Source organism: Acartia tonsa, chromosome 2 (assembly GCF_053477335.1).
Source record: "Acartia tonsa isolate MP-2025a chromosome 2, ASM5347733v1, whole genome shotgun sequence".
NCBI lineage: Eukaryota > Metazoa > Arthropoda > Copepoda > Calanoida > Acartiidae > Acartia > Acartia tonsa.
In genome coordinates, this window is record NC_137261.1 from 18392306 (window position 1) to 18464394 (window position 72089).

The 72089-nt window shown below is 31.6% G+C and overlaps 1 protein-coding gene across 1 annotated transcript; it reads left to right on the plus strand.

Moving 5' to 3' along the window:
- The first annotated feature begins 29695 nt into the window (after nucleotides 1-29695).
- On the plus strand, nucleotides 29696-48298 carry LOC145306062 (uncharacterized). The gene is made up of 11 exons (XM_080147994.1): nucleotides 29696-29934; nucleotides 30637-30713; nucleotides 31178-31235; nucleotides 32303-32454; nucleotides 32546-32970; nucleotides 41182-41284; nucleotides 41875-41943; nucleotides 42797-42898; nucleotides 43557-43664; nucleotides 45396-45467; nucleotides 48073-48298. The coding sequence occupies exons 1-10, from the start codon at nucleotides 29910-29912 to the stop codon at nucleotides 45402-45404; spliced, it is 1128 nt and encodes a 375-aa protein (XP_080004120.1). The 5' UTR covers nucleotides 29696-29909; the 3' UTR covers nucleotides 45405-45467; nucleotides 48073-48298.
- The last annotated feature ends 23791 nt before the right edge of the window (nucleotides 48299-72089 follow it).

The window sequence follows — 72089 nt, forward strand, 5'->3', positions numbered from 1 at the left end:
ATCAACCAATTTTTACTGGGGGCAAAACTTTTATCAAAATTTTTCCAGGGCAGGATGATTTAATCTACAATATATACTTTTGGCTGTTGACAGCTGTTCTCAGCCATTTTTGGCAGTTTTTAGCTGTTATGACAGCAAAATCTAGAAATTAAAAAAATTTATAGAGGGGTGTATCTGAGGGTGTAGGCTCTTGTCAAGAGGGTGGACATGGGTGGACACCTAGGGAGGTGTAACCATCCCCCTTAATTTTACAAGGGTGGTGTGAACAACCCCTATACCAACCTTTTGCACGCCTTTGATCTTAACTATACTTTCAGAGTCCATAAAGTTGTGAATTCTGTAATTATTCTACAAAAATTATCTTCCTAAATTGATATATAATTTTCGGGGTGACGTGGGGTGGACTAAACATTAAAATTTTATGGAAAAAAAGATATCTTTAGAACATTCATGACTTGAAATTATCCCCCCTTTGTACTCAATACGCATTTTTTATTCTAAGTGCGTCAATTTTGCGTCTAAAGATACCCTTAGTTTAAGCATTAATTTCTCCAAAAAATGATGAAAAAAGATAAATTTTTTTTTGATAAAATGATAAAAGTATATGTAAAATAAAATAAACAGCAAATAAATTATAAAATTACGTTAAATAGGACGAAAATTAGAGCGTTTTGTATGCCTTATAAAATGCGTATTTCTCATGGAAATTGTTACGATTTCGTGTGTTGAGTAAAACTTTTATAAGTTTCCCATTTCTATAAGTGAGCAAGCCGCGGTGTCTAGTTGACTTTTTTCATGTCTTAAAATTGTACATTAATATCATGCTTCTCAGAGAGAGAGAGAGGGGACAATGGGATGTTTATAACACTGGTCCCCAAAGTTTTATAATAACGTTTTCTCATTTGTAGCTTAACAACTTTGGGGACTTAAGTGAATTGTGATCGATTGGTTCATTAAGTTGAGTGTTCAAACGTTTTAACCAATAACTGTAATCCATTGAAGAGTTAATTTTGTGAATCATCATTGCAATGCATTGCAGGGGATGTACATCAATTTATCGGCCATTTTCTTTTCCCTTTAGATCTCTGGTTCTTATTTATGTCAGTACCACGGCAAAATAACAGCTGAACGGACTTTAAAGTAAAAGAATAGAGGGTACAGGGGTTAAATAACTGTATGTTTATTGGACTGGGAACCCTGTGCCGACCTTTAATTGGTTCTTTTAATATCAGCGTATAGCGTCGGAAATATTAACACAGATTTAATGTTCTGTAGTTCCTTCAAACAATTGCGATTAGAAAATCAAGTTGTCCCATATTGTTATCCTCAAAAAGAAAATAAAAATAATAGACTAAGATAGAAAAGTTATCCGCATAATTATACAGCAGTTCAATTAAAGCCTCACTGTAATAGGGGTAGTTTTTAACACCTTTATCATTATAAATTATATGCATATTTTTTTAAATAAAAGGGGAGAACAATTTAATATATTAAATGTACTAATTGACTTGTGAGAAAAAGACAAGGATAGTTATCTCCATAAGTAATCGCACAATATAAAGTTGTAATGTTTTTCTGTCTGTCTGTTTTTCTGTCTCGCTACAAAATAAACCGAATGAGCTCTTCAATGACAATTATGTGAATACAGTAAGGAAATATAGAATGAATAATAGTTATTTATCGCATTGTATTAAAGACAGCTTTTTGCGGATATTAAAATGAAAAAAAATAAGATTAACTATTTTGTCAACCCCGAGTGGCCGAATGCCCGGAATAACAAAACTGGTTTTTATTTTATGATTTTATTTATTATTCGTGGAAAATTGTCTGCAGTAAATGCCATACATGAATTTTCAGTAAGGCCCAGAACCGGTTCTAATCTAGCTGATAATAATCGGTTTGGAAGCCATAGTGGAAATGATTTTGAAAAGTTTAATTAAGTAAAAAAATTTACAAGGAATAATTTTTGGCGGAAATATTGCAAATGAATTTTAGCGGCAAATAGTATAGTGCAAATATTTTTGTTGCAAACTATGAATGAAATCAACTTTAACTGTCAAAATTTTCTGTTTATACTTATGTAGTTATTTTCCATGCCTAAATGTTATCTCTTTCGTTATTTTATATATGTTAGAACTGTCCTGTAAAAAAAACAATCAGTAATAAAACATTAACTGTAAAGATAAAGAGCGAAGTACTTTGAAAATATTCTTCCTTTTTCATCTGTTTTGTATTGGCTTCTAGAAGCTTTAGATTCCAGAAATCATATTATAGAAATAGTCCAAACTATTAGATTGCATATATTACCCTTTATTGAAAATCTAACCACGGAGACTTTTTGATCATCACAAACAAAATTTTGATATATGATATACATCAAAATTGCAATTTTACATATATCTTTTACATCTTTTAATAACTAGCAATTGCAGCCAGGGAGGGAGGGGACAATTGGCTGTTTATTACACTAGTCCCCAAACTTTTATAACAATGTTTTCTTATTCGTTGCTCAATGACTCAATTTTGAATGGTTGGTTTATCAAGTTGATTTTCCAAATTTTCAAACCAATAATTGTAAACTAATGAAGCGGTTATTTATCCTCATTTGGGATGTACATTGTACATCAATATATCGGACATTGTCTTATCACTTTAGATCCCTGGGCTGCAAATGCAGCAAAGTGAATGATCAGCCATGAAAAAAAGTTGAAATCAGCTGTAATTTATGCTGTGTAATAAAGCAATCTTATTATTGTTTAACCACTATGCCAGGCCAGCTTCATATGCAATCTGGTTGAAGTTTGGTTACAAAAAAACTGCATATATACACGACGATGCTAGAAATGTAGGAATTTTTAAGATAATAAAATTTTTAATGTGTATTATTTGGCGGAGACATGGAAAGTGTCATGTGTGACGTCAAAAAATACGTTTAAAAGAAAGGCTAAGAGAAGAAGTGGACAAGAAAACCCATAAAAAAAGAGATAGATTTAGAAGTATTTTTATGACTTCACACATGACACTTTTCATATCTCCGACTTTTGCTAAACGATATGTTTTACACAAACTGCTTTAAATATTTTTTTTGCCATTCAAAAGTAAAGGATTATTTAATCATTCCATGTTATTGTCTAAACAGCTTTATTTTATGAAGAATTGGGTTTATTGTCCATTTCTATCAGAAAATAGCCTTAAACCTTCCCAACCCAAGTAGCAAAGTATGCCAAAAAGCACAGAACTATAGAGAAGTTTTTATACAGAAGAATGAACGATATATTTTTGTCTGATTAAGTATTCCCTTATCCCAGAATATACAAAAAAAATAGCACACAATATATTGCTGATAATTGGACGAGGTTTATTCATATAAAATTACATGTCAGGGATCTAAAGGGATAAGACAATGGCCGATAAATTGATGTGCATCCCCAATATTGATACACAAATTACTCCTTCTGTAGATTAAAATTAGTAGTTAAAGTTAAAACGTTTAAACATTCATTTATGAATTGACCTAATCAATCAAAATTCAATAAGGTCCATAAAGTTGTTAATCTAGCAAATAAGAAAACGTTATTATAAATCTGTGGGGACTAGTGTAATAAACAGCCCATTGTCCCCTCTCTCTCTATCTCTCTTAGTATTTAATTGAATGTAATGCAAACAAGGATAACAACACACATAAAAGCGAAGGGCAACAAATCAGTAGACTAATCAAAATTGATAATTCCGGACAAAAATTGGATGATATATCAATTTAGGAATTGTCAAACCTACCCTTCTATACTTTATTTCTAAAATTGATATTATCTAGATTTAAAGCTGTAAGAATAGAGTTTCATGATATTATCTAGTAGTATCCTTAATGTTAAACAAAAAACCAGGGCTCGGCAGACGCAAGTAATCCTCAGGGGAAATCAACCTTTTACAATTCTAAAAATCAGCTTAAAGTCTAACTTGAAAAAATATAGAAAACCCCTTTTTTCAAAAAAAAATAAAAATTCAAACCATCCAAACATGTTTAAATATAAGGCTGACGTGCGGCTGCCGATCCTTGAATTATAACAAAAAGTATCTTGTCGATAAAATGTTAATTTAGCCTTTTTTTAATGGAATATTATTTTTGAAATCATGTTTATTATATGTCAACTTAATGACTCCAAGTTGAATATGGTAGGTGCCAGAGAGAGAGGGGACAATGGTATGTTTATTACACTAGTCCCCAAAGTTTTATAATAATGCTTTCTCATTCGTTGGTTTAACAACTTTGGTAACTTTTACTGAATTATGATTGGTTTGTTTATCAAGTTGAGTGTTCAAACGTTTTAACAACTAATTCTAATCTACATAAGGGATAATTTTGTGTGACATCATTGGGGATATACATCAATTTATCGGCCATTGTCTTATCCCTGTAGATGCCTGGGTAGATGCAGTATAGTTGTGTGGCACATCTCTTATGATTCTCAATAGGTCATTTACAACAATTTAAGGCCTTTCACACACACACACACACACATTGGAAACTCACACAACCCTTTTATCTAAAGCAAAGCTTCTTAAAAATTTGGTTTGTACGTTTTTGTGAATATTTTACTTTTGTATTATGAAATAGTGCACTATAGTGTATATGTTCTTAAAAGTGTTAGGGATCTAACAGGACAATGGCCGATAAATTGATGTACATCCCCAGTGATGATACACACAATTACAATTGAAATTAGATTACATTTAGTGGTTGCAACGTTTGGACACTAAACTTAATGAACCGTCAATCAAAATTCAAAAATAGTACACAAAGTTGTTAACCCAACGAATTTGTAAACGTTAATATAAATCTTGGGGACTAGTGTAACAAAGAGCTCAATGTCCCTCTCCAAAGTTTATTTTCTTAAAAGCAATTCTTTGACTATGTCAATTTTGCCCTACTTAAAATTAATCATAATAATTGATCATTAAATTTAGGTTTTTTTATAAAATATCAAAAAGGCTTCACTTTCTTTAATATTGTTATCCTTGTATACAGCTTTTTTCCATCACCGTACTATCTCTGTTTTTCATTTTTATAATCTCTTTTTCTTCCCCCCTCCCTTGCCCCTCCAGTACTCTGCCCTCTATTCTACAATATTTAATATTTATGTGCACGCAGTAATTTTTATACTCTGTTATGAAACTTTCTGAGGGGGAAAGGAAATAGCCCTCCCAACTCATCCCTCACTTATCCTGTAGATATCCAAACTAAAAAGGTAAATAATGAAGATTTAACGCCTTAGCACTGCACTTATTTTTTATAACGATATAAAACGCGCATGTTTAAAAACTTTGAATTTTTGGATGACTAAGTCATTATTCTACTTGACCTAATTCGATGATTCTTTCAATGAAAAGTTAAACAGTATTATACCTTAAATGAACATAACATTAATTATTGAGTTGCTGCTCTTCCTTCATTATGCCTTAAAGTTACATATGAATAATAAATGTATAAATATTGATGTATAACCAGACAACTACCTGGATCCTCCGGTTGGGGACCTTTTTATCTGCAAGCAAATTTCTTTATGCTTTTTCGTAGCAACTTAACTGTGTTAATATCCCGACGCTATTGGTTGATTTTTAAAGACTTAATCTTTATTTTCAAAATAAAACTAGAAGCAATGATGAAAAAGTGTAATTCTGTCTGGTATGTAATACATGTAAACTTTATCTTCTTTTCCAGTATGGCTTCGAAACCGATTTATATCCGCTGGATTAGAACCGGTTCTTAGCTGAAAAATTATGTAAAACATCGTATTACTGATCATTTTCTATAGCTATTTTATTATAATTATAAAATCAATACCAGTTTTGTTAGACCAGGCCTTTAACCCGTCGGAATTAACAAAACTGGTTTTAATCTTATATTTTTTATATTAATAACCGCGAAAAGCTGTCTATCATACGATACTATAAATAACTATTCTTTCTTTTTTCAGCCCTCTCTTTAAATTTTACTTTTTGCCCATCTCCAGTATTATCATAGAAGGACAGGGATCAAGGGAAACGTAACATGATAAATTGCTTCAAAAAAGAATTCAATACTACCCAGAGTGAGAGGGTCAATGGGCTGTTTTTTACACTAGTCCCCAAAGTTTTATAACAACGTAATCTGTTTTGTTGGCTTAAAAACTTTGGCTACTAAAGTGACTTTTGATTGGTTGGTTCATTAAGTTGAGTGTTAAAAAATTTGAACCACATATTTTAATCTACAGAAAGGGTAATTTTGTGTATCGTCATTGTGGATGTACATCAATTTATTTGCTATTGTCTTCTCCCTTTAGATATTTTTGTGTCATTTAAAAGGATTATTTACATGATATTTCTTAAAGGCATGGACTTTAATATTTGAGTCTTAAAAAGGATAGTAAGGCATTTCATTTAACTGACTTTCCCCTTATCCATGGTTTAAACCCTTTCCCTATTACTTGATTCTATATTCCTCTTTTATATAGGATACAATGTAACAGTTAGGTTTTCGATTATACTTAAAAACCAGAGAAAAAGGGGGGACAATGGACTGTTTATTTTTACACTAGACCCAAAAGTTTTATAATAACGTTTTCTTATTTGTTGGCTTATCAACTTTTGAGACTTTAGTAAATTCTGATAGGTTGATTCATTAAGTTGAAAGTTTAAACATTTCAACCACCAACTTTAATCTACAAAAGGGGTAATTTTATGTATCATAATTGGGGATGTACATCAATTCATTGGCAATTGTCTTATATAGAATCAGTTTTGATAGCCCAAAGGGACTAAGGCCTGTCTAAAAAACTGGTTTCAATTTTTAAGATTTTTCTTTAATATTCATGGAAAATGGTCTATAATACGATGCTTTATATGATTTTTCAGTATGGCTAAGAACCGGTTCTAATCCAGTAGACATTAATCGGTTTCGAAGCCTTGCTGGAATAACAATTTCCCTAACTGCACATACATATAATGCAGACACAGAGCCAACAATTTTGCCAAGTTTTCCAGATTATTTTGTGGATTAAGCAAATTTAGGAGAAAAACTTGTTCTTCTTATTCTGTGCAAGGATAAAGAAATAGGACAATGGAGACAAATTTTAAATGGAATTGAGGAAAATTCTGTGTTTTGGCCTGTCATTGGTCACTTGTATTGTATGACGTTGTTTTTATAGGCACTTTGAAGAGCTTCATTTTTTTCTGATACGTCCATCCGTAACGGATAGATTTTTTCGTTGATTTAGGCATGTTAGAATTGTCCTATCGACTTCAAACTTTGCACGATGATTCCTGTAGTATTTAGGAACGATTTAGGAAGCGTAGCAATTCTATAATCGTTACCATAATGTCCATACGTCCATTTTAAACATGTTGATATTTTAACTTTATTAACAACATTTTTTATGGGATATAATCATCCGATTGATCTGATTTTTGGAGAACTGATTCCTATTAAAATAAGGTACAATATTATAAGCAAAGCATATCTATATTCAAGTCCTAAAAATGTCAGTATGTCCTTAAACATAATTCACTGTTTAAGAATTTACGCAAAAAAAATTACGTATAATTTTGTCAAAACATATTTATATTTTGTATATTCAGTTCTGACACTTCACAAGAGTTAATGTTTGTCTATCATACCGTTTCAGAACTTCGCTTTTATGTCATCCTTGTTAATTTGTAAATAAATCTAGTGTTAAGGCTTTTTATCTAATAGGACTATATCTAACACTTGCCTAATGGCCGGTACCTTTATTCTCTGTATATATGTGTGTGTGTGTGTAAATAGGCCCAAGTTTTTGGCTGGGCATGGGCCTTTCATGAATAGCTTTTTGGCTTATACATGATATTATTTCACATACACAACAAAACAAAATTGTTTTTTTTTCTGCTGTTATAATTTTTGCTAGTTTGATTATGTTAATGTAATAAAAACATTTTAGACATGATAATTCTTTTTACCTTTATTGATTTAAACAGCTATCTAAAGGGATAAGACAATGGCCGATGAACAGATGTACTTCCCAAATGATGATACACAAAATTACCCCATCTGTAGATTACAATTATTGGTTGGCTAAATTAACTTAATTAACCAACCAATTTAAATTTAGTAAAAGTCACCAAAGTTGTTTAGCCAACAAATAAGAAAACGTTAATATACAATTTAAGGGACTAGTGTAATATACAGCCAAATGTCCCCTCCCTCCCTGGATATTAAGTACAAGATTCTAAAGACTTAATCAAAGACATAAATAATTTAATAATACGATTTTTTGATAGATTTTTTACTAATTTTTACTTCCTAAATGAATGACCAGCAAATACAACGCTTCCTTGAAAATTATGGACATGTATTACAGAAAGACGAGCATTCAACTACTTTTTCCATAGAAAACCCTGGTCATTACAAGTGTGTAATTACAGGGAGGGAGGTGACATTGGGCTGTTTATTACACTAGTCCCCAAAAGTTTTTGTAATAACGTTTTCTTATTCGTTGACTCAACAACTTTGGGGACTTTTATTGATTTTGATTGGTCGGGTCATTAAGTTGAGTGTACAAGCTTTTCAATCATTAATTGTAATCTATAGAAGGGGTAACTTTGTGTATCATAATTTGGGGTGTGCATCAATTTTGCGGCTATTGTCTTATCCCTGGTGTAATTATAATGATGAATGCAGGGTTGAAATATTTTTGTAAAACGGAAAAGGGTTGAAATAATTATACTTACACTATTTAGCACAATAGTATACATTCAAAATAACAAAAAAAATAAGCAGCTTATAGTGCCTATAAAAAATTATGTCATACAATTCAAATGACCAATGATAGGCCAGTGTACATTTTATCATTTGTTAATTGAATTATATACTGGCCTATCATTGATCATTTGTATTGTATAGGCACTATAAGATGCTACAAAAAAAAATAACATTTTTAGAATAATATCAAAATGACCCTCAAGTCGTGTTTGTTGGACGGTCTAAGGCTTTATTAGATATTTTTAAAACTTTTATTATCAGGTTTAGATTGTTGATTGTGAAACTATGCTGGAAGGAAGGGGACATTGGGCAGTGTATTTCCGTATTCCCAAACGTTTTATAATATCATTTTCTTATTCGTTGGCTTAACAACTTTGGGTATATTCAATTTTGATTGGTTAGTTCATTAAGTTGAGTGTCCAAACGTTTTAACCAATAATTGAAATCTACAGTCTTATTCCTTTAGATCCCCGTAAATAGTAAACTCTGAAAATGACTAAACAAAGATTCTCTTCATAGCACAAGTATTAGTTTGCTATTTATGAAATTTTTTTGTATCACATACACAGAACACAAATGCGCGCACACACACACACACACACACACACACACACAAACACACACACACACACAGACATTGTCTGTTGGTAATTTTAGTAACACTGAAATAATAAAAAAAGGAAATTACATAATTTTAATTACCCAGTTCAACCCTTAGTCTCATTTTTGTAGCGCAGCCACTCTATCAATAATTTCCTTTTATTTATCTTTATCTATGAAATCAACCAATCAAGACTCAATAAAAGTCCCCTTAAGCCAACTAATAAGAAACCATTATTAAAAAACTTTAAGGATTAGTGTAATAAAGCCTATGTTTGTTATATTTACCAATTAGCTCTGGGTTGCACCTAGCCTCTAGAAATCAAGAAATAGCCTTAAACCCTCACCTAAGAAATTTTAACATATGAACATATTCAACCAGTCATGTTTGAAAAAAAAATTACTATTTTATATAATTATTATTAAAATTATTGAGGTTGTTTTGTCAATGATTTCGATATTAATTTCGCTGTGATTGTTGTGAATATGACTGTCCTTATTTCAGTACTCATTAATACAACCCTTTTTTCAACATAGTATAAAGGGATAGATAATTTAATATAATAATATCTAATAATATAAATTTTGTTCAATTTAATTGTATTTGAACATATGCGCATTAAATTATCCCTAGCTGGATCTTTAAATCACAGCGATGCCAGTGCCGATGCCTCTAGTGAGCAGATATTGAAAACAGTTCACCTAACAGCGATCTTTAAATCAAAAACTCTTTGAAAACACAAACTTATTTTTTTTTCTTCATTCTACCAGCATCTTATTCCTGTAATATACAAATTGAGAAGCATAATAAAGCAGTAGCTTATTGTCTTCCTTTTTGTGAACTTCTTTTATTCATATAAAACACTACAAAGTTATGTAATGTAATTGTTATTTATCGGATCGCATTATAGACACCTTTCCGCGGATATTGAAATGAAAAATTTTAAGATTACAACCAGTATTGTTAGTCCCGAAGACAAAACTTGTAATACCTTTATGATATTTATTTCAATATTCGTGGAAAATTGTCTGTTAAGCATGGTTTTTCAATATGGCTGGGAACCGCTTCTTTTCCAGCGGATATTAATCGGTTTCGAAGCCATACTGGAAAATTATAACCCTGGTTAAAGTTATCTTTTAGTGGAATTAAAATTCATGTAAAACTAAAAGTGATTTGGTACCTGAAAAAAAACAGGAATCTAAAAAGATAAGATAATGGCCATTAATTCCCAATGATGATCCACAAAATTACCCCTTCTGTAGATTACAATTAGTGATAAAAAAGTTTGGAAACTCAACTTAATTAATAATCAAATCAACTAGTGGTTGACACGTTTAGACACTTAACTTAATGAACCAACTATTAATTGTTAAGTCAACCAAATATAGTGAAAAACTTTGAGGACTATGTAATAGCTTAATGTCCCCATATTACATGTTCAACTTTTCAACAAGTCAAAAATGGTATTTGCTATTGTTATATGAATAGCCTAAAACCTGCTATAAAAAAGAAAGCTTACTTTGTGAAATGAAGAAATTTTACTTCTTACCAATAAACTACATTCTAAAAGCTATAAGTTACGGACATAAGACTGACGAAAGGCCCTTGTCTATATATAGAAAATCTACGCTTTTAAAAAGTAAAATGGAACCATGTATACTAATATTTTGGTATGAATTCATTAATTTTGCTGCCATTAAAAAGTGCATATTTCCCCCCGTCTAAGAAATAAAGTACATTACATAAATTCCTACACAATAAAATTAGGAATATGTAGTGATATTGCACTGCAAGAAAAAGTAGTTGCCTCCATATATTAACAAAAATAAAAGTTCCTGATAGCAGAAGGGGACATTCGGCTGTTTATTACACTAGTCCCCAAAGTTTTATGATAAAGTTTTCTTATTCTTTGGCTTAACAGCTTTAAACTTTTATTGAGTGTCAAAACCTTTCAGCTAATAATTATGATATACAGAAGGCCGGGGTTAATTTGTGTATATAGAAAAGTAAGTTTTTCTTTAGATACTAATACCCACAATCATATGATTATAAATAATTTTTTTTTTAAATTGCATGAAAAAATGGATAGAATGACTGTATGATAATGCCTTCAAATAATGAATAGAAACTAAATTACAAAATTAAAACGTATAATGTAAAGTAGTAAGTTTATGTCTCTGTCCTTTAAGGTCTTCCTAACAGTAACAACGTTTCCAGTTCTAGGATTTTTCATTTCATCCTAGTTTTTAAAAATCCAAGTTTGTTAACAAAAAAATTGTTCAGCCCTATTTCTTCCTAAAAACTATTACAATATTTTTAAAAATTCTAAAATAAAATAATTTGTATCAATCTATTTCAGGTATGATAGAAAATTGCTGTGTACATCCTCAGCTCCTATATAAGTTTTAGTAGTAGCAGTACAGAGCGGTAGGGGACATTGGGCTGTTTATTACATTAGTCCCCAAAGTTTATAATAACGTTTTCTTATTTGATGCTTCAACATTTTTGGAGGCTATTATTGACTTTTGATTTGCTGGTTCAATAAGTTAAGTGTCCAAACGTTTCAGCAACTCATTGCAATCTCAGAATTTTGTGTATCATCATTGGGGATTTAAATAAATTTACCGGCCACTGTCTTATCCCTTTAGATCCCTAGTAGCAATATCTTTCTTCAAAACCTAGAAATGTAAAGACATAAATGTATGTATACTGTTTAACACAAGTAACACATTGTATTTTATTTTTGAAAAAAATTATGTTTTATTTAACAAATATATTGAAGGTCTACAGTTATTTAGTTTTACATTTTAGAAGCGCAACCACCCTTTAAATTTGGTATCTAAAATATAAATCTAGTAGAATCCCAAGACCCCTCTAGGGATTCTTGAGGGAAGGGGCGAAGAGATGTTAAGTTTAGCAAGAATCTTCACCCAACACAGACAGGCCGACATCTTTTTACTTTTGTATAGTTTTATTTTATTGAATATTTCTAAACATTTTACATTTTTTAAAGAGAGAAAATTCTATTTGTATAAACTTGCGGATGCGACCCTAGTAGGATAACGAACATAATACAATTCACCAAAACGGATGAATACTAATCCCAGGTGAAAATTATTCTTCATATTTGATTACTTTCATTCTTGTTTAAAATTTGCACTTCTTTTCTATTGGTAAAACACTAAACACTTGAAGTTTCTTTTGTATTTAAAACTTTTTTTTCTTCTGCATTTTCCTATTTAATTGATTTGAACGTTGAACTTTTAGCTTTTAAACATTTTAGTTTGTAAATGATAGTTCATATACTGTCCAGGTCCTAATCCAGCAATCCAGGAGAACTAAGGATGACTGTTACGCACCCTTATCTGTCCAAACACCCAAGGATATTAGGTTAAGTAACATCCAACAGACAACCAACTCTCTGTGATGCACGACCTTTGTCTGAGAAGTCCCACCTGTGCATAGTAACGAGTTGCGCCTGTTTTGGGCCAAGGCATTCCCCCTACTCTAACTATTTATGTCGCGCATCTGACATAGTAGCAGTAGGAACCATTTTTAACGTCTTTAGTTATGACGCGGTGTTGGACCGAGATTCGAACCTATCACCTCCCCGACGACGAGCGGATGCGCTACGTGTTGAGCCACGGTCGCGGGTTTGTAAATAATAGTTACATATCCAATACAGCCACTAAATTATGTATGTCTCTAAGAATAAGTGGGAGAACGGGGGATATGTGGTTCTAAAAACGCTTCAGTGAAAGAACCAAAAGAACCTTTTTATAGTGCTTACAAAAAGTATAACGTCATACAATACAAATGACCAATGATAAGCCAATACACAGACTAAATAACCGATTGCAGGCCAGTATACATTTTAATTGGGCTTTGGTAGGCTCCTAGTAAGTCTTTCCACCAATTCATTAGGACAGGAAAAAATTGCAACCGAATAAAAAACTGTTTTGTTTTTAAGAATTTTATAATTCTTTCCTTCTTATTGTTCAATGATTAGTTTTAAAGGGATGTTGAAGATTTGAATTAAAGGTAATTATGTTTAAAAAGTAAAAATATTGCAACAAAAATCAAACATATATATTAATTTCATCAACATTTAGCACGCTATTTCAATCCAATATATATTTTATTAGATTTATTGCAATTTATAATTATATTTTTTTCAAATTATAATTATAAAAGATTTACATTTTATAAAATTTGTGTTTTAGAGCTATATAAAACAAAGATTTTCTTATTATCCATCTAGATAAATGTAAATGACTCTTCAGGTAGTTAATCTTTACTGCTTATATACATCTATTTTATTCTTTTAAATCTTTAAATGAAGTATCTAAATAGTTTCATAACTATTTATCATAGCTTTACTGCCGTTGGCAAAAAAATGCATAAGGATTACGGGTAATCACAGATAGGGTGGGGACAATGGGCTGTTAATTACACTGGTATCCAAAGTTTTAAACCAATACACCTATAATCCACAATTTCCGTATAAAACCTAATTGTTCCAGTAATCCTTGTTTTGAATAATGTTTTCAATGACAAAATGACCCAACATTACAGTATTCACAGGGATCTAAAGGGATAAGACAACTAACGATAAATGGATGTACATACCCAATCTTATGTAGATTACAATTAGTGATTGAAACGTTTTGACACTCAACTTATTGAGCAATTTAATCAAAATTCAAGAATAGTCCACAAAGTTGATAAGCTAACGAATAAGAAAACATAAATATATAACTTTTTGGATTAGTGTAATAAACAGCATAATGTCCCCTACATCCCTGATGCAATCAGGGAGAAAGGTGTCATTATGATGTTTATTAAACTATTCCCCAAAGTTCCATAGCAACATTTTCCTATTCTTAATCTTGAATGAACTTTGATTAGTTGGTTCATTAAGATGAATGTTCAAACGTTTCAACCACTAATTGTAATCTACAGAAGGGGTAATTTTGTGTATCATCATTGTATAATTACATCAATTTATCGACTCTTCTCTTATCCCTTTATATCCCTGGGTTGTAATAATTTCCAGCTGCAAACACAGAAAATAACTTTTAATATGCATTTTGTCTAAAAAAAGTTATAGGTGTTTTTACATTCTGGATTTTTTAAAATTTCTTATCATAACATTATGTTAATATGTTATTATGATAGTTTTTGATTGCATAACCTTTCCTGGAAGACCTAGTTATGCTTCATAATAAGTGACGTATGTTTCCTAAAGTTCTATAACTCGTTCACAGGCTTAAAACCTTGGGGACTTAGATACAAACTATCAGTGTCCAAACTTTCCCATCCATAATTTTAACCTTTTTAAGGGGTAATTTTGTTTATCATAAATTTATCGTTCTTTGCCTTATCCCTTTAGATCCCATAAATGATAAAGGAGTATTTAAGGAATATTATCTAGCTTCATTTTGTGAACACCGTCATTTTGGCTGTATTATAAAGAGCTTCGGGGGACAATTATTTTATCATTAAGAAAAAAGGGGTAAAGCAGAGAATAGTTTTGTATTATAGACAGCTTTCCGCGGATATTAAAGTAAAAAATTTAAAGATTAAAATAAATTTTGTGGGCCCCGAGGAACCAGTTTTAATCCACCGGATATTAATCGGTTTTGAATCCATACTGGGAAATATTTATTACGTAGATATCTGATATAGCTAAAACAGTTCCACCCTTTGGGGGATTAACTGCTGCTATGTCAGATGGATAATATAATTCGCATAGAAGAAGACATGTCTCGGTGTATAAACAGGCGTAAATAACTAAAATGTTTCGAACAACGATCATTACATCAAATATTGTTCATCTTTAATTTAATATTTCATAAAGATGAAATATGAAAAGAAGTACATAAACTTTGCCGTCTAATAAACTCTATTATTTTGATATAAAAGAATCTAGATAGATATCAAATTGCTTTACCGTGGTTATATTCAGGGCACTTGGATATTCAGAATATTGACAAAAAAACATTTTATGTGGTAAGATTGTATGAATTTAGCCAATACCAAACATATATCTTAAATTTTGAACCAATGCTTTTCTTGATTTTATCATATTTAATTAGGGATCTAACGGGATCAGACAATGGTCGATATGTTAATAAACATTTTCAAAGATAGTACACAAAATTACATGTTCTATAAATAACAATTAGTGGTTGAAACGTTTGGAGACTCAACTAATGAACTAACCAATCAAAATTCAAAATAAAAGTCCCCAAAGTTGTTAAGCCAACGAATTAGAAAAACGCTGTTATAAAACTTTAGGGACTAGTGTAATAAGCATAACAACCAAACACAACACTTTTTAGAGCCAATCTTATTTTTAAAAAAATAATCTTTCCATTTACTAATTCCATTAAATTCCTGAATCATCACATAAATATTTGCGAGCAAAAAATGTTTATCTCTTTTCTCTGTCCATATTTATATTTTCTCTTGAATCTTTTTAGGAATAAATAATTTTAATTTTATAGGTTTTCTCAATTCTGTCCTATTTTTGGTATTTTTATCATGGAGGCTGTTTATTATATTTGTCTCCAATTAACATTCTTATTAGATGGCTCAATAACTTTGGGGACTTTTAATGGATTTTGATTGGTTAGTTGATAAAGTTGAGTGTTCAAACGTTTTAACTACTAATTTTAATCTACAGAAGGGGTAATTTTGTGTAATATCATTGGAAATGTAGATCAATATATCGGACATTGTCTTATCCATTTAGAGTGATCAAATTATATAATTTTAGCAGATCAAAAGTAATTTTATTTACAAATTTTTTATGTATTCTAAAAAATTTTGGCCAATTTTTAGAGCCTTTTCTTAGTTTTTAAGATTTGCACAAACTGGCAAAGTAAGTTATATAGTAGTCAGTGTAAAAAAAAACTCTCAATATGAACTATTGTACATTTGAATTAAATTTGCAGATAGAAAGTATTAAAGTAAAAGGAACATGTTAAAATTCCAAGGATCTAAAGGTATAAGCCTATGGCCGATAAATTGGTGAACAACAGTACATCCTCAATGATGCTATACAAAATTACCCATATTGCAGACTACAATTAGTAGTTGATACGTTTGGACATTCAACTTAATGAACCAAACAATCAGAATTCAACAAAAGTCGCCCAAGTTGTTGAGCCATCGAAAAAGAAAACGTTATTATAAAACTTCGAGGAATAGTGTAATAAACAGCCCATTGTCCCCTCCCTTCCTGCAAAATTCAGTGTTTCTCTTATAATTTATAGTCACAAAATAACAAACCCTTTACAATTTAAAATTGGTTCTAAAATTACCAAATTTAATAGAATAACAGTGGATATTTTAAAGAGACTAGTGTGCTAATATGGTGTTATCAAGGAATAAGGATGGCTTAAAGAAAAAATTTTCCAACAAAAGACCTACTAACCATTTGCTAATGTTATTGGAGTTAATTTAGAGCATTTTACCCAAAAGTTAGAACATTTACTTTTTTAAAGAAAACCTTAAATATAAAAAAATTTAATATAATATTTTTACTATAATTTTGTTGTCTTTTTGAAAAAAAGGCATGTAGGTTCCACTTCTTACATTAAAAAAAAAATGTATATTCATTTAAGTCTTTTGTTAGTCCTTGGGACATTTAAAACGATGTGCTTAAGAATATGTTGTTGGGTTTTTAGACTCTATTAGTCTATTCATTCGTGGTCAACTATCTAATATGACCTGTTAGGTCTCTTCCTAAAACTTCAATACCTCTTTCAAATGTGCTTACAATAGTTGTAAAATATTAAAACATGACAATGATTAGATTTTTATTCAAATATTAAAACTTCCCGTTGAAAATAGCCTTCAACATTTTCAAAGCTTTTCTGAAACCTTTAACAGTCTTTTATTATATTAGAAAGAAACAAATCTATAGACTTTATAAGAGAGTTTTCAATTCATTTTATAATTTAGAACATGGAAAGAAAACGAAGTAACGGGTTTAGTCCTATGTTTACAGTAACTTTTCGCCTATTTCAGGCCCCTTAGGGGGCTCTAACCCTGCAGGGCCAATTTCCCACCCCTGCGGGACTATTATTAACATTTATCTAACATAACATAACCTATCAAAAGTTACTGTAAAAATACGACGAAACCCGCTACCTCGTGTTCTTTCCATGATCCTAAAATTTGGATCTTTTTAAAAACACTGTATAGTTATACCCATTAAAATTTTGGAATAAACCCCTTTAAATTTAGACACCCACTTTCCTCAGAGAGTTAGATATGTATTAGAAAAGAATTATCAGAAATTACATGAAAACATTGATGACAACATCCCTAAAAGCAAAGATCTGAAACCGTAGGACAAACAAAGTGTAAGAACATAAATATTGTATAAAAGTCAAATTAAAATCCTAAGTAAATTTGTTGAAAAACTGCTGAAGTACAGGACAATGTTTAAGGACATACTTACGTTTTTAGGACTTGATTATAGAGATGCTTCGCTCATAACATTGTACTTTGTTGTCCTAGGAATCAGTATTCCAAAAATCAGATCACTATTTCATCACATAAATATGTTTAAAAAGTTAACAAGATCGAAACGGACGCACGGACATTCTAGTAACGATTATAGAGTTGCTACGCTTTTGTAAATCGTACCTAACTAATACATTAAACACCATGCAAAGTTTGAAATCGATATGACAATAGAATAAGTTTTCAAAGTGCTCCTTACTTTTTTTGGTTAATTTATCCCCATTTTAGATGCTTCTAACCAGTAATTGGATACTAAAAATTTGAAACTTTGGCTAATTTATAGCTATATCTATCTTTCTATCTATCCATCTGTAATTTATAGCCTCTTTTTTGTATAGGTACACTTTCAATGCAATCATTACATATTCAACAGGCCCCACAGGGATAGGAAAATTGAGAAAAATATTTTTTAACCAATTTTTTAGGGTTTTTAGAATATGCCAGTCCCAATGAAGTTTCGATGTAGTCGGCTTCCTTTTAAAATTTATCTGTTACTGTATTATTCTATCGACAAACATGAAACACGGACAAACGTTAGAGTGGACAAACGCAGGAGTGGACACTTAACCCAACCTAACCTAATTTCAACTAGCTTATAGATTTTAAAATGTCTAACCACAGCGGGCAGCTTATTTGTATATTCATATCTTAACCTAACCTAACCTATATGAAATACTTAATTGATTTGATATTTTAGCACTCCTGCGTTGTCCTTTCCGACCGTTCGTCACTCCTGTGTTTGTTGTGGAAGCCTTTTGAAGAAACTACATATAAGTATTATTTTGAAAGCTATGGCCAATTTTTAGCACCTGACATAGCAGCAGTTTATTTACCCTTCCCTAGACCCTATTTGGTTTGGTATCTACATCAAAATTGATCCTATACATAATTTATGGCCAATTCTTTACAAAAACAAGGATAGCTTTAAAAAAAATGAAATATCGGGTTTTACCAGAGAGAGAGAGGGGACAATGTGCTGTTTATTATACTAATACCCAAAGTTTTATAATAAGGTCTTCTTGTTCGTTAGCTTAACAACTTTGAGGACTTAAGTGAAGTTTGATTGGTTGGTTAATTAAGTTGAGTGTTCAAACGTTTTAACCACTAATTTTATTCTAGTAATAGTAATAGAGCTTTTTTTACATAACTTATAATGGATTTTTATAAAACATTTATACTATAAATTTAAATTTTCTTCTTTGACTATACATTGTGACTAATATTTCATAACTAACATCTAGGGTATCTTTATTTAAACTGAGATAAAAAAGCTGCTAAAAAAATAACCTAAAACCATCCCAAGAATAAAATATGAAATGAAAAAGCCTAAAATCATCAAGGGACCTATGGGAAGCTTACTTAAAATAGAGAACCTAATCAGTTCAGTAGTTATTGAGATCTTAAGCTACTTACTACTTTAAATAATAGAACTATTATTATATTTTGGCAACCCAGTTCAATATACATGTTTTTTTTATTTGTCAACCCTGATTTGTATTTACTGGCAATAATTCCAATTGCGAATTTTTCCCCACGGACAAATTCTCTCCGTACAGATTGTCCCATGGACAGTCAATTAAATACATTCTTAAAAATGGCTTTTACATTGAGGGATTTGGATTTGTATTAAAAAATATTTTCCAGTAAGGCTTTAAAACCGATTAATTTCCGCTGGATTAGAAACGGTTCTCAGCCATACTGAAAAATCATGTAGGGCATCGCATTTTAGACAATTTTCCATGAACATTGATATAATAATCATAAAATTAATTCTAGTTTACTTAGCCTGCACCTTAGGCTCCTCGGGGGTAACACAACTGGTTTTATTTTTTTAATACTTTTTTAATAACCGCGGAAAGCTGTCTATAACAGGATGCGATATATAACTATTTTCTATTTTTCCTGAACAAATTTCCCAGTCCGTAATTTTACTGCCGTTTTTGCGACCCCTGTGAGACCTATTTGTTGACTTAATCATCTCTCCAATTCAAATTGAAGAATTGGAAATGACAATAAGATGGAAAATGACTATTACTTCGCAGGGATCTAAAGGGATAAGATAATGGCCGATAAATTGATGTACATTCCCAATGATGATACACAAATTAAATTAGTAGTTGAAATTATTTAACACTTAACTTAATGGACTAACCCATAAAACTCACTAAATTCCCCAAAGTTGTTAAGCCAACAAATAAGAAAACGTTATTATAAAACTTTGGGGTCTAGTGTAATTGACAGCCCCTCTCTCTCTCTCACATTACTTCACGGGATGAAGGCATGCATAATAAATCTAGAATATTGGTTGTACTTTTCATTAATGCTTTTTGGGATGGGTTTGGCCTATTTTCATAACCTACCTCTGCTTTTCCTTAAAGGCTAGGGGCTAATCAATAGATATGATAAATGTTAACAATAAAATATATAAGGGGATTTATAAAAGAAATCATAAAAGAGGTATTTCTGTGTATCCTTTTATCTATTGTACCTTCAGTAAAATTAAGTGTATTAAAAAAAATGTTTATCTTCCATTTTCTAGCCCTGCATGACTAAAAAGATAGTCCATTGTTTAAGAATGAATGGTTTTTAATTATATAAAGTAGCATTAAGTCTAGTTAATTTCATTTAATTTTCTTCTTTACGATATTTGTCTGTCTATCTTAAAGTCTTGTAGATAACCAGACAAAAAACCATATAATTTTATTAAGAGAAACTAGCTTAAACCATCACAATGTATGTTTTCTGAAAAGCACAGCCTAATCGGTTCAGTTTTACTCTACGTAATGTAGGTTTTTTCCCTATTTATTTTCTTGTTTAAATATTTTTAACATTTCATGGAAAACAGTTGGGAAGCTCAAAATATTTCGCCTTACTTAAAAAATTAAATTTTCTATCGTAGTAATGTGGCTGCCATAAAATATCTGGCAGTTTTTCCTCATATCGGATATGAACTAAAAATGATAAACTTTTTTGAAAAGACGAATTAGGTTAAGTTAGGTTGAAGGATTCTTGCATGGATATTATGTATATATATTATCATAATTATTTACAATTAAAAATGAGTGGGGCTAATTGGTTTCTGGCGGTCAAAATCCAATAATTATGTTTTTATAATTTTTACTAGAATCTACAGCATTTATGCTTTATATACTCTAAAGCTTCTTGAGCGGTTACACTCTCTAAAATGATTTTATTACTTATACTAATGCTGAATTACAGTTAACTGTTCTTCGTCAATCTTCAAAATGCATTTTAAATATAATGTTTAGCTTTAACTATTGTGGATTTAAATATTACAACGTTATATGTTTTTCGAAAGGAGTAAAAATATTTTTATCCTTCCAACTGTTTTAAAACTAATATTATTATTGTCAAGCAATAAAGCAATAAATGTTTTACGTCAAAATTATGATTACAGTTATTTTTAAAATTATTTTATTTATTATAAAAAGAACAGTACAAAAAAATTGAAAAGACTACAAGAATTTAAAGAACTCAAAAATATATTCTATTCCATTACATAAAGTGGTAGGTTTTGTTATGTCTGAAGCTTAAGATCTCCATAACTACTGAAAGCTTCCTGGAATGATTTTTAAGCTTATTTTTATTTTTGGGGAGGTTTTATACTAGTTTTCTGCCAATATTATACCCTTTCTAATCCTGTTTATAGCAAAACTTAAAATTATGAATAGAAAAAGCTATCTTCACATACAGGCAAGCTGTCTCTGTGTGTTGATTTAATAAAATATCTAACCACTGAACCGATAGGCTCTTCTTTACAGAGCAAAGATAAAAAGAAAATTTAAATAAAATATAAACAAATTAACAAAATAAACAATGTAACATCATGAAAGAAGAGAAAAAAAACGTTCAAAGATTTGAGAAAAAAGATAAGAGTTGTGTATATCAGGGAGGAAGGAGACATTGGGATGTTTTTTTACACTAGCCCCTAAAACCTTATAATAACGTTTTCTCATTCGTTGGCTTAACAACTTTGGGGACTTCTCAATTTTGTGTTCAAACGTTTCAACCGTAAACTGTAATTTACATAAGGGGTAATTTTGTGCATCATCATTGGGGAAGTACACCAATTTATCGGCAATTGTCTTATCCCTTTTGATCCCTGTGTGTATATTCTCTGGAGTAAATATTGGAATTCTAATATTATTTATACACTTAAAGGGTGCCCATTCCTCAGAATTATTAAATTTACACTTATACAATTGCCAGCTCCAAATATTTTCATTTAATAATACTAGCGGCTGCTAAACAAATAGCCTATCACCATCCATGAACCTATATGAAGCTTCCATGAAATGGAGAACTTAATCAGTTCAATAGTTATCGAAATCTTAAGCTACAGATAAAAAACTTTACTACTTTTTAAAAAGTGTATTAAGTCAAAAATATATGAATGACTTAATAAATACTTTTATTTTGATTTCTATAATGGTTGCCTATTAATAGACCCATCTTCATTTTATTTTATTATTCGTGGAAAATTTCTGTATTCCAAAGTAATGCATGATTTTCATTATGGCTGAGAACCAGTTCTAATCCAGCGGATATCATTCGGTTTTAAAGCCATACTGAAAAAAAAACATTATTCAATTATTTTTCCAAAAAAATTGCTGGACACCCTGTATATATTATTTATGGATAGTTACCTAAACAATATTTTGCAGCCAGACACCCAATATTAAACTAAATATTAAACCTTACTAAAACAATATTAACACCGGTTGCTTCCCCATAGCACTCCCCTTCCGACACCTTACTGGTGGAAAGAAATAAGGATAAAGAATAGTTATTTATTGCATCGTATTATAGACAGCTTTCCGCGGATGTTAAAACGAAAAATTATAAGATTTAAATTACTTATGTAATCAAAACTGGAATTATTCTTATTATTATTTGTATGGCTGAAAACCGGTTCTTATCTAGCGGATATTAATCGGTTTCAAAGCCATATTGAAAAATAATTTTCAGGAATATAAAAGCTCAATCGATCTTCATCTAATTCAAAGACTTCAACAACTAACTTTACTCTACAGTAGGGGTATTTTGTTTATCATCATTGGGAATGTACAATGTACATCATTATTGGCCATTGTCTTATCCCTTCAGATCCCTAGATTTGACCACCTGTTCTCACGTGACCCACCTAAAGTAAGCACTGACTCAGGGATAGAAGGATAAGTCAATGAAAATTAATTTTGCCTAAAAATCTGTTTTAATACAGCCTAAAAATACAGCATACAAAAAAAAATTAGAACTAGCTGCGGCGCCCATAGCATCTAAGCACTCTATCTTTAAAAGGATAAAAAGGAAAAGAAAATAGCTTAAAACCATCCACGGCTCGATGTGAAGCTTCTTTAAAAGGAAAACTCAAGCAGTTCAATCGTTATTAAAATATAAACTTCAGACAAAAAAAACTTGCTGCTTTATTTAATAGAATTAATTGGCCGATTTTGCAATTCTGATATTTTTGAGGATTTTCCATAGATCTATCCCCGGGAACCTGTAGGAGTGACCACACAACATATATCATCAAAATTGGTCACATTACTCCTATTATTACCTTTCATATTAGTAATTTTATTACTTTTCATATTACACATTTTATTATCTTTGATTTTGTTTCAATAAGTTATTGAGAAGTGGGGTGTGTGACAGTTGGTACAACTAAGAATTATTTCCCTAATATGCTCTATATTAGACAAGGATGACAACTTCTTTAAAGGCGAAGCTCTGAAACGGACTTTAACACTAGTAGAGTGTCAGAATGAATAAGGAAAATATGAATGTAAAAGTCTAAACAAAATTTTACGTAAATTTGTGGGAGAACTGTTGAAATACAGGATACTGTTCAAGGACATACTTACATTTTCAGGACTTGATTAGAGAAATGCTTCGCTTATAACACCATACCTTGATTATTAGGAATCATTATTCCAAAAACCAGAAATGAACAAGATAATTATAACATACACAATTTGTTGTAAAAAAGTAAAAAAACATATTTTAAATAGACTAGGTATGGGTTTTCTAGTAATGATTATAAAGTTGCTACGATTTTAATCGGTTTCGAAGCCATACTGAAAATATATAGATATTTCATGTTAACTGTATTTAAAATAGTAAAACTATTTGTCAAGTGAGTGTATATTATGTAAATAATGGGCTATAAAGGCCAGTTTATCTGCCAGTAATCTTTTTTGGATAGCAAAGCTTTTCTATAATTTATCAGTCCATTCGAATTGTATAGACATGATTAATGAATTATACATGTTTGAGTCATCTTATCGATTTGAAACTTTGCATGATAGTTCCTTTAACTCTATAGTATAGTTCAATTTAGAAATCAAGAAAGAAAGTATTCATGGTTATTCACCAGACAATTTGGCATCATGTTTTAGAAGAAGCATTTAAGATCTTTCAATGTTAAAAGCTCGATAAATGTTCGGTTGTCTGACAATTTGGCTTTGCTTTATGCATATTGTTTCATAAAAAATAAAAAATAACAAAAAATGGTTTAATACTTTAAACTTTAATAGTTACATTTTGTCTCAAGTCAAAAGATTGATCATTTTTTATCATATTGTATTTTAGACAGCTTTCCGCGGATATAAAAATGTACAGTGTTGATAGTAGTATTCATCCCACAACCATTTGTTCTTAACTTACCTCGAAAAAAAACATTAAAATTTCTAATAATTAGAAATATCAAATTAGATATCAGAATCACTACCCCTATGAAATATCAATTGAACTTCCATTGATCTAACCCTGTATCCATGAATGGTCTGTAATGAATTTATGCTTTGCATATTATTCCAGGGATCTAAACGGATAGGACATACATTAAATTGATAAATTGATGTGCACAAAATTACCCCTTTAGTAGATTAAAATTAGTGGTTGAAACGTTTGGACACTTAATTTAATGAATCAACCAATCAAAATTTAAAATTGTTAAGCCAACAAGTAATAAAATGCTTTGGGGACTGGTGTAATTAACAGCCCCCTGTCCCCTTTCTTCCTGATATTATTCTTTTTCTTTGAAAAAGATGTGGTTTTGTCATATTCATGCATTTTAGTTTTTTATACTCTTTTTAAATATTTTTTCTTTCATAAAATTGGGACAGGAAAGTCTATTTCATAAATAGGAAAACTAATTTGCCTCGAACTTTCTCTTCGAGGATTTTATCAATATGAAATGCGTATATTTATATCTCTGCAAGTTCTGATCTGCTTTTTGTTGTCAGAATTTAATAATATTAAAGATACCTCTATTCATCAGGCAGGGAGGGGACAATGGGCTTTTTATTATACTAGTCTCAAAAGCTTTATAATAACGTTTTCGTATTTGGCTTTACTACTTTTATGACTCTTTTTAACTTTGATTGGTTTGTTCATTAAGCTGAGTGTCCAAACGTTTCAACCACTAGTTTTGATCTACGAAATTGGTAATTTTTTTAATCAACATTTGTGATTTACATAAAGGGAAAAATAGGTTGCGGATAAAATCCGTAAAGGTTGTGTGTTTTAAGTTAAAAACAGCAAGAGAACGATAAAAATTATGTTAAATTAAAAAAAAAATTCTATAGTTCTTTTTAATATGAAATACACATATTTAGTGAATATTATCGTTTTACTACTATTTTTAAGCCATAAAACACAGACCTTTACGGATTTTACCCGCAACCTAATTTTCCCTTTATCAGCCATTGTCTTATTCCTTTAGAACCCTGTCTAATCATACAAGACCTTAACCTTTCGGGAGTTTTCAGCTTTTCACCTAACCTAATCTAAAGAAAACTAATGATTTAATTCTTTTGAATTGTCCGGATAATTGAAATAATATAAATAATGTTCTTTTTTCAGACTTCTACAATGCAATACAGAAATAATTAAAATAAATGTTATCAGAATCATAAAGAAAAATCTCCAAAATATATTTAAAGGTAAATTTTTTAAACCCTATTTCTGGGGGGGGGGGGTCTCCAAATAAGTACTATTCCGGCTGTTTTAAAGATCTGAAGGACAAAACAGACAAACATAAATTAGTATGGCTTCAAAACCGATTAATATCCGCTTAATTAAAGCCGGTTCTATGCCATACTGAATAATCACGTATTGCATCGTATTACAGACAATTTTCCACGAATATTAAAATAGAAATAAAAAATAATACCTCGGGACTAAAAAAAACTCATTTTCACCTTATAATGTTTCATTTTGATATACACGGAAAGCTGTCTATAAAACGATGCGATAAATGACTATTTTAAAATATGCTCTAATAACTCAAATTCTTACAATGTCGTATTTTACAAACAACAATCTTGAACATTTCGTAGCTGGACTAATTAATCCGTGTAAAATGATACTTTTAATGTCAATAATGATCATTTTATGATAAATATGCTATTTTGCTTACCAATGAATGTTGCTGTAATCAAATTTTATGCGAATTTTTCATATGAAATGCTGAATTTTGATTTGCCAGATTTTTGAAGATTTTGGCGCTAATGAAAATGTTGTTGAATTTCACACTTTTTATTTGCTACAGTCGATTTGGAACTTTTAAAAAGCAAGTTACATTCCTAATTAGTTACTCTTGTATTTAAAGGCAAGGAGGGAGAGGACATCTAGCTGTTTATTATACTAGTCCCCATAGTTTTATGATAATGTTTTCATTTTCAATGGCCTAACAATTTTGGGGACTTTTATAATTTTGAGGGGTTGGTTTAGTAGGTTGAGTGTCCTAATTGTTTCAACTACTATTTTAATCTGTAGAAGGGGTAATTTTGTGTATCATCATTAGAGATGTTTGTTAATGTATCGGCCATTGTCTTATCCCTTTAGATCCTTTCCTAATTAAATCTTAGTTTTTTTCAAGCTATAAATCAATGTTACATAATATTAAAACAAGAATGGCAAAACCCATAAGAAGCGAAGCACAAAAATATATATACTTTCAAAGTGTATAGCAGATGGTTAGCATTCATAGAAATCTTCACAATAAATTTCAGCCGTAAATAATTGATAGTAACTTTTAAAAAACAGATTTAAAATCAATACAAACACACCAACGGACAAACTGATGTATAGATAAGTTAATCATAGGTCGCTAAGTCCAGATTTTTGTGCAACAAGTGTTTAAGGGGAAAAAATTTGCAACATTGTTTTTTAATCTTTTAAGATGTGTTAATAAAAATCTATATGTGAAACAAACGAAATATTGATTAAGAAAAAAGATTAGGTTTGGAAATAATAGACGAATAAAAAAATAAACATTGATAGAAAAAGAAAGAGAGACAGAGAGAGAAAGAGAGAGAGAGAAAGAAATAGAGATAATGAGATGGTTTTTATAAAATCTGCAACAAAAACTAATTAAATTCTCATTAGTTGCTACCCTTTTCTATTTTGTAGCAGTGATCTAAAGGGATAAGACAATGGCCGATAAATTGATGAACATCCCCAATGATGATATAAAAAGTTACCCTTTCTGTAGATTAAAATTAATGGTTGAAATGTTTTGACACTGAACTTAATGAGGTACTAGTGTATTAAACAGCACATTGTCCCCTTTATCTCTCTCTCTATTTATTAAATCAACGATATCAAATATAGTTTATAAATCCTATCAGAACAACAAATCTTTAACTCATTTTGCTTTTTGGAATTATAATATACTTTAAGTAACGTATTTTTTTAATTTCATACCTTCTATGTTATAAGTAAAACCATATGAAGATATGCGTTAATAGTCATTTATCGCATCTTATAATATACAACTTTCCGTGGACATTGAAATGAAATATTATAAACTGGTATTAATTTTATGATTTTTATTTTATTATTCATGAAAAATTGTCAGTAATACGATGCTATACATGTTTTATTAAATTATTAGTATGGATGAGAACCGGTTCTTTTCCAGCGGAAATTAATCGGTTTCAAAGCCATACTGGAAAATAATTTTAAACTTTAAAGATGGAGCTAGACAAAATAGGAAAGAGATAGAATTCTGAAATATAAATGTAGAAGATATTAACGGAATGAAAAGGAGTAAAACGGAGAAAGAAAGAGAGAGAGAAAGATAAAGAGATGGAATGGAAATAGTATTGCAGAAGGAGAAATAGAATGGCCCAAAATGTCCTTTAATGAGTTTATGTGCATTTGCCTGGGCTAGCCAAGCAAACCTAACAAATACCAGGGAGGGAGGGGACATTCATCTGTTTACTACATTAGTCCCAAAAGTTTTATAATAACGTTTTCTTATTCGTTGGATTAACAACTTTTGGGACTTATGTTGAGTTTTGATTGGTTGGTTCATTAATTTGGGTATTAAAACGTTTCAACCGCTAGTTGTATTCTACAGAATGGTAATTTTGTGTATTATAGTTGGGGATGTGCATCAATTTATCGATCATTGTCTTATCCCTGTAGATCCCTGACACCGTACATATCCTTTCCTCATATACACGAAACATACAAAATTCAATGGATCTGCAGCCGACTTTTGGCTTTTTATGCATGTCTTAAAACTAAGTTTTAAACTTTTCCTACAGTCAAAATTACATTTTTAAGTTCGTTTTCGAAGCCATACTGGAATAGTTATTTCTCGTATCGTATTATAAACGGCTTTCCGCGGATATAGAATGTACTTCGGCAAATACAATTCGGTACCACGGGGCTAAAAAAAACTAGTTTTAATCTTATGATTGTACATTTCTATATTCGTAGAAAACTGGATGTAATACGATGCTAGACATAGTTTTTTCGTATTCATGAGAACCGGTTCCTATCCACCGGATTTAAATGAATACGAGAAAAGATTTTATTTACGCTGACGATTAATGAATTTTGATAAAATGCGGTTACTGCGTTGTACAATTCTCAGGGTAATAACCAGGAAGGGAGTTGACAATTGGCTGTTTATTACACCAGTCCCCAAAGTTTTAAATTAAGGTTTTCTTATTCGTTAGCTTAACAATTTTAGGGACTTTTATTGAATTTTCATAGGTTGATTCATCAAGTTAAGTGTCCAAACGTTTGAACCACTAATTTTAATCTATAGAACAGGTAATTTTGTGTGTCAACATTATTAATGTACATCAGTTTATCGGCCATTGTCTTATCCCTGTTGATCCGTGAGGGTAATACCAAAGGAAAACAATTTATTTTTGTATTTGTTTCAGAAAGAAAAGTTTGTTCTGTGTTTTGTCCATCCATGCAAGTTAAGCAAGTAAAGGCAACAGGATAATTCCACAAGATTGCTTGGGACAATATTCTGCATGGTCATTTTGAGTCTTAATTCCATCCTCTTTAAGGAATACACTCTATATTAGTTAGTTAATAGACCACCATACCCGTGACCGTGGCTTAAGACGTAGCGCATCCGCTCGTCGTCAGTGAGTTGAATCTCGGTATCACACCACGTCATAAATAAGAGGTTAACAATACTACTATGTCAGGTGCGCGCCGTAAATAGTTAGAATAGGGGAATGCTTTGGCCCATAAACAGATGCAACTTATTGCCATGCACAGTTAGGACTTCTCAGACAAAAGTTGTGCAATCAAAGGGTTGGTTGTCTGTTGGATGTTGATGAATATCCACAATCCGGCGTTAGAGTAATAATTAGGTAAAAATAGTTAGTAGACCAGTTACCCTATAATTCATTTTTCTGTAGGTAAAGTATATTTAGAAACAAATAAAAAGACACACATAATAGGCAAGTTATCTATTTAGAGTGTATATATATTTTTAGGATATAAATAAATCATCCAATAGTAGTGAATTAGTTACATAGTAACTTTAAAACAAACAAACAAAAAATAACAATTTCAAAGCTTTCATTCTTCTATTCAACTGAACGACCAAAGATTGTACCTTGTAAAAAAACCTGCAGATTAAAAGAACTGTACCTGGATCCTGGAAGAACTATTTGGATGTAATGATAAAGAAAATGTTTGATCGGCTTTATGAGTAATGCCCAACACAGCATAGGTAAGAAAGGGATCTAAAGATAAGATAAGACAATGGCTGATAAATTGATGTGGATCTTCAATATATACAAATTACCCCTTCTTTAGATTGCAATTAGTGCTTGAAACCTTTGGACACTCAACTTAATGAACCAACCATTCAAAGTCTAATAAATTCCCCAAAGTTGTTAGGCCGAAGAATAAGAAAATGTTAATATAAAACTTTGGGGACTAGTGCAATAAATAGCCTTTCGTCCCCTTCCTTCTTTTAGATATTCTTATGGAGCTAGGGTATATAAGTATGACCAACAACATGTCCGTCTGTCCATCAATGAAAACAGAGTTAAATAAATTTATGAATTTAAATGTTCTTAAGATATTTAGGTTTATAGTATTTGCTTTAAGACCAAAGCATAAAGATATAGGACATCTTTGAATACGAATAACCTTTTGAAAAGGCAGCGATATTTTCAAGTTAAACTTTAACTAATAAAATTTAGATACATCAATTTATATTTATAGCAAATATTTTATTTTTGGAACTCTAAAGTTAATAGTAATACTATGGGGATATAAACATCACAACCTATAGATACACGACCAATTATTTATACCAAAATTGTTATTCTATGTAGCAAGGTGATGTTTATTCCCCCACCCCCAAAAAAAAAAAAAAATTTAAATTAAAAGCTTGGACGCCCTTCACAACACCTAATTCTTTCAGGTGACTATAACCCGGTGGAAGGCGAGGCTGCTAGAAATATTGAGGAAACGCAGAACAGAATAGCAAACTCTTTGGATTTAGGAATGGTGCTCATTTTAATCAAATTGTCAAAGGGATCGACGTTAAATTGATGCACATCCCAGTTAATGATATACAAAATTACACCTTTTGTACATTACAATTAAGGGCTGAAACTTTTAGACAATCAACTTAATGAACCGACCAATAAAAGTTCAAGAAAAGTCACTAAAGTTGTTTAGCCAACGAATAATAAACGTTATTTTAATACTTAAGGGAGTAGTGAACAGCCAAAAAATGATTCAAAAGCAGAATTTTGCTCTAAAGTATACAAAAGCTGGAAGTAGATTATAGTGCCTAAAAAAAATGACGTCATACAATACAAATTACCAATGACAGGCCAGTAGGTATACATTTTACCATTGGTCAATATATATGTATATTGGACTATCATTGGTCATTTATATTGTATGACGTCATTCTTATGAAATTGATAAATGAAACCATATTGAATATATCCTGATTAGGAATGCTGGGGCACACAGGACCAATAGCCATGTCAATACCTACTAACCCAGCAGGTGAGAAATGTTCACAAGTAACAGGATGTCTATTTGTAGCGAAGGATCTCTCTCCAACCTCTGAACCGATAAGGTTCTATTATACAGTGAAGCTTCTTAGTTTTAGTAAAGGTCCAAAGAAGGTTTATACATATTTTGGGGTATGGTTAAATGAACTTTCCAAAAATAAATAAATGGATGTTCAACGACAACTTCCTCCTGTCCTCAAGTTCCACTAATGGCATCTAGGGGCGTAGCCGCTTGTTTGGTTAGACAGAAAGAGAGATAAAGATCATACAAACAAAAAGACCATTGGACAAACAAAGTGGTGAATGGTTAATAGTTATTTCTCGCATCGTATTATAAACGGCTTTCCGCGGATATAGAAAGTACAATTATGAGATTAAAACTAGTTTTTTTAGCCCCGAGGTGCCGAAGGCGCCGGCTAAAAAAACTGGTTTTAATCTTATGATTGTACATTTCTATATTCGTAGAAAGCTGGATAAAATACGATGCTAGACATAGTTTTTTCGTATGGATGAGAACCGGTTCCTATCCACCGGATTCGAATGAATACGAGAAAATATTTTCCAGACATGCATATAGAAAGAAATATAACCAAAAGCCAAAAGGAAACAATCACTATAATTGTAAGGACGGACAGAAAGACAGATTATTGTTTAAGACAAGCAGTAAAACGATCCTAGACAAACGCAAGAGTACCAAACGTCGGAGTGGACACTTAACCTAAACTAACCTAAACCTATTTTAAACCATCTTTTAGGTTTTTTTAAAATGTATAACCCCGGCGGGGGGCTTATTTGTACATTCATATATAAACCTAACTAATCTGTATAGAAGTACTTAATTAAATTAATATCTTAACACTCCTGCGTTTGTCCACTTCGACATTTAGGACTCCTGCGTTTGTCCTGGAACCATTAAAACATATATACAGTACAGACATAAGAGGACAGATTTGACAAACAAGATTATAAGATATAGACAGACTGATATTTGAAAAACAAGTCGAACAGAAACAAATAGAAATTATAACTTATATCTTTAATACTATCCACGATATCTAGGCCACGTCCCCGTAGGTCACGGGCACAGCTCCGCCCACGCGGGTATGATGGACTCCGCCTCTATTCATTCCGCCCTCTCAGTTGCCAGCGCCATGGGCCATGGGTTCTCGGGGGCGGGGCCCCTCTTCTCATCCAGTAGACTGACTCAACAGGTAAAATTATTGGTTATGGGGTTATATTTTTTATTTTAATTTTATGGGGGGTCATAAAATATTGCTGTAGAATTTAAATAATCTAATTTAGGAGGAAGAAAGTTTGGCTGTGGCCGCCGCCTCTTTGTCCAGCCATCATCCCGTCGGCAGCAGCGGTCACCACATAGCTGCCAGCAGCAGTAGCGGAGCACCTCAATCCAGCCACCATTCTCCCCCCTCCCTACCCTCTCCTCTACCCCCGCCCCACTCAATATCCACCTCTATCCCTCCCTCTCCACAAATTACCCACCCCATTGCTGCTGCCGCCTCATCTAGTCATCCTACCCCGTCCCCCTCCTCAACCAGATCTGACTCCCTCCCGCCGCTGGCTCCCTCTACGTCGGCGGGGCTAAGTCACGTGACTGGCGGCGGCGTAGCCGGTGGAATTAATAGTATAGCAGATATTGTGAGCTCGCCCGCCTTCTCAGACCCCTCGGACCAGGCACAGTTTGAGGCCGATAAACGGAAGATCTATAAGTAAGTTTTTTTTACATTTTAAAGGCCGTGCTTAAAAAAAATAATTTAATCTTTAATTTAACTTAAAGATCTGGATTTCAAAGTTAAAAATAAAAACATTATATTTGGCACAGATATTATCATTTTTAAGTCACAGTCACTTCTTATGTTCAATATTCTGTTGCATCAATGTTGTCAAATGAAATTCACGAAAAGATAATCTTTTTTGTCATTCTTTTCTACTTATATTTATTTCTGATATTTAAAGCTAGAGGCTTCGCCACAAACATCTGGCAAGAATTGGTTATTTGGCTTAAGCAAATTATTTTACATATAACCAGCCACGGAACATTAATGATTATTACATTTTAAACTACCTATGATTTACTTGAATGGTTTGGGAATCAATATTTCATGTTAAAATAGCCAGGGATCTAAAGGGATAAGACAATGGCCGATAAAAATATGTACATCCCCGATGGTTATATAAAATTACCCCTTGTGTAGATTAATATTAGTTTTTAAAACGTTTGAATACTCACCGTAATAAAGTAACCAATCAAAGGTAAAGTACCCAAAGTTGCCATCGAAAAAGAAAACGTTCTTGTAAAACTTAGGGGACTAGTGTAATAAACAGCCCAATGTCCCCTCCCTCCCTGAAAGGATTTAGTTTGTATCACCCAAAGTTAAAAGGATATTGTTATAATATTTGATTTTAAAGTCTGTTTGGCCGGGTTTATGAAAGAATATCTTTCAAATATATTCCCTATGCATTTAATATGGTTAGGGTCAATTTAACCACCGCCGGAACTTTTACATTTAAATGGCAAAAGTACAATTTTTAACAATTTTGATATACATGTACATTAGGTTTGGTATAATAGTTATTTATCGCGACGTATTATTGACAGCTTTCCGTGGATATTAAAATAAAAAGTATAAGATTAAAACCAGTTTATTTAGCCTAACAAATCTGGTATTAATTTTAAGATTCTTTTTTTAATATTCGTGGAGAATTGTCTGTAAATCGATGGTATACATAATTTTTTAGTATGGCTGAGAACATGTTCTTTTCTTTATTAATAGGTTTCAAAGCCATTCTTGAAAAACAATAATTTTACACCAGTGTTCAAAATTTTCTGTACAAATTCATAAACTTAACTTCCATCTAAAAAAAATAATGTGGAACTTTTAAACGCTCGAAGTTTTATTTTAAACTAAGTTTATATTTGCCTAACCTTTAGTATCATGGACGTATTTCAATCTTATTATAAAATATTGCAAATTTGAAAACAGATATATTTTTACGATTGTAATTTTGCCATGGCTTCTAAAAACTGCAGCAGGTGGACTTTTTATTATTCCATCTCACACACACACACAGACAGATATACACACACACACATACACACACACCTACACACACACACAAAGATATACACAGACAGATAGACACAAACACAGAAAGACAGACAAACACAGATAAAATTCATTTATTCAAGTTATGGATAAAGGAATTTTAGTAGAAGGTAAAAAAAGGGTGTGTAAAAAAATGGCCAATAGTGGTAATGGTAGAAAAATACCACGCATACCGTTAAAAACGTCAGGGGAGAAAGTCACTCAAAAATCAGACATGTGACGTCATAAAAATGAGGAAGATGAGAGGAGAAGTGGGAAAGAAAACCCCTAAAAAAGAGACGGATAATCTCACTTTTTTATGATGTCACGTGGCTGATTTTTGAGTAACTTTCTCCCCATACTGAAAAACGGGCTGAGATCTAGTTTTTGGAAACAAAAATGATGTCTTTGTGCTGTTAGCACTTTAGTAATTACGTTAAAGAATGTGAGGATTGGTGGAAAATGCAACTCTACAATTTGAGCATGTTTTGTCAATATCAATTACCAAAAAATGAAATAAAGTGGATTGGCTTATTAGATTTTAATCCTTTAAATTAAACAACTTGCAGACTTTCCAATTAAATCCCATTTGAAAAGAATCTGCACATATAAATTGATGTACATCCCCAATGCAATGATGAAAAACAAAATTAATGGTTGGCTCAACTTAATAAATCAACCAACCAATATTCAAAAAAAGTCCCCAAAGTTGTTAAGCCAACGAATACGAAAACGTTATTATAGAACTTTGGGGACTAGTGTAATTCCAATATGAATAAGAAACTTTTTTTCTCAAATACATATCCTTCATTTTTCCATGAATTGAACTAAAAATGAAAATTGTATTTATTTTTGTAACACATTTTTAGTTCCCATACATTTAAAACAAGGAGGGTTATATAAAAACTAGAGGCCTCTAGGGGCACTTAAAAGGGGTGGGGTTGAATTCAACAACCATTTGTTTATTTTATATTAAAAAAGAAAAAATATTTTTTTAGGAGGGGGGGGGGGTCAAAGAGGTGATTTATCTGGGGAGGGTGGTGATACATTGTAAAGGAGAACCAAATAGGTCCATCGGTTAGCAAGATCCTTTGGTACACGCACAGATATACAATAAAGATACAGACTTTATGAAAAGGATTAAAACAAGGGGAAATTGCTTTCTTTACAAAAAATGGAAAGGCTAAAAATATTTAAGTTTAAGGAAAACAGTAAAAGTGTCGAACTATGACGTTTGAAAAAATTAACAATTAACCAATAAGAAGCCTGTATTCACTGTGGTAAAATATATAGCGGCCTCTCATTAGTTAATTGTTAATTTTTTTCTGACGTCATAGTTCGACACTTTTACTGTTTTCAGTTTAAGACATACTAATCGACATATGTGAATTGTAGAACAGTTTCGGTACTGAAATGGAAAGGGGGGGGAGGGCTGCATTTTATGCTAAATATTCATGTTTTCTAAAATTGCTGCTTTTCTTTAAATTATGTGTGTTTGTCCGTATGTTTGTTTGTACCGAAGGATTTCGCTAACCGCTTAACATGGTAGCTTCTCATAGGTCCCGGGAAGGTTTATAACTATTTGATGGTACCACCACCTTCCCAAGAGAAATAACAACAAAAATATCTTTTACGTAGAGACTTTTAAAGTACTATTTCTAAGTAATTTATATTAGTAGACAAAACGCTTTAAGTAGAATATTGTTTAATTAATTTTAAAAATTAGTAGGAAGTCATATCCGTCCTTTCTATGAGAGATTGTGGGCAAGTGCTGATTTTATTTAAATAATTTTCTCGAATTTAATTAGATCAATAACCCCCCCCCCCCTTCCTAAACTTTTAATCCGATTCCAATCATTACACACACCTTACCCTCCCCCCCCTCAGAAAAGCTTGGACGTCCTTTATTCTTTATCTTTCTATGATATGATATGATTAAAAACCCGTGGCAATAAAATGTCATAAAAATGTGGTTTTTAAACACACAGTTTTCTTCTTTATGATCTATTGTATTTTGTGTCTTTAGTAGAATCACTTATTTTAAAAGTGTTCTCATTGTATAATAAACACCCCCACCCCCACACCACAAACATACCTCATTTACTGACATTATAATGTCATTTTCAATACAAAAGCGCGTTTGCTGATATGATAAACACAAAAAAATTATAACTGTGTTAAACCTATTCCTGTAAGAAGCCTCTTACAAATTTTTTATTAAAAAAAACAACAAATGAAATTGAAAGGTTGTCCACATTTAAGTTGTGGATTTTGCGTTTTTTTGAGTAATTAAGTTGTTTTAATTGCTGTTTTTTATGTTTTAAGAGCGATTATGTTCATATTTAACTTTAAATTAAAAGTATTTGATAGCTGACCACATCCATAAAGTAACAGAGATATAAAGGGATAAGACAAAGGACGATAAATTGATGTACATCCCCAATGATGATACACAAAATTTCTACTTCTGTAGATTGCAATTATTTTTTAAAAATTTTGGGCCCTTAACTTATTGAAAGGTTATCCACATTTAAGATAATGGATATGGATAATGGACAAAGATAGTATCTAGTTTTGTAATGTACCCTCTTATTCAAATAAGAATGCTAGCGGCTGCAATCCAGCATTTATGGTTTACGAAATCGTAGGAAAGAACTGAAAAATAGCCTAAAACCATCATAAGACTCCAATCTACTAAATGAAATAGCATACCTATATGCATAGAGACCTATATGAAGCTTCCCTAAAATATAGAAATTAATCATTTCAGTAGTTTTCCAAATTTTAAGCTAATCTAAGGATATTTTATAAAAAAAAAAAAACATTTTATAAGGATGTATAAAATAGATTTTATGTTAAGCCATTTTCCTAACTAGTGAATCTTTTAATGCTCAAACAATTTAGCAAAAAAGTTGCTGTTTTTTTAAAATATGATCTTTTATCATATAGACCTATTTTCCACGAATTTTAAGATTAAATCATATAATAAATGCCAGTTTTGTTAAACAGGTCCTTCGGCCCCTTATGACTTCTAAAACTGGTTTTAATATTAAAGTTTTTAGATTTTATATCCGCGGTAAGCTGTTATAATACGATGCGATAAAAAAAAACAATTATCAATTTTCTGTTGTAAAATTGTTTAGCTGAAACGTGAAGCATCTTAGGATTTTTTACAAATAGGTTACACTTTTCCAAGCATTAAGCTGGCCATATATGGAGTCATTTGTGGTACACTAATGGATAATTATCATTTTCAAAAATGTCTGTTTCGGAGAAATAGATTTAAAGATGAGATAAATAATGTTTATTTAAAGAGTTGTATATGACTTAATGACCTAAGAGACAGGGATCTAAAGGGATAAGATAATGGCTGATAAATTGATGTACATCCCGAATGATGATACACAAAATTACCCCTTCTGTAGATTAAAGTTGGTGGTTCAAAAGGTTTGAACATTCATATAAATGAGCTAACAATTTAAAATTCAAAAAGTTTTTAACCCAACGAATAAAAAACGTTATTTTAAAACTTTGGGGACTAGAGCGAAATGTCCCCTTCCTTCCTGATTAATACTCTATTCTAACACCTGAATTGTTTTTACTTGTTATTTTCATCTAAGATTTGAAGACGTGTATTATTAAGATACAGGGATGCATGGATAGGCAAAGCAACAAAATATCTAAAGTAGACACACCCATCTTTGACTTTTAAACTGAAAAATATTGAATTGTGAGATTATCAGTTTAAAATTATTTTAAGGCATTTGTTATATTGTTGTTAATATAATAACCGACCCCCATATATTTTTATTTTTTGAAGAAAAAACGCATTTCTAACCCCAGCGGAAGGTTCTATTGCTTTCAAGACCTATCTCAAAAGGTTCTATTTAATAAATTTATGCGGGGGTCTTCTTATCTTTACTCCTTACCTAACTCACAATAAGCATAAAAAAGCATTGGTAATTTGTATTGTATGGCGTCATATTTTAACAGCTTCATCTTAAAAATCTAAATTGTACTGGTGTGATTTATATATCTTTTATTAATTGATCCATTTATACCTGAGTTGAAAACGACAAGCAATAGAAATACTAAAAATCATAAGGTTTATGTTTAATTTTACACTTTGTTAATTTTCAAAATATCATAAAAACTATAAATTTACTTTATTATCAAAGTAACTATATTTTGCGGTTACCATTTTATGTACTTAGTTGCAGATACGCCCCAAGAGGCCTCTAGGGGCCTTTGAGGCTGGGACGTAGTCGAAAACTCCCCCCCCCCCCTCCTTCTTTTTACAGTAGCTTTGAAAATATTTTTTTTCTACTTGGAAGGGCTGGTAATTTTTTTCTATTGGCAATTTATCTTCAAAGGGTGTTGGTCCCCCCCACCTTAAAAAAAATAATCATAAGCCTTCACAGGACCTTTATATTTAACCCTTACAGATCGGGGGGGTGGGGGGGCTCAAAGAGCCCCCCCCCCCTCTAGTTTTTTCAATCTCATTTTTTTTTGTAGGTAAGATGGAGAGCTGTAACTTCATGACTTTTTAAGTTTAGTAATTATACGTCGGCAAGAGTTGATTTTATTAGGATATCTGGTCTGTGTCGGTCGTGGTGTCCGGTCAAAGTCGGTTGGGTAGAAAAAAAAATTAGAAAAAATTCTAAATAAATCTTAATTTCTACATTATGACATTTGTGTATAAGGTAGAAACCTAAAATTTTTTTGGTGAATACTTAGATATCAATGACCTTCTGAGAAAAGTGGTGTTATGACCGTTTGACCGCTCCCTGACCGACTTTATGACCGATTTTTGTCTGGCTTTTACTACAGACATATATCATGAATATCGTGGCTTCTATTACAGCTAGAGACCTATAATTGTTTTTGGTAAATCCTTGAGCAACAATAAACAGATAAAAACATTATTTGCGCCGCCAACCGCCGTTTTACCGCCATAACCGCCGAAAATGGCGGTTTCCGTTATTTGCCGTTTTTCGGCGATGATCAGAAAAAGTAATTTTGTTAATTTGTTATGAAAAATAAAAGTTCGTCCTAAAATTTGGTCATCCTAGCTGCAAAATTGGCCGCTCTATAGCTGTTTTAAAATTTAGCGGCTGGCCGCTAAAAAGCGGCTAAAGAGCGGTCTGACTGCTATGACTAGAAAAAGTAATTTTCTCTAAAAATACACATGAACCACCAGAAAAAAAATTTACGTCTTTATCTGTACCAGGAGCCGAGATAGAGTGGGGGGGTCAAAGAACCCCCCCCCCGATCTATTAAGGTGGGAATTGGGGCCTGATCTGTAAGGGTTAAAAGGTGTAAAATATTATACTCTGTCTAATTTTTTGAAAATATGCAATATATTCTTAAGATATTGTGATGAAGACGAATTTATGTGTCATTGTTTCATCCCTCCCTGGTTATATATGCTAATAAATTTGTTATATTGATTTACAAGTTATGTATATTAGATTTTGATTTATATCACCACTCTTTAACACTTAACTAGAGCCAAAAGATTTCCATTACTTAAAACTATCAACGATTTGTTAAGGGAGTTAAAACATCTGTGTACTTTTTATTTTTTTGCAGTTAAATAAATGAAAAAAAAATAATAATGTAGTCTATTTTTTAAGGTATAGGAGATAAGCCTGTTATAATTATTTATCGTATCGTATTATAAACAGCTTTTCGCGGATATAAAAATGTACAATTATTAGATTAAAACTAGTTTTTTGAGCCCCGAGAAGACTACGGGCTAACAAAACTGGTCTTTATATATTTTGATTGTTCATTTTTTATATTCGTAGAAAACTGGATATACTACGATATGATACATGATTTTTCAGTTGGGCTGTTATTTTCCACCGGATATTAATCGGTTTTGAAGCCATACTGGAAAATATAGTGGTTCCCAAAGTTTCAAAGACACGACTTGATAAGAGCAATTTATTGTGCATAGTCTTATCCTTAAGAACCCTGTTTATCATTTAAAAAAATTTTTAATCGATGAGTTTGATTTCCCATTTATAACACAAAATTTTGTTTAAAATCTATTTTTTGGGATGATAACTATTTTTAACTTATATTTCTTGTGGTTTTATCAGGGAATGAAAGGGATAAGACAATGGCCTCTAAATTGATGTTCATCCCAAATAATGATTAAAAAAACTAAACCTTCTGTTTATTAGTGGTTGAAATCATTGTCATTAAAAGTCCCCAAAGTTGTTATTCCAACTAATGAGAAACCGTTATTATAAAACTTTGGGGACTAGTGTAATAAACATCCGAATTTCCCCTCCATCTCTGGGTTTTATACATTCTAATTATGGTTAATCTAATGTAGAAAGAGTTATTGTGTGAAATACCTAAGGGGGGTAAAAAAATCCATCTTTTAATTTATTGATTGTATTTGTAATATGCAGGGATCTGAAGGGATAAGACAATGGCCATTAAATTGATGTAAATACCCTATTATGATACACAAAATTACCCCTCCTGAAGTAAAATTCATGAAAAGCCCCCAAAGTGTTTAGGCCAACGAATCATTAAATGTTATTATTAAACTTTGGGGACTAGTTTAATGTCCAATAATGTACAGCCCCATTTCCCCTCCCTTGCTGCCTTCACCCAATAAAAGTAAAATCCACAGTTACCATACCCCAAATAGGTCAAAAACAGTAAAAACACATACATATGTCATCAAGATGTTTTTTTAATGTCATAATGTATAGGTTTCTTGATTTTTTTTCTAATTAATAAACCCCTGAAAATGTACATATGTAAAAAATTATTTAGTTTTAAAAATTTTAATATTTATGTTTTTTTATTTAGGCATCCTTTATTTCCTCTGCTTGCCTTGTTGTTTGAGAAGTGTGAGTTAGCCACCCAATCAGCTGAATGTCCATCTAGTGAAGGTTTTAACATGGACATCCAGGTACCTAATAGGCAGCTAGATAGCAAGGATAGATAATTAGCCACCCAATCAGCTGAGTGTCCGTCTAGTGAAGGATTTAATATTGACATCCAGGTACCTAAGAGACAGCTAGATAGCAAGGATATATAATCAAATAATTGTATAAGTAAAGATTTATAATCCAGATAACTACCTGGATCCATTGTTGGGGACCTTTTTCGTCTGCTAGCAAACTTCTTTTTGCTCTTTTGTAGCGACTTGGCTGTGTTAATATTTCCGACGCCATTGGCTGATGTTCCAAGACCCAATAATAATAAGCTACTCAAACTGGTAAAACTGGACATATATTCACGTAGATAAGTAAATTAATGTGATGATCCGCAAATGTTCTTTTTATGATTATCTACATAATTAAAAGAACTTCTTTGTCAATGTCACAATTTAAAAGAACATTAATAGAGCCCACTGTTTTAGAGAAAGAAGGGACATTGGGCTGTTTGATACACTAGTCCCCAAAGTTTTAAAATAACGTTTTTTTATTTGCTGGCTGAACAACATTGGGGGCTTATCCCTTTAGATCCCTGCTCAATACCAACCTTGTTTTCTTTCAGGCCTTTGTCCAGCACCAACAGCAGGACAAACGACCCTTACTTTCAGACTCGGAGGAAACAAATGAGCTTGTAAGTGCTTAGTTTTAATCTAAAATTTACGCCTAAGACTGGTATTAATATTATTTTATTATTCGTAGAAAATTGTCTGTAATACGATACGATACAAAATTTTTAATCATGGTTATGAACCAGATCTAATACAGCTGATATTAATCGCTTTCGAAGAACAATTGGAAAATAATATGTTATGTTTGACTTTTTGCAATTAGACTATTACATCAAAAGTACCTTAGACTGTTTTATAAGATAGACTAATGAAAAGTTACACCTCTGTGAATACAAATTGTAATTAACACCCTTTCTATTTACATAATAAGCTTAGGCCAATAATCAAGTAATTGATAATCGATATTTTAACATTTCAGGCAAATATAAAAACGTCAGCTCATTTATGACAAAATGAATTAAATAATAGTTTTTTATCGCATCGTATTATAGACAGCTTTCTGCGTATATTACGCTAAAAGTTTTATTAGTCCGGGCTATCAAAGCTGGTATTAATTCAATATTCTTTTTAATACTCGTGGAAAATTGTCTGTAATTCGAGACTTTACATAATTTTTCAGTAAGGCTGAGAACCGGTTCTAATCCAAGTCCAACAGATATTAATTGGTATCAGAGCTTTACTTGAAAGATCAATCTAATTATCCTGCTTGTTATTTATCTATCTAATTATCTGTCTATCTTTTATTAGGGTTGGACCAGATATCTGGCCAACACCGGATATCCGACAAATTACCGGATAGCCGGATATCTGGCATTATAAATCAGCTGGATATCCGGATAAATTAAATATCTGGTACCCGGCCGGATATTGAAAAAGGCCGGATATCCGTCCCTTCCCTACTTTGTATATATCTAGATGATCCGTGCTATCCAAGTGTTGAGAATCCACTTGTTGGAGTTGGAAAAAGTTCAGGAACTGTGTAAAGACTTTTGTAACAGATATATTACTTGTCTTAAGGTGAGTATTTTTGTCCCGGCTATTTTATCACCTTAACTAGCAACTGCCATACCATTTAGGGTTTTTGTACTCAAAAAGGCTATGAAAATAGCTTAAAACCATTCTTAGACTTAAATCTGAAGCCTAAAACCTTCACGGGATCTATGTATATCTTAACTAAAATATAGAACCCAATTAGTTCGGTAGTTATTAAGATCTTAAGCTTCAGACAAAAAACTTACTGCTTTATATAATAGGATGCAAGTGTTGTTGCTACGCTTCTTATAGACATTGATAATTGTACTTGAATAAAATTATATTTTATGCTTCTTTGATATAAGCAAAGTGTTCGATAAAAATTCAGTTCTTATTATTGACTATACAAAAATTGGCAGTTTTTCAATAAGTATTTTTCTGCGTTTAATGTATAGTAGCGGCTACGCCCATAGTTGCCTTTTGGGGGAGGGGGTTCTCTTATTTTCAATTTAAATTATAACAAAAATAAGATAAAAAAAATTTGGGTGGGGTTAAATTTTGTTCTAGGCGTGATTTCAAATATCAAGCTTCACTGTAAAGGAGAATCATATCAGTTCAGCGGTTAACAAGATCCTTTGCTACAAACAAAAAAAAGCTTACTACTTTATATAATAGGATTGATGATATGATATGTTTTATTTAGGGAAAAATGCAAAGTGAGAACCTATTACGAAGTGACTATGGAGGCTATGATAGTGATGATTCTGGGAATAGCAGTAGAGCTTCCACAAGCCAATACATTCCCCACAATGTAAGTGTTTATACTTGTTTTAGATAGATAGACAGAGAGAGAGTTAGAATGATAGTCAGAAAAAACGTTAATCAGACAGAAATGAAAACATACAGAATCACAGCTGGAAAGATAGATTTGTAGAAAACAATTAACAAGAATTACAACATCCATAAATAGCCAAAAACCAACTAAAAACAGTCCGACAGCCTTTGATGTTTGATAGTTGATGATGCTCATTAATGATGGAAATGTTGTCAAAAAGTTTCAGCCTTCTATCTTTTATAGTATCCGAGAAAAATCACGTTAAACCCTATTGAAGTCTTACGGACATACGGACTTTTGGAATTATAGAGTAGCTTCGCTACTAAAAAGAAAAAAAAATTATACAAATTAACCAATAGATACATAAGATAATAGGAAGACATAAAAAAAATATAAAACGATAGATGTAATTTATAATTCTTAAATTATTTGAGGCAAAAAAATGTATTTTTCTGTTTTATGTAAATAGAAAAAGAATTTAGAATATTTTGGATTTAATGATGGTTTAGGCAGCAGGGGTTTCATATACAATACAGATACATGTAGGAATATTATAGATAGAGTCTCATTTTTAATTTTTTTGTATTGTTGTATCTTAAAGAAAAAAATATCTTGAATTCATCGGATTAAAGGCATTTTTACGCGATAAGCAAACATTCTTAGATGTTATTGAAAACTGTTGCGACAGGGATTTTTAAAAAAAATTTAAGTTCAATCTAAATTTAATCTTAAGTTTAATATTCCCCACTATTGCTTAACGTTACCCAAAATATCATTGAAAGAAAACAAAGTTGCGGGTTCACAGTAGTTTTTTCTCCTATTTCTTGCCCTGCGAGGGGCTCTAACCCTGCGGGGTAATCATTAACATTTACCTAATCTAACCTTATCTAAACTAACCTATCAAATGCTAATATGATCAATGATCCTATTTATCTCATTCTTGATTCGATCTTTGAAACTTATCTATAACTTTCCATAATCTTTTTCTGTCCTGTTAAATGGAACAGCGAACATTGTAATCTGTGACGTCATAAAAATACGTCTAGAAAGGAAGGATCAGAGGAGAAGTGGGAAAGGAAACCTGTAAAAAAAGAGATGGATTTAGAAGTATTTGTATAACGTCACACATGACACTTTCATCTCCCTGTAAAATGTTTAAGTGTAAAAGTTTCCTTTTAAACTTGAAATGTTTGTTTCATACAGAATAAAGAAATAATTTCATTTTGTATTCCCCTCTCTCTCTCTCTCATTCTCGCTCTCTTTCTCTCTCAGGGAGTGGACATTGTGCTGTTTATTACACTAGTCCCCATAGTTTATAGTAGGATTTCTTATTCGTTGGCTTAGTAACCTGTAATTGAATTTTGATTGGTTGATTCATTAAGTTGAGTGTCCAAACGATTCAACCTTTAATTTTAATCTACAGATGGGGTTAACATAAAAAAATCAAAAAGTCAAAATCAAATTGAAACATAAAATTATGCTTAACAAAATAACCCCGACTCTGGATTAAAATTATTGGAGAAAAAGTTGGAAAACTTAAAAAATCTAATTTACAGTTCACTATTTAATGTAATGGCTTGTTCCTGCTTATGGGTTAATAAAACCCCCGTTAGCATCAACATGTCACGCCCTCAATTTAGCAGCGGTTTAACGCCTATCTTAAGGAACACTTGCCATACCAAATAACAAAAGTAATTTTATTTTTAGGGACTGTGATTTCTATAAGAATTAAAATAGCTGAAAACCAACTTCAAAGCAAAAATACTGAACACTTAATAGGTAAGAACTCAAAACATGCATACCTAATATTTTAATTTATCGGTCGGTCGATAAAATGTTAACATAAGATGAATCGATATAACAAACAAACATTAACACTTTTTGTTTAATGACATACTTACATAATTGATTACAGATATGCTTCGCTTATAACATCGTCCTTTTTGTTCTAAGAATAAGTATTCCAAAAATCAGATCGATCGGATAATTAAATCACATAAATTGTTTTGTTAATAAAGTTAAAATTATCTTGTTTAAAATGGACGTAAGGACATTCTGGTAAATATTATAGAGTCACTACGCTTTCTAAAACGAACCTAATCACTACTGGAATCATCTTGCAAGGTTAAGCTTTCGGTGGTTAATACATAGGTTTTAGTAAACGCAACCAATAATATGCTTAAAAACATAACAATCATTTTAATCATTTGTTTATTGTGAGCAAACTGCAAATCAATGCTGTTATGCGATTTTAATTTGCTCCTAATTGCTCAGAACAGTGAGGTTTTTGATAATACTTTTGTGAATTTAAGCAGCTAATCTTTTATTTCTTAACTTTACTAAATATTCTGCTATTCAAATCTATAAAGAAATACAATTATTAAGTAGATGCTAATTTGATAGAAGAACTTTCACAACAAACTATAGCTGTTTATCTCTAATAGCAGCAAAGTTTAGGACGGACAAACAAACAATGTGATCTATAGAGTAGCATTGCTACTAAAAATCCGTAATGATTGAAATATTATAATGAAATTTACAGATCTGATTTGCGTTGTCTAAAGCCTTGAGTAACTTTAAAAATATAAACTGTCAATATTTTAGTCTATTTTGATAGGATATACCATAGTTATAGTAGAACAAGGAATGGTGGAACCATTGGTCTGTTTATTACACTAGTCCCCAAAGTATTATATAACGTTTTCTTATTCGTTGGCTAAATAACCAGGGTAACTTTTATTTAGTAAAGTGTCCAAACGTTTCAACCCCTAATTGTAATCTTCAGAAGTGGTAATTTAGTGTATCATCATTGAGGATTTACATCAATTTATCGGCCATTGTCTTATCCCTTTAGATCCCTGAGAACATTAGCTACTTAAAGCTACAAGAATACAGTTGTCCACCTAAAATCCTCACTGTTTTAATGGTTGATAAACTTTTTAAAATTGCTAGAAAAATTGCTCTGTTTTGATTCGGCGGCTAGCTTTTACAAACTTTTATTTGACATACCTCTAACGTTTATTTTTAGTGGCGGAGCTACTTTTGAGATAAATTTTTCGGAAAGTTTTAAAAAATAAACAGAATCATTGTAAATGATTACAAAACACAGAGAAAAACAACTTTATACTTAACCAAAAAGAATTTTAGAATTTTATTGACCACAAATTTATATACTTTGGGCTACGCGGCCTCTAGGGGGTGGTGAATTGAATTTGACCCCTCCCCCCCCGTTTTAGTGTCAAAAAGGAAGCACAATCCCCAACTATTTTTTTTATAATGAAATTAGCTGCGCAACCTTTGCTATTTTCTATTCAAGTTTATGTCGATGTTAAACCGCTAAATTGGTCGTTAGAGGGAATTCTACCTAATATTTATACTATTTTAGTTCATTATAATTGCTTTAGATACACGGTAAAAAATTTCATTATTGATTTTACCTTTTTTACATAACATAATGTAGCAAAGGATCTCGCTAACCGCCCAATCGATATGGTTTTCATTTACAGTGGGGTCCTGAAATGGTTTTAGGCTATTTTTTCTATAAATGAATCTGGTTATCGGTTCAGGATATTTTTTACCCTTCCCGGGTTAACAAATTTTATATTTACTTTAGGATTTTTATTTTTATATTTGTCAAAAAATTGGCTGTCATACGATGCTAAACAAGAATTTTCAGTATGGCTAAAAACCGGTTCTAATCCACCGGATATTAATCGGTTTCAAAGCCATATTGGGAAAAAATAATAATTTTTTACAGTGGGTTGTTGAAAAAAATGCACAGTTTTATTATGCTTCAACAGGCTATTTTATAAACATTAGACTTTTATTTCATTATTTATTTAATTTAAGTTTGATTTAATTTTACCTCTTATTTAAACCCATCGCTAAAAACTGTTACAAGCGAAGCTTTTTTAGAATAAGGGTTGGTTAATTCATGTGTTTTTTATAGCGAAGCTTTTCTATAATTAGGGTCGGTCCGTCCTTCCGTAAAGGTTTGCTTTATTTGTGTAACGGTTAGCTCTTTTCGTTAATTTAGACATGTTAAAATTGTCTGATAGATTTAAAACTTTGCATGATGATTCCTATAACAGTTAGGTATGATTTAGAAAGCGTAGCAACTCTATAATCGTTACCAGAATGGTTTTAAAAGCTATTGATCCATCTCAACCCAAGACTACTTTATCAAACTAACATCTTTGTACAGGCCATATATATATTTCAATAACTAAGGTTATCATTCTCAATCGTCCTATAAACTTTTTTTGACATTTTAAACATATTTACACTCCCGCTACATATCTATTTATCTATTTATATATCTACCAGAATGTCCGTACGTCCATTTAAAACATGCTGATTTTTAACTTTTTTTATTTTTTTTCAGACGATCAATGCAAGAAAACGGTGAGACCTTTGACTAAGATGCTATCCAACCAATCCATTGCATACTGAGTACTGACCCCCACATTAAATTATAAAGTAGCTGCGCTATGAAAAAAGAAAACGTTTTAATTTAAAAGTCCAAAAATAAGGGCAAAAAATTGGAGAGATTAAAAATTTTGCTTAACATTGATTTTTTTACTATTTATATATTTTTATACAAACAAAAATAATTTTTCATAAGGTTTAGCTTGTGCTAAAAGTTAAACAATGTATTAATTTTGATTTTTTAAGACTAATCAAAGAAATTGTCCTTAACATTTGAAAGATTTTTTAAAAAAAATTCTGACAATTTGAACGCTTTATCCATTCCATGCCAAAGAATAAACGAAAAACTGTTAGATAAATCATTAAACTCTATAAAGTGATTTTAAAAATTAGTGAAAAATAAGGTTTTTCAAAAACTTTTACCCTAAAAGGGCCATACAAAAAAACTACTACGACTGTGAAAAAATCTGGTGAATTTTTAAGCTCAAAACAGAAAATGTACCAACGAATTTTTTGCAAGCAAAGCTCTTCTAAAGAGTGCCTCTGTATGTATAGCATTATAACTTTTTATATTATATTAAAATTTACTACTTCTACAATTATTCTTATTTATTAATAAAGTCACAGCTACTTTGAAACAAGCACCGGTTTTAAGTGATTGGCCTTGCGATTAGAAAACATATTTTTATTAGAGGTGGATTCCTTTAAAAAATTAGGGTCGCATAGATGTTTTATTAATTTAAGATTTTATTTTATTTTTGTAGATTATTTATTTGATGTGGAGGATTTTTCAACAATTTTGGTGAGGCAGCCAGCGACTCTATTTTTTAAAAAGAATTTACCTCAGCACTTTTTGTAAAAATTATGTAGAATCTTACATGAAAGCAAAGTTGTTAGAAATTATACAAACATATTTGTCCTACTTTGTATTTTGAATAAGAAAAACTATTTTTTTACTAAAAACCTGTCTTAGTTTCAAATGCTGTGTGCAAGTGTGTATGGTGGAATTTAATAGTTAGTTATCGCATCGTATTACAGACAGCCTTACGCGGATATTAAAATGAAAAATTATAAGATTTAAACCAGTTAATTTAGCCCAAAGTGACCCTTAAAATGCTGGTTTTAATTTTAATTTTCGTGTAAAATTGTCTGTAGTACGATGCTGTACATGATTTTTCAGTATGGCTGAGAACCGGTTCTAATCCAGCGGATACTAATCGGATTCAAGAAACTGGAAAAATAATTTTGTATCCAATAATCCAATGCAAAATATAAAAATGATGCTCAAAATGCTCGGTTTTATATTTATATTAATTATATTTTCAATTAATAAAATACTAATTTTTATATCATCAATGCAACTAATTATGTGTTATCAAAATATTGTTTTCAGTCTTTTATTTGTTATTTTAATCAAAATATCTAAAGTTTTGAATCTAGTGCAGTTAACGGTAAAATGTTCCTGGTAACGATTATCTCCAAAAATCTGGACACCGTTTTAAGCGGCATAAGAAGACCAATATATAATCTGGAGAAGCAAAGATAAAATGAAGCACAGGAAAAGCTTCACTGTAAGAAAAAAACGTTTAAAACAAGTCCTTTATGTACACTGCGAGATAACTGTGCATTATTGAGTATTTCAGATTATGTGTAGGCCTTCTTTTGTCGGTTAAAACTTCGTGCGAGCATAGTCTATCGTTCCAAATTTCATAGATTTTTGGAGATAATCGTTACCAGAAAGATTTCACCGTGAACTGCACTAGATTCAAAATTTTAGTATCATTAATATTTCTTTATTCATCAAAAAAGATGTAATCAAAATGAAGCAGCAAGATTTTTACAATATTACAAATATCCACACTGTGCTCCTATACTAAAAAAGTCAAAGGTAAGACTTTAATAAATTTAAAGTGCTCTTAAATCTTTATAAAAATGTACTTTTCCCAGGAATCTTCACAGCTTTTTACATATTTTTGTTGGGGAAAGGGAGGGGTAAAGACGGTCGAATAAATAAATGTTTGTTTTATGTATTCTATCATAGTGTGAAATTATTTTGTTTAAAATTAATCATTCAATTGCTGTAATTCAAAATTATTAGCTTTATATTTTCTTTGTATAAAAAGAAGATTTTTGTAATGCCTATTAAAAATGACGTCATACAATTTAAATGGATACTGGCCTGCTATTGGTAATTTAGACTGTGTATTGACCTGTCATTGGTCATTTGTATTATATGACGTCATTTTTTATGGGCATTATAAAGAGCTTCGTTAAAAATTTCGAATAATTCTATGATTGTGATTTTGTAAACTAATTATGCATATAAGAAAAGAATCGTGCAACGACTAAATTCATTCATTATTATTATATTTTCATATTTTTTGTCAATATTTGTACTTACATAGATATTTCTTTAAAAGTTAAAACAATCACGGAGGGAGTTCATTACACTAGTCCCCAAAGTTTTATAATAACGTTTTCACTTTTCTTATTCATTGACTTAACAACTTTGATCGGTTGGTTTATTAAGTTCAGTGTCCAAACGTTTCAACCAACAATTGAGATCTACAGAAGGTGTAATTTTATGTATCTTCATTGGGGGTGTACATCTATTCATTGGCCATTGTCTTATCTCTTTAGATCCCTGAAAAACAATACATAGTAGGATTACATGTTTTTTTTAAAATTTAAGAGCTTCAAACATAATTTTTTTCATTAAGCTAAATTAATTTCAAACTTATTGTCTTTGGCTTTTGATTTAAGATGAATATTATACTTTTAATGACAATAAAAATCTCAAAACATGTATTTTAAAAGTTTTAAATATATGAGAAATAATAAAGTCTGTAAAAAGTGATACAGGGATTTGTCAATCGGAAATAAATTTTTCCCTTAATAAAAAATAGATAGATATAGATAAATTATTTCAGGAAAACTTTAGAGATTATTTATTTATTATTTACATATCCCTGCCTCCCTGAATTAACTCTTTATTATCTAAATATTCTTCAAAACAAAAATGTTTTCAACTTAAAAGTTAGGGATAAAGGGAGGGGGAATCTAACATAAATAATTTTTTTCAAAATTAAATCATAGTTATTTATCACATCGTACAATAAACAGCTTTCCGCAGATATAAAAATGTACAATTTTAGGATTAAAACCAGTTTTAAGGCCGAAGGCAAGGGCTAAGAAAACTGGTTTTAATTTAATGATTGTACATTTTCATGTTCAGAAAAACTGGATACATGTTTTTTTGTATGACTTAGAAACGGTTCTAATCCAGCGGATTTTAATCGGTTTCGAAGCCATACAGGAAAAAATATTCCTTACAAGTTGGAGAGAACATTTTTTTTTTCATTGGCTTATCCCTGTATATCCAAGTTCATAAAACTGATTTTAAAATTGTGAAACTATTCTCATTTTAACATGAAAAACTGCTTAAAAGTTTTGAAAAAGAAACATAAAAAAGTTGTTTGTACCAAGTCTTTTTAAGACTATAAATTTTGTAAATTATTATTATTCTTATACTAATACAGGGTGCGGTATATAAATTGTCACAAACTGAATTGCATAGACATAAGGATATAATCCACTTATTTAAAACTAAGAATTATAAATAGTTAATTTTATGAAAAATTACTTAAAGTTTAGGCCATTGACTGTTAATAAAGTCCCTAGAAAAAAAAACCTTGAACTACTAAAATGCTGAATTTACAAACCTAGGAGTTTTTCAGAAATTAATTCTAGCAATCTTAATAGATTTATTCAATCTTGAAAGTTTTTTATAGTAAAGCTTCTGGTAACTATGATTTTTATTTAATAGTGGGACATATTTTCGATTTGTGTTACAATAGACCCCACCGCCCTCCTTCTAAAACAGTCTAAAACCTTCCCTAAAAAATTTATAATTCTTAGGTTCAACTAGATTTCTCTAATTTCTTTATTTATTAAATTTCTGACAAAAGTTGTGTGCCGCCCCCCGTATTATTATGCTATATATGAAAACACAAATGTGAAGATAAACTTTTTGTGAAATATTTTTTCTTATAAATATTATTATGATATGATTATAATGTATTAAAATTCTTAATATGTTCATAATAAATAAAGTTTTTTCCTATTATCTTTATTGAATTTTTTGTCATTGATTATCTTATTTTTGGCTTTTCTTCACCTTAAAGCTAAAAAGTTCATTATTAAGACACAAGTAAATCCATTTTTAAAGGTAAAAATATTTTATCTGTAATTTACCTAGTTCTTTATTGGGGTGTGGGCGATGGGGGGGGGGGCGGGACCGAATGGCCCCCATTTTATTTTTAGATAAAGTAGCAAAAGTAAAAAAGTGGGGATATATTTTTTTTTCTATGGAAGATTTCTCCTGAGAGTTTGGTGGTACCCTTTCCAAAAATAGTTATGAACTAAATAGTAAAGACGAACCTTATCGGTCTAGCGGTTTGCGAGATCCCTCTGTTCACACAGACAGACACTCATCACGTTATTTTTATGAATGAATTTCACAAAAAGGATGGGAGAATTGAGAGAATTAGAAGGCATACAATTGGTCGTTTTCTGCTTAATTTACGTCGTTGTATTATCCTATTTTTGTATTCTGTAAATATTTTTAGGGTTAGTATTGAAATACCTCAATACATCTCTTCTTCATTACAGTATGACCCTAAAAATAGTTTTAGTAGAGATTAATTAAACCATCTGCTAAAAGATCAAAAAATTTACTTTGAAAAATCTTTGTCCTTTGCAAATATGGATAAGAATTTTTCTTGATTCTTTTTATCTATAGTACAAAGTAGAACGATTTCTATCTGTCCGTCTGAAGCTTATGATCTCGGTTACCACAATTGGGTTCTACTCTACTGGTCCTGTGGTGTTTTACGCTACTCCCCCAAAAAAACTCATTAGGGTTAAAAAGATATTTTTGGGTCTTACTGTATTAATGTAAAAGAAAGAAAGATATTTTTAGAATTATTAGAATGCAAAAACTAATTTTATAGGACCATACTGTACTCGTGTAGTTATTTGAAAGGGAGGGATAGTAAGATATTTTTGGTACATATTGTATTATCATTATTTTTTTTAAAGGCAAAAACTTATTTTAGAGAGTCATACTGTAATATTGTAGTACTTTAAATGATATGTTTAAAAAGATATTTTAGAAGGGACATACTGTATTAGGATAGTTGTTAAAAAGTAAAGGAAAAAATATATTTAAAAGATCATAATGTATTAGCATTATTTTTTTTAAAAGACAAAAACTCATTTTAGAGGGTCATACTGTTAGGGTGTGTTTATTAGGATTAAAAAGATATTTTAGAAGGGACATACTGTATTAGGATGGTTGTTTGAAAGTAAAAGATAGAAAGATATTTTAGGGGTCATACTGTATTAGCATTATTATTTTGAAAGGCAAAAACTCATTTTAGAAGTTCATACTGTAAAAGTGTAGTTATTTGGAAGATAAGGTAAAAAAGGATATTTTTAGGATTACTGTATTTGGATTATTCGTTTCAGAATACAAAAACTCATTTTTTGAGGATCATACTGTAATAGTGAAGTAATTTGAAACTAAAAGATAGAAAGATATTTTAGGGGTCATACTGTATTAGTGAAGTAATTTTAAACTTAGGGTTAAAAAGATAATTTAAGGGTCATACTGTATAAGTGTAGTTATTTGAAGGGAGGAATAGTAAGATATTTTTGGAACATACTGTATTATCATTATTTTTTTAAAGACAAAAACTCATTTTAGTATTTTATATGGTATTTTTTAAAAGATATTTTAGGGGTCATACTGTATTAGGATAGTTATTTGAAAGGGAGGGATAAAAAGCAATAAATCTTTCTAATGTCATGTATTATACAACATCCCCTCACTCATTAGACACAACCCTGCAGGGGCATAGTTTACAATTATTTAGGGGGGGGTGGTTTGGTCATGGAGGTGATGGGTCATTCTCTCATGTATTAAAGGCAAATTCGGAATTTTTGAGAGATTTAGAGGTCCGTGTATTTTTTAGTATTACAGACAATTATCTACGAATATCAAAATAAAATCATACAATCTATACCACATTTGTTAGCCTAGGCCCTCGGCAAACAAAACTCATTTTTATCTTATAATTTTAATATCCGTGGAAAGCTGTCTAGAACATAATGCAATAAATAACTAGTATTTGGAGAAAGAGGTAGATGAACTTTTTAAAAATCATTTAAAAACTGGAATGCTAATAGGATTGTCTAAACCTTATCCATTATTATTGGTCACAGATATTTCTAATAGTGCAGCTACTATGTAAGTTAAGTGAACAGGCGGATCCGCTCGTTGTGTTGTAGGTACGAATCTCAGCTAAAAACCGCGTCATAACATATACGTTAAAAATGGTTCCTATTTCTGTTAAGTCAGGTTCGCGATTTAATAGTTAGAAAAGGGGGAATGACTTGGCCCAAAACAGACGCAACTGATTACCATGCACAGTTAGCACTTTTATGACAAAGGTCGTGCAATCAAACATGGCTAGATGCTTTACATCCCAATTAAGACACGGAGTATGTTTCAAGGTTCCATTAGGGCCATAATATAAGTAGGGTGATTAAATTATTCTCAGTAATAGAGATAATCTAGAGATATATTGTCTAAATCGGCCAATAGGAGAACACTGACGGAACTTTCAAGAGATCTCATTGGTTGAAATATTTTACAGATCTTAGTATATAAGGGCAAAATACAATCAGCTGTAAATTGTAGAATTTCTTAGGATAAAGCTTTACTTGGGTGAATTGTATCATGTAAAATTTTAATTCTAAAACTTCTCATGAATTTGTCAAGATGTATAAGCAGTTTCTTAAGCATTAAAGTGCATCCATAATTTTAAGATTCGCTGATATGGATGACGTCATCCGTGTTTGCAATTTCTTTACACAAAAATCTGATGGTACTTGAAAAATAAGATAAATCTTTTTTCATAATAATTCTAATAATTGCTCCAAATGCAAAAACGTTATTTATGATGACAGCTTTTAATTGTGGCATAGCTACTCTATTATCACCTTTTAACATCGTTTTTTTATGTTATTTAATTATCCTATTTACCACATTTTTGGAATACTAATTCCTATTACAACAAGGTACAATGTTACAAGCGAAGCCTCTCTATAATCAAGCCCTAAAATTGTAAACAAGTCCTCAATCAAACAGTTTCTAGTATTTAAGAAGTTTTGCAACAAATTTACTTACAATATTGTTTAGACTTGTAGAATTAAATTTTGCTTTTCATTCCTGACACTCTACAAGAATTAATGTTCGTTTGTCCTACCGTGTCAGAACTGCGCTTGTATGGATGTTGTCATCCTTGTTTCCTTATAATAATCCTCTTTTGTAAGTTTGTTATGTGATTTATGGAAATGAAGGACAATTTGACGCCCACATTTTAATTACAAATATTTTTGCAGGTGTCCACACAATGTAGCAAGTTATTATTTAAGAAATTTTAAGTTTTAAGTTATTTTACTTTGTAGTACTCAGAAAGAGAGGGGACAATAGGCTGTTTATTACAATAGTCCCTAAAGTATTATTGTAACGATTTCTTGTCTTACCAATTTTAGAGACTTTAGTGAATTTTGATTGGTTGATACATAAAGTTGATTTTTGAAACGTTACAACTAATAATTTTAATCTTCGGAAGGGCTAATATTTTGTATCATTTTTGGGGATATACTTAAATTTATCGGCCATTGTCTTATCCCTATAGATCGCTGCTATGTACTCCTCTTAGGTAAGAATTTAGCTGTTATTCTAAAGAATTTTAGCCTAATTCACTACAGAGAAACAGTAGTCTTTACTTCAGAAATTTACTTAGCAATATATTTCGGTGAACATGGAACCCTCTTCAGTCTAAATCATATTTATAAACTTTATTATTAGATATAAATCTAGCTACTTCCGCATAAAAAAATGGTAATTTTAGATCAACATAATTTTGTTTAAAAGCGGGCTGCTTGATAACTCCTGGTATGAATATAAATTAGATGCAACCACGACATTAGGAAAAAGTAAATTGAAGAAATTATCAAAGCGAGAGAGAAAGGGGACAATGGGCTCTTTTTACACGAGATCCCAAAGTTTTATAATAACATTTTATTATTCGTTGGGGAATTTTTAATGGTTGATTTATTAAGTTGAGTGTTCAAAAGTTTCAACCACTAATTTTACTCAAAAAAATGGTATCATAAATGGGGATGTACGTACATCATTTTATCATTGTCTTATCCCTTTAGCTTCCTGAGAAATAACACAACTTCATTTGATTTTACAAGTATTAACAAACAATATTTTTCTCTCAAAGTGCGTTTCGAAACCTGTACCTTCTAACCCCCCCCCCTCCCCCCAGCCCCCCCCCCTAACCTTTATTTTTTTAGAATAGATTGAAAATAAGGGGTATATTTTGTTTCCTAGTTTGTTTTCTTGAGGGGCCTATACCTGCGGGGCCTGATCCTGCAAGGCTACGCCAAATAACCTAAAATAACCCAAAATAACCTAACCTAATGGGACATAAAGTAATAAGCAAACAAAGGAAAAAACTACTATACCCCCCACCCCCTCAAAATGCTCAACAAGGCAATTTAAGACAAAACTCAAATAATCAGCTGTATTACTATTTTACCAAGAGATAAAATGAATGCGATTTATAAATTTACTTAATCCTTGTCCTGCAGATTTAGAGAAAACTTTGAAGGAGCTTTGTATAATACTCAGCTCTTATTCAATTATTATTTACTTTTATATTTACTAAAATCAGGAATCTAAAGGGATCAGACAAAAGCCGATGAATTGATGTACATCCCTATGATGATAAATAAAATTACCTCTTGAATTACTTAAACTTAATTAATCAACCAATCAAAGCCAACGAATAAGAAAACGTTATCAAAAAACTTTGGGGACTAGTGTTATAAACAGCCCATTGTCCCCTCTCTCTCTCTCTGACTGTTTGTATTTGATATGTCTCTTACTTTATGGGACTTGCTTATTTTGAGTAAAAGTTCGATGACTGCTGAAAATCTGCTTTGGAACAATTCAACGCTTTCCTAAATGATACGAACTAAGTTCTAACCGGACACACATACAGAATTAGGGTACAAGCGGCTATGCCCCTAGAGGGTTTTAGTGGCCCTTGAAGGTAAGACAGGAGGGGAAGTCCTGGTGTTACTCTCTTCAAAAATAGTTATAAACCTTCCCAGGATCCATGAGAAGCTACACAACAAAAGTGCACCATATCAGTTCAGCGGTTAGTGAGATCCTTCGCTACAGACAAAAAAGCTTACTACTTTATATAATCGGATATAAGATTCAATTTTGTGAGGATTTAATGAAAGATCTACCCACAAACCCATAAATAAACGCACATCTTATTACTTTATATTTGTTAATTTAGGATTCAATTTTGTGCGGATCTGATTAAAGATCTACCCATCGTGAGCTAACTTACAAGGTTATTAATAAAAGGTTGACTTTTTAATTCTAGAATTGATTTGCGCACGAAAATTAATAAATAAGTCTTTAACGTGAAACTACAAATTATTGAATATAACGCCTACCTCCCTAGAGGCCTTTAGGGGCACTTGAGGAGGAGGGAGTTGAATTTCTTTCTAGGGGCGATTTTCCTTTGGAGGATGGTCTTAACCTCCCCCCCAAATAGTTATAAGCCTTCCCAAGGCCTATGAAAGCTACACTGTAAAGGAAAACCATATCGGTTCAGCTGTTACAGATATCCTTGGTACAGACAGATGGATAGACACACACAGACAGACACAAATCCTGTTTTTTATAAGGGTATGGTTTTTTTAATAATATTTAAATTTAGTTAAAATACCAAAACAAAAAAAAGTTATATCTAAAAATACTTTTCATTGTTTAAGAATGTTATTTGCCTACCTAGTCTAACCTCCTTGCACATAGGAGAAAAGTGTATTGAGGCTATCTTAAACGAATCAAGTAATTTACGACGAGTATTTGCTCTGGAATCTTTAACAAAATATCTCATAGATAGGACAAATAATACAGTCTTGCAGGGATCTAAAGGGATAAGACAATGGCCGTTAAATTGATGTACATCCTCAATGATGATACACAAAATTACTCCTTCTGTAGATTAAGATTAGTGGTTGAAACGTTTGAACAATCAACTTAATTAACTAACCAATCAAAATTTACTAAAATCTTCAAAGTTGTCAAGCTAACAAAAAAAACTTTGAGGACTAGTGTAATAAACAGCCCACTGTCCTCTTTCTCTCTCTCTCTCTCTGACTATAATATACTCTTCGTTTTCTTTTTTTCTCTTTCTTTTTACTTTTTCCGCGGATATAAAAATGAAAACTTATTAGATTAAAACCTGGTTTGTTAGCCCCGAGGGGACGAAGACCTGGGCTAACCAAAAAGGTATTAATTTTATTATTTTCATTTTATTAATTATATAACTTTGTCTGTAGTACGATACTATATATGATTTTTCGGTGTGGCTGAGACTTGTTATAATCCAGAGGATAATAATCGGATTCAAAGCCATACTGGAATAATATCTAGTCTATGAAAGTTAGAATCGCCTAGAGACGTACTCCCCAAATTATGCTTATTCTATATAAGTTTGCCTCAAGACTCGAATAACAAAAAACAACTAGGCTTTATCGACCGATAATGGGTTATGCTTTCTTACAATGCATAGAAAAGTGTTCTAAAAAAAACAAAATAGTTCTTCCAGTATTACTTCGTATCCGATTTATATCCACTGGATTGGAACCAGTCCTCAGTCACATTGAAAAATCATGTACAGCAACGTATTACAGACAATTTTCCACGAATATTAAACTAAAAATATAAAGTTAATACCAGTTTTGTTAGCACAGGTCTTTAGCCTCTTGGGGCTAACAAAACTGGTTTTAATAATTTTACGTTCCGCGGCAAGCTGTCTATAATACGATACGATAAATACCTATTCTACAATAAAAAAAAATATTTTTTGTATGTCATTTTTTCATAGTTAACCTGTATTTGTCTGTTTGTCGGTAATTATATTTTTTAGTAGCGAAGCTGCTCTTTAATTTACTTTGTCAGTCTGTCTGTCCGTCAGGTTTAGGAGAAATGTGATTTACTCGGCTGCTATCAAAGCCAAACCTCTGTCAACATTTCCATCATTATGAATCATATTTTTTTTAAATTGCAGTGATAATGTCATCCTTGTTTTTAAATAATGATCTCTTGCTAAAATTTGTGCGTTGATACACATTTAATTTTAATGGTTTTATACCTAATCAGAGTCACAAAATATATGTATAATATTTATTTAAAACTTAATTACAATTTTAGTACAAACAAGAAAAAAATGGTCGTACATTTGTTTTTGGCTGCAACTTCGAACAGCCGAAAATAACGACTGATTATAAAAAAAAAACAGATTTGTCTGCAGGTCCAAATTCTAATTTGTTGGCTGATCAAATGGTCAAAAAAGCGGCTGCGACTGAACTTTCTGATTTAAATTACAAATTATATAATACATTTAGTTAATAATAATACTACGACTGTATAATCGAGGGTAGGAGGGGACTTGAAATACTTTTATTCTCCAAAGATTTATAAACACCTTCGCTCATTCGTTGGCTCAAAAGCTGTGGTAAATCTTAATTAATAGTAGTCCAAACTGCAACTTTTTCTGCTAAAAATTTTAATCTAAAGAAGGGGTAATTTTGATCATCATAATTGGAGTGTACATCAATTACAGCAATTGTCTTATCTCGTAATATACCTTGTAAAATGTAAGTGTGGGGGTTCGCTTTTACGATATTTTAATGTCTGTGTAATCGGTGTGTGTGTGTGTGTGTGTGTGTGTTCTCATGTTCTGTGAGTTTTACGATATTTTTATGATGCGTAAAATCCACAGTAAAACAGTAAGGACCTTCAATTTACAAATGTATAACTAAGCAGATATCCTATTACATGAAAAGTATCTTTAAATTATTCAAAAATGCAAAGACATATAATTTTTTTAAATGTATTTTAATGGGAACTGATGATCTATCTTTTAGTGAAACAATTGTATTCCATAAATAAAATGAGAAAAAATAAGTTGTGTTTATAAATTAAATCATTACATGAAGTATTAAGCTCTTTTTAGTCTGAAGCAAAGGTTCTCGCTAACCGCTGTTTTGACATGGTTCTTTTTTTTCAGTGAAGCTTTTTATAGGTCCAGGAAAGGTTTTTGACCATCTCAATGAAATAGTCCCTAGAAATCTATACGTAGAAAATTGTTTGTAATTTGATGATGTACAGGGTGCGCCACATAAATCCGGACTTTTTTAAAACGGCCATAGCCCCAAAACTACTTGACCAATCAGGATGTTTGACCCCACTATAAAAAGCTTAGGTAATGACCATTTTGCCCATGAAAATCTTTGGACGATGGAGGACGTGTACGTCGAGCTGGACGCGCATATGTTCAACAAGGCAGATTCGAATTGCGCAGATAAATTACCGTGGATTTATGACTTTGGCAAACTAAATCTGACCACAGCCCATCTGTAGGTGAGATGGACTAATTAAACTTGCTGGAGATACTATCAGATACCTAGAGAAAACACTAGAAAAGACTAGAGCTCTCTATCCCCGCTGACTTGGCTGTAGTACTCCATCAAAGTGGATCGTGGTAGATTTTAAGATGTCAAAAACGTCAAAAATCTTGAAAATTTCTCGGTTCTTAACTTCAGGGCCCATATGGAACCTTGAAACTCGTGTATTGCGCTGATAACCCTATTTTAATCTTCGTGCCATTTTTAAAAAGGTATAAAACGTTGTTTTAGCTTAACTGTGGCCCAAATGAAAGCCGCCATGTCAAAGGGTAGCTTTAAAGATGGGTTAATTTGGATCCTGCTGTTACTCACTTCTTAACCCTTTACAGTCGGGCCCCTTGCCGCACCTTAATCGGTCGGGGGGGGGGCGTTCAACGCCCCCCCTTATTATCTCAGTTCCTATTAGAGCTAGAGGGCTAAATTTTTTTGTGCAAGTCCCCTGTTTGATAATGAATTTCCGACCTTTTATAAGTCTAAGTCAATTTTCGCTTCCTTCACCCTTTTATTTAACAACCTTTGTTTTTAGGTCTTTTTTTACTTAAGAATTTCAAATGGCTGTAATTTTCTTATTTTTGAAGCTAGAAGAAATTTTTTTTTCCAGAAAATGTTTATCTTTATGTAAATTGTACATTAGAAATATCAAAATATAAATTTCAGCGGCCGCAGCTGTACTTGGCAGCTGCCAGCCGCCGCAGTCGGCGGTCAGCGGGAAAACGGCGGCGGATCTTCATGAAATTTTAATACGTTATGTAGACATGTAAGAAAAGCTTAAGTTTAAAATTTGAAGTCTCTAAGTCAAAAATTGCGGCCACAGGAGCCTTTTAAAGATTTCTGGAGACCTGGAGGATCAGGACCTGCAGGATCATACCTGGAACCTGAAAGTGACTTGAACACCTGTATTTCATATAAGGATGTACTACTAGATGATTTTTTAGTATTTTGGTATGATAAAATGCTTTGTTTTAGTCAAAAAAATAATTTTTGCTCTTTACCTGGATGACCCTGCCAGGTTTGCTGGCATCCTGTGCCCGCCAGGATGGAGATATTCAAAAAATTTCAACTCTCAGTTATGTGTCATACCCATACTTAAAAAGTCAAGCAGTTTGGGCTCTTTATCTTTCACACACAGAAAATGAGATAGAAAAAACCGGAAGGGGGGGCGTTCAACGCCTTCCCCCCCGACCGTTAAGGGTTAAGGAGATGTGGCCTCCCAGCAGCCATGATCTTAATCCAATGGACTTTTGGGCCTGGAGCGCCATTAAAGCATGAACCAATAGACGCGCCTATACCAAAAAGACCTCTCTCATTGCTCCTATCATGGAGAACTTCGCCTGCTTGAACAGGGACATGGTGACCAGGGTTGGTGGGCGGTTCAGGGGGCGGGTAGAGGCGGTGATTGAGGCTGGCGGCGATTTTATTAAATAATCTAATAGTCATATACCTAGGTTGCTTCCCAGTTTTTAAAATTCAATAAAATCTTTAAAATTGACGATTTTATGTTTATTTGTTTAAAAATAAGAAAAGGCCGGATTTATGTGGTGCACCCTGTACATGATTTTTTAGTATGACTGAGAACCGATTTTAATCCACCGGATATTAATCAGTTTCGAAGCCAAACTGAAAAATAGTTTATCTGAATATACAATATAAAAATACATAATAGCTGCCTAATCAGACTGCAGTTTGCACATGGCCCCAACTTGTAAACTATTACTGGGTTGTTAAAGCTAATATTTGGACACTTTTAATCATTATTACGACTTTTAAATGATTATCTAATTTACTAGTAGTAGCGCTACTCTATTACTCATTTATATGTCTACCCGCCTACATAGCTCCCAAATGAGACGGTGGGACAAACGAATACTAACAATTGTAGATTGTCATAACTTAATATGCAGAATCATAAAAAGTGGCAAGGTTTCTTTGTCTGTAGCTTAAGATTACTATTACTACTGAACCGATTGAGATCTCCATTTTATGGAAGTTTCTTACAGGTCCCGTGATGGTTTTAATGCTATATTATGTTTGGTTTTAAAGCTATTTTCCTAATTTCATTAGTCCTTTGGATACATAGCTCCTAGATGCTAGGAGCGCAGCTGCTAGTAATGTAAGAAATTATTATTTCCTAAATAAGATGAATCTGATAATTAATATTATTCCAAAAATATTGCTACGCTTCCTAAATCTTACAAATCGGAAACATCTTGCAAAGTTTGAAATTGATAGAACAATTCTAACAAGCCTAATTTAACAATAATTATAGAAAAGCTTTGCTTTTAAATAACTACATATTAAATATTTACCTAAAATTATCTTTTATTCAATATATACAGGGATCTAAAGAGATAAGACAATGGCCGATGAATTGATGTATATCCCCAATGTAAATACACAAAATTACCCTTTCTGTAGATTGCAATTGGAGATTGAAACACTTGGAAACCCACCTTTATAAAACAAACAATCAAAATCCATCAAAAGGCCTCAAGTTGTTTAGCCAACGAATAAGAAAACTTTGGGGTAATAAATAGCCCATTGTTCCCCTGAATATATCCCTATCCATGGTTTTATATATATCTAAAAATAATTAACGGCCTGGGCAAAAAAATAAGGTAGTTTAGTAGTTTCTAATACAGATTTTAGACACGCCCACCACAGATAATAACTTTTTTATGGATACAGGGATAGGTTCTTGAAGATTAATCAAATTTTTGATAACTTTTAATAGTACTAGCGGCTTCGCCCCTTGAGGCATCTAGAGGCCCTTGAAGGTAGGGAAGGAGTCGACCTTACACTTTCAATTGCTGTTTTCAAAAAAATTGAAGAGTGGACATTTTTTTCTAGGATCAATTTCTCTTGGGGGGATGTATTATTGTACCCTACCCAAAATAGTTATAAACCTTCCCAGAACATATAAGAAGTATCATGTAAAGGAGAACCATATCGGTTTGTAGATACTTCGGTTCAGACAGAAAGATACACAGAGATCCTTATACTTCATTATAAAGGATAGAAGCTGTTTAAGAAAATAATACGGAAAAACATTGAAAGTACAAGAAAAAGCTTTATTTTTATTTTTTGTGTGTTTTTGGTCCAATTGTCACCTTTTTTGTAATTTTTTGTAAATTTAAATTTCTAAGCCTTTTATATGATTTTAGTAACTTTAAACGAAAGGACAAAAGACATTTATAAAGATTCCTTGGATCTTTAGCTTCAGACAAAAAAAACTTAGAACTTTATATTATAGGATTTTAGGATCTAAAATTAAACTAAAACAAAAGAAGAAAAGATATTTTAAATTTTTAATTGGTAGCCTCAAAATGGATTTACATTTTTAAACCCTTTTCATAATACATACATATGAACATTAGATATTAGACTTTCTCAAAAAGTAGATTTTACTATTAAAACTTTTTCAAACGTGGCCTAACCTCTAGGGGCACTTTAGACAAAGGGGGAAAGGCAAGTCTACCTCCAACGTTTAATAATAAAAAGGAGTAAAACTTTCGGCCAGCCAGGGGATTTTATTTTTCAAGGATGACTTTATCCTCCTTAAATTAGAAATACACTTCTAATATGGACAATTTTGCATTTACATGATTGACATGATGGGTAAAGACTCAGAGCTTATATATCTGATATTTACGTCTGCATCCTAATCATCATGTTTAAATTCAGGGGAGATTGATTTAAGTATAACTAAAATAAACTTAGGTTAAAAAATGAATTAAAATACAGGATCCTAAAAGGGAGAGGACAATGGCCGACAAATTGATGTGCGTAACCAATGTTAATACAAAATAACCCATCTGTAGACTACAATTAGTGGTTTAAACGTATGGGCACTCAATTTAATAAACCAACCAATCAAAATTCATTAAATGTCCCTAAAGTTGTAAAGCTAATGAATAAGAAAACGTTATTATAAAACTTTAGATTATTGTGTAATAAACAGCCCATTGTACCCTTTCTCTCTCTGGGATGGACCAAAATTTGGGTAAGGCTAATGCATGGTTCTAAAAAATATGGTTTGGGGCGTGAAAACTAGATAACAAGATACACACAGGGATCTTATACAACAAACAAATCAATAAAAAATAACATTTTCTTTGTATAATTGTGTATTAGAATTGTTGAAGTTTCAATAATAATCAAAATAGATTTTATAGTTAATATAATCCCCTGAATTAGCGCTATATCTTCAGAGTGTTACATCATTTCGGCAAATAGTTTTCTATAATTAGGGTCGTTCCGTTCCGTTCTCTTTTCGTTAATTTAGATATGTTGGAATTGTCCTATTGATTTCAAACTTTGTTTTATGATTCCTATAACAAAAAGATACAATTTAGAAAGCGTAGCATCTCTATAATTATCTAATCTTTACCAGAAAGTCCGCACGTCCATCTAAACATGTTGATATTTTAACTTTTTAACAACAACTTTCTTTGTGATATGATTATCCTATTCATCTGGTTTTTAAAATACTGATTTAAAGTTAGGTAACACCCATTAGACAACCAACTCTTTGCTTGCACGGTAATGAAATGTGCCTATTTGGCGCTAAGGCATTCTACCTACTCTAACTATTAATGTCACGCACCTGACAAAGCAGCAGCAGGAACAATTTTTAACGCCATTAGTCATGTCGTAATATCGCGCCGAGATTCAAACATATCACATTCTCGAAAACGAGTAATTGCGCCAAGTGTTATGCCACAGTCGCGTGTAGAGCGGTTGATGGTACTTTAACGCTAAAATCCCATATTGTGTAGGAATGATTGGACACCTGCGTCTTGACTTCACATATTTATGGTCCATAATGAATACTAAACTTTAGATATTTTATAATTTTACCCACTTTCTTTTTAACTAAAAAAAAGGATTGCTAGCAGAGATAAAATAATATGTAAATGTAATAAAAAATTCAAATATAGAAATTAGGAAAATTTTATTTATTTAAAATTCTTATTGAGCTTTACAGACTTTAAAATGTAAAAATAAAAAGTATTAAAACTACATTTTTTTACTGCTGTAATGTCATCCTCGTGTCGTTGATAACATAGGCATGGTATTAGTATTATGCTATTTTGTTAACTTGAATTGTCCCTTCTAATGGATATATATAATGTACGTGGATATTATGACAGGGGGAAATTGTCTTTAATTTCGGTTGCTAATAAGTACATCATTTATTGCTCAGTTCATAGTAGGAGGAGAGGGGATGGAGTAGATAGGTTGGATGGGCGATCGTTGTTTAAGCCAGCTACAAGTTTCAGTTTATTAGAGTACGTGATCCAAGTAATAATAAATCCAAAGAATGCTGCTACCATTTAAAACAAATGTTAGCCAAACTATTTTTGAAATTTTCATAAAAAAAAAATTTTTCTATGAATCTAAATATTATAAGTTGTTTTCCTTTTGTTCCTGATATCTTAGTATTTAAAGCAGCATGCCTCTATATGCCCTTAAAATAGGGTGGTCATTTTCTTTATAGTTCAAATTAAGAATTTTTTGTTTTTGTAGATAAAAAGCAACCCTTTGATGACAAGAACTTTATAATGAGTATACAACTGTAGGTTTTATACAAGAACCTAATAGCAAAGCAATATTCTTTTACCTAATAGAATAAACATACCAGTTTGTTAAATAAAACTTAGATTAACCACTACGATCAGGGGGAGGGGGAGGTGAACGTTCCCCCCCCCCCTCATCCGGTTTTTTCAATCTCATTTTCTGTGTGTGAAAGATAGAGGGCTATAAATAAGTGACTTTTCAAATAGGGTATTTTTTGAAAATCTCACATCCTGGTGGGCATAGGATTGCAGCAAACCTAACAGGATTATCGAGGTAAATACTTTTTTTTACTTAAATAAAGCTTTTATTTTTTTGTTCACCCTCTAACAATAGGTATGTTATTGTCGCTATTTTATTTTTAAGAAAATTTACCCAACCTTCTAGGGAAAAAATGATTTCTTATCTAAATGTTAATTACTGTTCTGCTAAACTAAAATTCTTACAATCAGCGCAACAAATTAAAAGGCATTCCTCAAAATTTTTTATGCTTTTAATTAGTTTTACTAAATGATATCATGCTATAATATAAAGCAGCATGTTTTTTTTTGTTTGTAGCTTAAGATTTCCAAAACTACTGAAAAGATTGACTTCTCCATTGTAGGGAAGCTTTACAAAAGTCCTGGGATGGCTTTAGGCTAATTTAGTTTTAGGCTATTTTTATGACCTTCCCTTTCCCTAGATCACTACAAAAGTCAGAGAAGCTTTCTTTTGGTTCTGATCAGTCAAGTCCTTTTATAAAAGAATTTAGATTTGTTTATTTCCAATTCAAGTCTGCCTTTAGCATGTAAAATTTAGAGATTGATTTATCCACTCACGAGTTATGCAGCACAGCGACAACTTAGTAAGAATAAAAAATATCTGTAACGCCTTTTTTTGTAAATGCTAGGGTATCCTCTACTTAAAATACATTAATCACACATCACCTTTGCAACATAAACCGCTAATTATCTGCACAAGTAGTTTCCTTCAAGATTAAAGGATTGTTAAATAAATTTCCAAAAAAATATCACATCAAAATCTAGATGATTTTTAAATTTTAAAAATAATTACTTGATCACGGGGATCTAAAAGGATAAGGCAATGGCTGGCAAATAAAATGTACATCACCAATGATGATACACGAAAGTATCCCTTCTTTAGATTAAAATTGTGAATGAAACGTTTGAATCAACTTAAAGAATCAACCAATAAAGTTAAATCAAAAGTTGTTAAGCCAACGTTTAAGAAAACGTTATTATATGAGCCCAATGTCTCTCTGGCTTTATCATTAACCATCATTCTATTTCTTCCCTGAAAAGCAAAGAACTCATTTGCTTAACATAGACAGAAACATTTTACAATTTTGAATCATTTATTAGAAATATTGGATGTACCTATATCCTAACTGCAAACAAACTTGCAATTTATAAAAACCATTTTGCAAATTTGGTTTCTGAATTTTAAAATTTGTTGTACAATTTCTAAACCATTTTCAAAAATATAATTCGTGGTTTCTCTCAAAGACAGAACCTTTCCTCTGTTATTTTTAATTAAATTTTCTTATGTTTTTTATTTTCATTCAGGTTAGGCTGGGTTATATTGGGTACATGGTTAGGGCCCTGATCCGTACTTTAAGTAAAAGCACTATAACATTTTATTAGGGCAACACTTTAATTTTTATTAGTAAGAAAAAGTTTCAGTTTATTTTAAATGAATATTGAATAAGGCTTAAATCTAAATCCATAAGTATGCTTTAAAAATTTATTTTGAAAGAGGAATTGCCATATTTGGATCAAGTTTTGACTTGGACTGATTTTTAACTTACAGGTGGCTGCTGAGCCTTGGTTTAAGCCCTTATATAAAATGTAATAGCATTTAAATTTTAAAATAATTTCAACATAGATTAACCTATTTGATTTAATCAATTTGATCAAATAATCGTTATGTTAAACCTTATTTAAAACCTTGAAAATTACGCAAAGATGAATAGATAAACCTTCAAAGACACCCTTGATCTTACTACTTGTAGAATGAATCTATTATGTTGAACCTTATTTAAAACCTTGAAAGATGCTCACTAAATGAATAGATAAACCCTAATACACATCCTTGATCTAACTATTTGTGGTACTAGTGAATAAATGTATTATGTTAAACCTTATCTAAAACCTTGAAAAATGCGAAGAAATAAATAGATAAACCTTCATATACATCTTTGATCTTACTATTTGTGGTAATAGTGAATTTGAAGAATGAATATAATATGTTAAACCTTATCTAAAACCTTGTAAAATGCGTAAAAATAAATAGATAAACCTTTATATACATCCTTGATGTTACTATTTGTGGTACTAGTGAATTTGTAGAATGAATCTATTATTAGAAAAGATTTATTACTTAGCCTGCACAAAAGCTTTACACAAGATTAAATATTAACGTAGATCAGAAATTTAAATTTGGGATCTAAAGGGATAAGACAATTACTGAGAAGATTGTATACACCCCAAATGAGGATACACAAAATTACCCCTTAATATTAATGGTTGAAACGTTTGAATACTCAACTTAATTAAACAACTGATCAAAATTCACTAAATTCCCCAAAGTTGAAAAGCCAACGAATAAAAAAACTTTATTATAAAACTTTGGGAAATAGTGTAATAAACAGCCCATTGTCCCCTCTCTCTCTATCTGAATTAAAGCCTATATATATTAAGAGATATAAGTTTTCCGGAATTGTAATGTAGGGAGTAGATTTGAAATCTGCATCAAATTTTAAGGATTTTTTATAAAATTCGTTTTTTGTATAATTCTTTATCTAAAAGCGGAAATGTTAATGTTAATGTCGTGTGGGTGAGTTGCACCTGGACTGAACAGTCAACTTGTCAACTCAAGGCCAGACTCTTGGTCCTTCACCTCATACCCGTGGTACAGTACATTACAGACAACCAACCCTTTGATTGCACGATCTTTGTCTGGAGATCCTAACTGTGCATGGTAATGAGTTGCGCCTGTTTGGGGCCAAGGCATTCCCCCTACTCTAACTCTTTGATGTCCGGTGCCGAACAGAGCAGGTAGGTACCATTTTTAACGTCTTTGATATGACGCGGATTCGAGTTGCATCCTTCCCATCAATTTCCTTGGCACTTTAATTAGGACTTGTGGGTAATTTACACTTCAACCTTATGGGTGGAGAGTTAAGGTTTCGTGATTTTTCGGTCACGGTATTATTGCGACAATTAATGCAACCCAAGCATGAACATGACGCTGTATCAGCAATGACTGAAGCCACATCAAATCCTAGGGACTTTTCAATACAACCTAGGATCCAAGCATGACTCCTAGTCGTTGAACTAACAAACGCCACTAATACACTAGTGAGCTACTACACAATGCTAGTCCACAAGGACTTTTCAATCAACCTATGACCTTACAGCGTTTTTCGATCACTAGTGCACCATGCCAAGGACCGACCATGCATACCTGATTTTAGGGCTAAGGCTTCCCCCCTACTCTTACTCCAAATCTCTAACGCCTGAAAGAGCAGCAGTAGGTACTAATTTTACATCTTTAGTATTGATGCGGTCTGGGGACTCGAACCCGACACCTCCCCAACAGATAAGCGGACGTTAAACCACTAAGCCATATCTGCGGGTCAAAAAAGCGGAAATACAAATTAAGTTAATTAATTTTGGCATCCGTGATTGGTGGATTTAAAAAATCTGCGCTCTGATTGGATGTCGTACATCATTCAACCAATTAGAGCGCAGGTAGTTTAAAATCCACCTATCCTATTGGTCAAAATTAATTAACTTAAAATGTATTTCCGCTTTTAGATAAAGAATTTTACAAAAAACGAATTTTATAAAAAATCCTTAAAATTTGATGCAGATTTCAAATCTACTCCCTACATTAAAATTCCGGAAAACTTATATCCCTTAATATATATGAAATTTTGAGGTCTTAAAATCCTGTTTCCTTGTAAAATAGACATTGATACAGACAGTGGCTTGCGGATTGGGAGTGTCATTACCCCCTTTGAAATGAAATTAGAAATCCCCTTTTTCAGCCTCTAAGGGTCCCCCCCCCTGATGAATTTGTGTGCACGCCACTAGATAAGTTGACTATAAACCTCTAAAAAAAACAATGGAAAGGAATAAAGAATAAAAAATTAACAATGAACACCAAAAAATGTTTTTAAGGTATTTTCAAGGTAAAGATATTTTATGAAAGGTGAGACAATTACCTAGCAAAGGTTTACTGAACCTTATTTAACCTACAATAATAAAATCGCCTAAAAGCATTTCAGAAAGGTATGTGAAGCTTCCCTTTAAAGGAGAACTCGTTTAGATTCAGTTCAGTAGTTATTGAAATCCTTACCTTCAGACAAAAAAAAACTTACTCCTTTATATAATAGGATAACTAGCGGCTTCGCCCCTAGCCTCTAGGGGCTTTTTCCTTAAGAAGTAATTTAAAAAAAAATATATTAAGCACCTCTGGTGCTGTTACCACTAATTTCAAATTATTCTTTTTTAAATGAGTGGGATTTTTGTTTTTTGAGGGGGTTGCTTAAAACCACCACGTAGAAATACTCCCTGAAGAGTAGAATCCAATCAGCTCAGTGGTTACCGAGATCTTAAGGGACAGACAGACAGACATACATCGTTCTACTTTGTATTATAGATGATAATTACCTCTCTATATTATACTTTACATTACTAAACAGATATTAGGCCAAATATTCCTTAGATTTTACACAAACCCTTATTTTTAACATACACAGACTAACACACACAGACTCACACACACACAAACACACACACATACACAACAGGGATTTTAAGGGATAAGACAATGACCGATAAATCTTTGTTAATCTCCAAAGATGTTACTCAAAATTACCCCTACTGAATAATGCAATTAATGGTTGAAACGCTTATAAACTCAACTTACTGAAGTCCCAAAAGTTGTTCAGCCAAAGAAACTTTGGTGACTGGCGTAATAAACATCCTAATGTCCCTTTCTCCCTGCATACACATATTCACAAACTACACAGTTAGGAAGTTAAATTGACTACAGTTTACTTGTCCGGATTAATCTCATTCATGTACGCAGTGCGTTTGAAGGTGCTTTTTCTGTGTCAGAACATAAATTGAAAAAATTAGATTTGAAAATTTCAAATTCAATTTTCATCCCCTAGGAGTTACCGCATAATCATGACAAGAAAAGCAAAGAATATTTATCTAAAATTTTGAACAAGTTTGCCTTTATGAAGTCTTTCATAAAACCTCTCCATACATGATTTATTTAATGCTGAATTTCCGTGACCTTAGCAAAGCAACTGATATAATGGCATGAATCAGGAGTGGTTTTATGAAGAACTTTAAAAGCAAACTTGTTCAAGATTTTAAATAAATAATCTTTGCTTTTCTTGTCATGATTATGCGGTAACTCCTAGGGGATGAAAATTGAACTTGAAATTTTCAAATCTAATTTTCTCAAAAACGCATTTTAGATTTTATTGAAAAGTGAATATTTGGTGGGCAGATGTAGAGTTCGTCCTTTCTACTATGTGTTGACCCCCAACGACAGCTGAAATTTCGTACAGGTTTCATGTTTTTTTTCGAATAAATTTCGTTGTTGGTATAGGTTTGAATCAAATGTTCATTTTATAAAAAGAATCCATGTAAATATTTTTAGTATGAATTATCATTTTTAAACTTAAAACCTCAAAAGATATCCACACAAATAAACAGTGGTTCTTTTAACTCTCTCACTGCTTAA

Bases quoted from the DNA above. Each gene is read 5' to 3' on its own strand.
- LOC145306062 (XM_080147994.1), top strand. From the start codon at position 29,910: ATGAGTAATGCCCAACACAGCATAG. The intron at 29,935-30,636 runs GTAAGAAAGGGA...TAATTCTTTCAG, and splicing joins TAATGCCCAACACAGCATAG to GTGACTATAACCCGGTGGAA. The intron at 32,971-41,181 runs GTAAGTTTTTTT...TTTTTTATTTAG, and splicing joins GATAAACGGAAGATCTATAA to GCATCCTTTATTTCCTCTGC.